This window comes from Telopea speciosissima, chromosome 11 (assembly GCF_018873765.1).
Source record: "Telopea speciosissima isolate NSW1024214 ecotype Mountain lineage chromosome 11, Tspe_v1, whole genome shotgun sequence".
Classification (NCBI taxonomy): domain Eukaryota; kingdom Viridiplantae; phylum Streptophyta; class Magnoliopsida; order Proteales; family Proteaceae; genus Telopea; species Telopea speciosissima.
Window position 1 is genome coordinate 28,791,350 of NC_057926.1, and position 72,089 is coordinate 28,863,438.

Consider the following 72,089-nt stretch of genomic DNA (forward strand, 5'->3'; position numbering starts at 1 on the left):
TGTCTATTGCCATGAAGAGCATTGGATGACGCAAAGGATGATGTTGTAGCACTCCTTGATTAAGTTTTGAGTCTAAAAGTATGAAAAACCAAGATTGAATGCAAGATTTTAGTCTCTTAGTTGAAAGTTTTCCTTCATTTTTCTGTTTGAATAGGAGTTGTATTGAGTCTGTGAGTGAAAATGGTTTTTTTATGGAATGTATCAGAATGTATCGATACGTATCGGTATGTATCAAGCTATATCGGTCGATATGTATCGATACATATCAATACGTATTAAACCACCCATAGAACCTTTTACTAGACGTATCGATATGTATCGATCCGTATCGATCGTATCGTATCGTATCGTATCAATCCGTATCGGTCGATACAATATGATACCATTCTAGACGTACTAGTTTAAAAAAAAAAAAGATACGTATCGGTATGTATCGTATTGGTATCGATCAATACCGATACGTATCGGTCTATATCATATCGTATCAATCGATACTTTAAACCATGGGTATAACCATATACAAAATCATCTGGATTATTATCAGTTTTTGCTCAGAGAGATCTGACTTATGCATTGGAAAGTCCTCCGTTGGTACAAACTAGCTCTGGTGTTTACCTTACTCTTCTGTGCAGGCATAGTGCAGGAGGACAATTTGTGGAGATTTCTTGATGACACAAACTATAGAGTTGGAAACTTTGTTGGAAAAATTTTGAAATGGATATAAGTCCAGCCCCGAGGATTCCACAATAGTTGAAGATCTAAACCACCTATCATTCCAAAATTTGATTTTATGGTTGTTCCCTATTATCCACCTCTCATATTGTGATGTAAAGTCCCATACTCTAGTCATATAGAAGACGATTTGTAGTAATTCTTCATAGAACCATCTTTATTAAGAAACCTGGCCTTAAAGAAGTGACTCAATGTAGAATCTTCAAAATTTATTTGCCAATAAATTTTACTTAGAAATGCTTTGTTAATATCTCTAAACTTCTAGATTTCGAGCCCTCCCTCGTCGTTAATTAGGTTTACACACGGTCTCCCACTTTATGACAATTGCTTTGGAGTAAGCAATATCTCCTTCCATATAAAGTTCATCATCCACTTCTCAATTTGTTTAATTAAAAAGGATGTCTACCAATGCACCAAAAATTTTTGCAAGTGAATACTGGAAATAACCGACTTTACAAGCTTGACCTTCTCGTAAAAAATAAAATTTTACCTTTTCAATAGACAAACGAGCTTTGATTTTGTCCATAAGAGGGACCAAAGGATATTTTTTAACTCTGCCATTGATGATTTCTACCCTGAGACAATGAGTGGTAATCTACAAAGAGATTTTTTCAATGATTTCAAAGATAAGGGATGATGTGGAGATATTACCTAAGGAAAGCTTCTTTTTTTCAAGATTGATGCGTTGCCCAGAATATTCTTGATACATCGAAAGGAAATAACATGATCCACAAATGCATGACCCTTGTTTTTTTACCAAAAATATAAAAAAAAACCCTAAGAGAATTCTTGCTGCTCTTTAGTTTCAATATTAATATATATTTTTTTTGATGAACGTGTAATCACACAAACCACATTAATATTGCTCACGACTAATACTTGGATAATCCAAAATATGCTTTATCACATTTTTTTAATTTTTTGGTAAACTTTATCTTTTTTGGTAAATTTTTGGTAAACTTTATCACATCAGCTATGTTTAAGAATTTGATAAGATGGCTAAATCGTATATGATCCACTATATATGCAATTCTTAAAATTGCCACGTTGATCTCCGTATTAACTTTATTTTTGGGTAATAATCTTCATCCTGTTTTTTTTTTGTTTTTTTCACAAAAGCCAACGGAAAGGGAGTCTTACCCAAAAAAAAACGGAAAGGGAGGAAAACGATTATCAAGTTTGGCTATTATTTTGATTTCGGGCTGCAATCTTCAAAGTTATAGAAGAAGTGGCTGCTATGTTTAACCAAAAAAAAAGTAGCTGCTATGAACAATTAAGCTCCTCCTTCATTCTGCTTTTTTAGAGGTTAAAATGTTTGGTGGGGGTTGTCTAGTATAAGTTTCTCGGAGAAGCTTTAGCGATGAAGAAGAAATAGAAAACACTAAGCTGTGAATCTGTAATTCGTTATTTTTGCTTCTAAAAATTGTATAATTTTGCTCTGCTATCTCCTCTCTGGTTCTTCTTTTCCCTGATTCATTTTCATCTTCCCCCCACCCCTTTTTACTTACTGGGAAATAGGGCATTTGGCGTGGGGATGAATAATGAAACTGGGTGACTATGGGTCGAAACCATTGATCGAGGCATCTAATTAATATCACATTTCATTCAAGTGGGATATCAAAGGTTGGTTTTAGCTGATCGAAGTAAATTGCTGAAAGACCTTAGTATCTTCGTTTTTTTTAATGATGACTTGACCTAGGCATCCTTTTTTATTTGCTTATGATTCTTTTGTTAATTTCAAATGGTGGTTTCTTGATTGCATCGCTTCACCATTTTTTGTTTTATTTGGAGACCCATTGCTTCTTTTATAGTTATTTTGAGGGCAGAAGAATCCCTTTATTTGGATAGGTACAGTTTGCCTTCTTTGATTGTTCCCATTTTTTCCCCCCAGATTGATGATAGGTACAGAAACATAGAAGACATATTATTTTCCATCTTCACCTATGTTTGGAAGTCCTGTTCCTTCCTATAGTCCTCATCTACGACATTCTGGTAGCAGGCTTGTTTTCTCAGACCTTGGTAAGAGGAAGCTTTGAGTGGTACATGTGAATTTAAAAAAGAAAGAAAAATCTCAAGTGTTGCATTCTGTGGATATATCATGTGCAAGTCTAATTTTGTTCAGGTTCTTTTAGGATCAAGTGAACCAGAAAACAGCCGTAAGGAGCATTTTCAACATCATCTAGAATTAAATGAAATGTTGGGTGGAAGTTTGCCGTTGCATGCTACTGCTATAATGCCATCCCCAATTCTTTTATGGAGATTCAAGGTATGGTTTTTGATTCGTTATCGATAAATGTTTTTGTTTGATCTTTTTGTTGAATTAAATATAAAATGGTGTCTTCTAGTCCATATGGATAATGCTTGTTGGAACATGGTACACCAAACTAGGCAAGGGATGATTCCTTACAGTGTCAATATGTCGTAGAGCAAGGACATGGATTTTTCTTAAGTTTGTGTAGCATTATTAGAGTTCTAAATGTTGTGTCCAAACCATTAAATAAATCTTGCAACTGTGAATGACCCGGTTTTGGACTACTAGTAGACTAAGCCTCCTAATTATGAGCATTTCCCCTAGTTTCTGGTAGAAGCCTAGTTGTTGAACTCTTCTTGAGTTCATTTAGGTTCAGTGATAACCAAGGTTTTAAGTATCGGTATCGGGTATCATATCGGAAAGGTGATTTTAAGAGACATATCATAATCGTATCAGAGAAACTAAACTATGGAATTACATTAAACTGTTTAAACTGTTGGAGGCCCTATTGAGCCCAAAATAGAAAGTGTTTGCTACCAAGTAGCTTACAACCTAAAAAGAAACTTTCTATAAAATCTAGCTGCCATACATCAAAACAGAAACTCCTATTTTAGAGAAGAAAACAAAAGTAGTAACAAACTGAAATTAGAATAGAAACTCCTATTTTAGAGAAGAAAACAAAATTACTAACAAACTGAAATTAGAAGGTACATAAATGAAATAAAATTTACTTTTTAAGACTGAAAATGGAAACTAAACTATGGCAGTATTAGGATATAATCTTTCTCCACTTGATGGGCCCACAAGATCTTCTAAAAAGCATCCCCACACAAGGCAAATATGGGTTGCGACACTGTTTACATAACAGTATTGTGAACAGTGTTTTGGTCTTTTTTTCTTCATATTTCGATCTACATCAGTATGTCCTTCCGTACAATTTCTCCTATGGTCATTTTAGGCAAGCCCCTAGCTCTTTTAGCTCCTTCAATTAGAATCATATTACTCCTCCTTATTGGGGCGCCCTTAGGCCTCCGTTGCACATGACAATTCCACCTCAACCGACTCTCTCGGAACTTGTCATTGATCGGGGCAACTCCCAAGTTAACTCTAAAATATTCATTCTATACTTTATCCTTTCTAGTTTTTTCGCACATCCATCGTAGCATCCACTTCTCTGCTACACATAGCTTCTCAATATGACACTTCTTAACTGCCCACCATTCTGCCCCGTACATCATGGCCAGTCATACAACAATCCTGTAGAACTTTCCTTTAAGCTTTAAAGGAATACGTTGGTCACACAACACTCCGGACGCACCTCTCCACTTCATCTATCCCATTTTAATTCTCTATGAAACATCATCCTCTATGTCACCTTCTTTATTTTGAAGCATAAAACTATAAATAAATAATATGTAAAATATATAATGTATAAGGAGGAGAACTAAGTGCGGAAAGACAAGTGCATTCAATTGATTATGTATAAATGATGAGGTTTCTTACATGTATTAATACAAAAAATCATTTTCAGTTAGTAGAAAATTTAGGGTTTAGATGCACACATCATTGCCGAAAAAAAAAAAAAGCCCTGGTTTGATGCAATCGTTCGATTCCCCCTAATAATCTGGTTTTGATACTTGATTGTAGGTTGTTTAATCGCTAAACAATGATGAAATTAACACTACTAGAGTCGCTTTTGCTAGTAGAAGGAAGGAATCAAATTGATTTTGCCAAAACAAAATTGATTAGAATGCCTTACATGAGCTCTCGGTATGTGTTTTGCAGTTATTGATCATTCTATATTAGTTTATAAGTGATACAGTCGATACTCTTTTTAGGTATAATATTGATGTCGTATCATACTGGTACCTTAAAGATGTGATACATATCTGTTAGTATCTGTGGATACGTTAGGATACTTAAAACCTTGGTGATAACCAACCTTTTTTCTTAGCTTACTTTCCTTTGATGACTTTGTAGTAGTTTGTTTCTTTTTTCCTTCATTGTCTATTTGTTATGGCTCTGTTCTTGGTGCCTTTTGTAATATGAGACTGGTGCATGAACATTTGTATGTCCTGCTTTTGGTGATGCCAAAACAAGTGTCTTCGCTGTCATTCTGTCAAAGTGTATACTGAGCACTAGGGTTGTAGGCTATCTCAATTAGAATAAGGAATAATCTAATTGAGATACCTACCTCCTATGTGTCTGCCTTTATATTTGTGATTAGAGTCAGTCCTAGTTAGTCTATGGTTAGTCTAGTCCTAGTCCTAGTTTGGTTTCCTATTGTTTTATGTTTCTAATTTGGTGATTCCTAGTAGGATTAGGAGTCTTTGCTTGTATTCTGATTCTATATAAATAAAGGCACTGTGGGGGGGGGGGGGGAATGCTTGTTTGATCCATTATCTCTAGACAGTCCCCCTTTCTCTCCTTCATCTTTTCTCTTCTCCATTATCTTGATTCTGGGGTTTAGGGTTCTAATCAGCTACATGGTATCATAGCACAACCATTAGTTGGTTGTTGACATGCGGTTCGGGTTTGAAGGTCGTACAAGATTTCTCTTAAAGGGGTGCAGCACCCTATGCTGCATACTACTATAGATTAAACCCTAGTTGATGGTTTCAATGAAAAACTAGGGTTCTACTTCTACCTTCTGCTTTACTGCTTACCTGAAGTGCAAGATCGATTGGAGATTGTCAAGTTGAAGATGCATTTCATTCTTGAAAGCTACTTCTACTTCTATTTCTGATCCAACCAGTGAATCGCTATTATTCTTGAAGACTATATTGATTAAAGGCTCAATCAAATCAGGTTCTTCGAAGCACTTCTTATTCCCTGTGGTGCCCTTATTAGGGTATAATATCAAGTTTTTTTATTTTTTATTTTTTATATTTTAATATACATCCTCTCCAATCAATCCAATATCTTGCTGTGAGTTCTTTGGGATCTGAGTCCCCTCTCCAACTACAGCACTCGATCCATCTACTCTGGATATTTGGGTTTTAAACCCTAACTTTGATTATTGCTGAGATTTGGGTTTTCAAACCCTAATTCTGGTTCACTTCAAGAGCAGGTTGTGTTACTACTGCTGCTGCTACTTGTGATTGATGAGTTATTTTTATGGCTGATTCTAAACCACCAACGGACAATGTCCAAGGTCAGATCACTACTATTAAACTCCCCGGACTTTCAAACTATCTCTTCTGGGCCCAGGCAGTACAAGCATACATCCATGCCAAAGGAAAACTGAAGTACATTACTGATGATCCTTCTACTACTGATCCAAAGGGTCCTGCCACAATCATAGCTCATGACGAGTGGATGCGTGAGAAATCTATTATCAAAATATGGTTATGGAACAATGTTGAGTTTGCTATTGCATCCAATGTGATGTTTCACACCCTTGCTAAGGATGTTTGGACCGATCTGTGTGAAAGTTTTTCTCAAGAAAGGAATATCTCTTGTATGTATGATCTGTATGAGAAACTTTTCAATTTCCAATTGGGGCTGCGAATGAACTAGCCAATACAGCCATGACTGACACTTCTACTAAGAAATCTGCAAGTGATATGACCCATAGTTCTATATTTGGTACTTCATCCACTGTGTCTCTTGATGATTATAACAACTACTCAAACGCCTCCAACAACTTGAAGCTACATCTGCCTCCACCTCTACAGCCACCTTAGCCTATAAAGGAACTCTGCTTTTCATACCTCCTCTTCCTCATGGCTTATTGATTCTGGTGCTTCTTGTCATATGAGTGGTAAGTTAAGTTTGTTTTCTTCAATGAATCAAGTTCAAACCTTTTCCAATGTTATCCTTGCTGATGGATCCTCTACCTAGAAAACTGGTCATGGAACTGTTTCTCCAACATTCTCTATGATCTTCTCTCTTGTTTTTCATGTTCCTAAATTACTTTTAAGCCTTTTATCTATCAGTCAACTTACTAAATCTCTTAATTGTTTTGTTACATTCTATCCTTCTTAATGTGTATTTTAGGACCTTCAGACAAGGAAGATAATTGGTGGAGTGGTTGAGCGGGAAGGATTGTATTACCTAGATGGCACCAAACCTTCTTTTGCTGCTACATCTACTACCGTACCGTCTCCCATGCAATGGCATTTATGTCTTGGTCATCCGTTTCTACCTAAACTCTAGTTAATGGTTCCTAGTTGTAGATCCAACTCTCGTCTTGAGTGTGAAGCTTGTGAGTTGGGAAAACATCACCATGCCTCCTTCCCTTCCTGTAGTGCACCTAGAAGTTCTTCATTGTTTTCTTTAGTACATTCTGACATTTGGGGTCCACGTCGACTGTGTAATAGATTAGGTTTTTCTTATTTTGTTAGTTTTGTGGATGATTACTCCCGTTGCACTTGGGTTTACTTAGTGAAAGACAGATCTCAATTTCTTACTGTGTTAAAATTTTTTTATCAATAAATAAAAACTCAGTTTGGTGTCTCCATTAAAATATTTCGTTTTAATAATGTACTTTACACTTAAATTGAGATATCTAAGTTTTTTGCCTCACTCATGGTATAATTCACCAAACTAGTTGTTCCTATACTCCAAAACAAAATGGGGTGGCCAAATGCAAGAATAGGCACTTACTGGAGGTATCCCGGTCTATTATGCTCCATATGAATGTCCTCAAATATTTTTGATGTGATTTAGTCCTTACTACCTATTACCTTATTAATCGTATGCCATCGTCTGTGTTAAATAACAAAATTCCTTTTTCTAGTCTATACCTTGATAGTTCTTTGTTTGGCTTCCCACCACGAGTCTTTGGCTATGTTTGTTTCGTTCATATTCTTTAACCTACTATTAATAAATTATCTCCTCGTTCTATTAAATGTATTTTTCTTGGTTATTCTAGGACACAGAAAGAGTATAAATGTTTTGATCTGGTTTCTAATAAAAAATTTATTAGTGTTGACGTACATTTCTTTGAAAATGCTCCTTGTTTTACTCCCTAGTTCTTCTCTACTGTCTCCTGTGAGCAATGAAGATCTTCTAGGTCCAACCCTACCAGCTACCATACCGATACCATCTCCTAAACCGGTTTAGGTCTATCAGCTACCATCTTGATTAGGCTGGTGCTGATGATGATAGATGTTTTACTACTAGTTATTGTACCTTTGTGGGTGGTAATTTAGTCACCTGGAAAAGTAACTATTGTTGCTAGATCTAGTGTTGATGATGAGTATTGGGTAATGGCACATACTACAGCTGAGTTAATGTGGATAAAATCATTGCTTCAGGAGTTAGGATTTCATATCACTCAACCTATGAAGATGTTTTGTGATAGTCAAGCCGCTATTTATATTGCAAGCAATCCAGTGTTTGAGGATGAGTATTGGGTAATGGCACATACTACAACTGAGTTAATGCGGATAAAATCATTGTTTCAGGAGTTGGGATTTCCTATCACTCTAACCTATGAAGATGTTTTGTGATAATCAAGCCGCTATTTATATTGCAAGAAATCCAGTGTTTCATGAGAGGACCAAGCACATTGAAGTTGATTGTTACTTTGTTCAGGATGTTGTTATGAAGAAGTTGGTTTCTACTCCATTTGTTTCAGCTTTCAACTACCAACCAACTCAGTGATATGTTTACCAAACCGCTGTTTGGACCTGCTTTTCGAAGAAGTTGTTCCAAGCTGGGCCTAGGTTATTTTTACGCTCTAGCTTGAGGGGGAGTGTTAAAGTGTATATCAAGCACTAGGGTTGTTGACTATCTTGATTAGAATATTCCTTATTCTAATCGAGATACCTACCTCCTATGTGTTTCCCTTTACATTTGTAATTAGAGTCAGTCCTATTTAGTGATGCAGAATTGGTACATCGATTGAGTTTCAAACTGGGTCCATACCTGGCCCATATTATGATATTATTTAATTCCAATTTCCCAGCCTATATTGTCCGTAAGGAGAGCCATCAACCAGTTTTATTTTGGGGGAGAATATAGCTATCGATCTTGCTGATTTGAAGGGGGGGGGATTAATTCCAAGTCGATCAGTTATATTTGGGAGATTTATTTGCAATTAAGTCTGCTGATATGTAGGGGATTTAATTGCAATCAAGTTTGCAGATTTCAAGGGGATATGTTTGCTGATTTTGAGGAGATATTTTCTATCGTATTTCCTATTATATCAAGCAGTTATTTCTAGCACATTATGAGATATCGACCAGCAGTTAACAGAAGAGATAATGACCGGATTTGGAGGTCTCCATGGCCAGCTGGTGAAGATCAAGCTAAAGGCAATATTGTTGCGCGTGGAGGGCTTCTTTTCAAGTCAAAACAGCTGTCAAGCTGATTTGGATTAGGAGAAATTTAGGATTTGGTTATACCTTATGTGGGGGGTTTTATTAGACTAGGAAGTTTCTATTTTAAAGGGGTGTTTTATGTTTATTTTGTAATCAATTAAAGGGAATTTTATTTCTAGAAATTTGTCTTAGGGTTTAATATAAATAAGTGTATGTGGCTGAGCAGAAGAGAGGATGAGATGGAAGAAAAGAGAGCTATGGTTGAAGCTGTGAGATGCGGCAACGGTGAGAGACCGTGGGTGAGAGGCCCTGGATGAGAGGCCTTGGGTGAGAGACCCTAGACTGAGAGAGTCCCCTAGCCCCCCTTCTATATCCCTTTCTTCTTCTTTCCTGTCATTTTGTGTTCTTCTTCATATGTAAAAAAAAAAAAAAAGGAGAAATAAAATATTTAATTATTCAATTTTGTCCTTTTTTATTTATTGATCCTGCTGCATTGACCTCCCACTGGTTTTCCCTGGTTCGAGGTCGAGTTTGCATTAGTTAATCTATGGTTAGTCTAAGTCCTAGTCCTAGTCCTAGTTTGGTTTCCTATTGTAACTATGTTTCTAATTTGGTGATTCTAGTAGGATCAAAAATCTTTGCTTGTATTCTGATTCTATATAAATAAGGACACTGTTTGGGGGGGGGGGGACTGCTCGTCTCTCCTTCATCTCTTCTCTTCTCCATTCTCTCTGTTCTGGTTTTTAGGGTTCTAATCAGCTACACTTTCCTCCTCTGAAATTCACTTTTTGCCTAGGATAGAGGGAGATGTCCTCCAGTTTACAATTTTTAACATCTGTATATGTAATCCAACCCTTGTTAATTTATATTCAATAATTTTCTGTAGTTGTGTTGGAAAAAGTTAGATGTTAAGTGCAGTGAAAAAATTAGAAAGCAACTTTTGACTGGGTTTTTGGTTGGAAGTGAAGTTTCATTCATATGAGAAATTTTCTGAATGACTTTTCCCCCACTCCGAAGCCAAAGGAAAGTTCTTACGTCTAATAAATGAAAGTTTGGGAGGATACAAATTGCATCATTCGAGGCGTTTTTACATCGATTATTTGCATTCCAGCAAAACTTAGTGAAGATCATTTTTTTGAGTAGACTCCATTCCATTTTCACTACTTTTTGCGATTTTCATTTGCTTTACATCTAATCAAACAAAGCCTGACCTTTCAGATGGGAAAATTAATGTTTTTATGTGGATGTTCTTCTAGGGCCAGTCACATTTTGATCATGGTTTAATTGTGGTTGACTTCCCAGGTACTCCTGTTTCTTATCTGGGGCTTCGGTTGTTGCAAGGTTGGTTATAGTGCTTATATATTTATACTGCAGATAGGAGGTCCATAAGTGCAAGAGATTTTCATAATTGATCATTTTGTTGATTTTATCTCAGTCAGATCTCTTTCTTAAAAATGCAGATTGGTTGGGACTCTGTCATGAGAATGAGTGTTGATTTGCGGGATCTATTTCTATATGAGGCTTTTTTGTATTATAATCCTCTTCTTCTTGTAGTAAGTTTTTCTGGAGTTTTCCCCCTCCACTGGCCATGGGCTTCTTTAAATGTCTAAAATTTGGGAGAGGTGCTTGATGCTTTCATTTTCCCCACCCCTTACTTTTCATTTGATTTTACAGACCATGATGGTATGGTTTTGGGGAGTAAATTTATGGGTGTTTGCTCAGTCTACTATCAATTATGCCAAAATATTTGATCTTGCCCAGGATCATCTTACACATAGCGAAATATGGAAGGTACTATAGTTCCAAACTAGTAGGCTGATTAGATATTTCTGCTCTTTTCTCACATTATTTATTTGTCAGCATCTCTTGCTTTGACTGTAGATATATTCTGGATCTAATGATCTATTTTCTTTTTCATATTGTTGAGTAAAACTGTCTTTATCATCTAGCAGAATGAGTGTTTCCGTACAGGGATTATTAAATTACAGATGAGTTTCGTTATCACCTGGTCTGGCCCCCTCAATAGAAGAAAAAATTTACTTTCATTAACTTGAATATATCTGTTGAAGATTTACACTGTTGAATGATCGATACCTCATATATGAGCACTATTGTCAATGAATATATGGTTTTTTTTTGGATGCAAGCCTAAAAGGCTAGCATGCCAAGATCAAGAACTGGTAGAGAATAGGATTTGGAATAGGCCATGGTTTTGGGGATTAGGAAGAAGGATGGATGCTGATGGAGAGGAAAGAAGAGAGTTGGTGTAAGAAGGGGTGAACGAGGTTTCTTGCTGATCTGATGTATTGGTGTTCAAATGTTGTAGGTGGTGATGGATGATGATGTCTAATTGTTGATAATAGTAAAATAACTTGGCAAACTAGAGTCCCACTAGTGCCCCACCATAGGATTCTAACCTAAGCTCGCTGTAGGAGTCTCACCTTAGGCCTCTTGAATCACACAAGAAAATATTCAGATGCTATCTTTGAAATTTAATGGTTGCCTCTTGAGAGCAGCCAGGACTTGCATTATATAGAGATAAAAATCTTGAATACAACACAATAGCAATAAAGAGACTCTTAGAATTCCAAAACCCTTTTGGAATTCCCCATACATAGATAACAAGTCCTAGATATGGAAAATTGCCCCCAAGACCTAGAAAGCTGTTCCCAAGATATAAGAACTACAAACAAGAATTTGAGGCCAGAACTTGACTGCTTCTAGAAGTCCACGACTTGGCTGGGAGGGCTGGAATTGACTCAGGCCAGGTTAGACAGTGGGTCTGGTCTTGGACTTGGGCTGGCCTCTCTTTCGAAAACACTTCTTGGAGAACTACTGTTCAGGCCTCTTTGATGGGCCGGCTGCTGGATCAAAAGGATGCCCTGCATCATTTTATTTTCTTTCTTTTGGACGGTGGAGGTGGTGGACCATGAAACTTTTTTGAGCTAAACATAATAACCCCTGTGCAGAAACCCTCTGATGTAGACAAACTCTTTGGCAAGCAATATGCTAGGCAGTATGCTAGCCATAGACATCATAAAAGGGCTGGTTCACTTCAATTAGTGGACCAACTCAATGGGCCATAGAGCCAACCAGCCTAGCTGGGCCAACCCACTTGGGCTGGGAGTTGTTGGGTCTCTCAAACCCAAATCGTGGGGGGCATGCTTGTCTATTTATCTTAAGTTACTTAAGTTCTTAGCTGGGGCCGATGGTATTGTTTTAAAAGTGGGGACCACAAGACAATAGAGCTGGCTGCAACACTTGAAGAGATTTTATAGGTGGGGACCACAAGATATTAGAATCGGCTTCAGCATCTTGAAGACTCCTAGAAGATTTGAGACTTTTGTTAGTTTCTACTTTTAATTTGAACTAATTTCTATTTTAAGTTACTTTCTAATTTGTTTAATTCCTTGTAACTCAAATCTCAACCCTATGAGAGACTTTCTAATTTTTAGTTTTTATTTTTGAAGCTCAACACTTGAGCTTATATATTTGTAACTGCCCATAGGGGCTCCCCATGATTATGTTGATGAATGGAGTATTTGCTTTATGCAATGTTATTGTCCTGGTGAGAGGATGAGAGGCTGAGAAAGCCGACCCTATCCCCCTTCATATTCTTGTCTTCTATCTTCTTTCTTCTTCCCTTACTCTATCCCTTGCTGTTCCTGCTATTGTGTGACTGCAAACAAATGTTGCTGCTATGTTTTGACGTTTTGTGAAGACCTAGAACACATTCCAAGCATCAACAAATCTGCTGTTGCTACTCAGACATAGAAGGACATCTCCACACCTGCGGCTGCATCAACTTCCTATTCTCTATTGCTGATCCAAAGCCCCTGATTTCAGCACCCTTTCTTCCAACTGGGGTGAGATTTGGAGGACAGTTTCAGGCCCACAAGTGCCCCACTCAACCAGCCTTAGAAGGCTGCCTGACTACATATCTGAGAGAAATAATAAATCCCCCAAAACCAGTAGCCGATTACACTGTTCATCAGTCCTCTACTGCTGCAACTTCTGGCCTTCATATCTCCGCAACCATTGCTCAGACCTGACTGAATTTTCTGGGAGATTTCTCACTGCTGCCAGACCTTCCTTTGATCCCAGTTTGGAGCCCCCATCACTGCTGGTTTGCAAGATACAGTCTTACTTTCTAATATCAACTGTACTTTCTAATTTTGTAACCTGTCTTCATTCTTCAATCTGGCCACCAGAATTGACCCTAATTTGGAGTGATAGTTTACCTTGTCTAGACCTCCATTCGACCTGAATTTCAAGCCCATCACATGGCTGGATATTGTGAATCTGATATAGAACCTAAGTTGACCTGCGGCTAGGGCTTGGACTGCTGATTGGTTTATTGTTTGGGATATTTGGGGTTGGTTAACTTGTTATTCTAGTCTCACATTACCCTGTTTGCCATATAAGAGAGCTGCATTCGCAAAACCAGAGAAAAGATAAAGAAGAATAATACTTAATAGGTTAAGCAAGTTGGCTCTAGATACATCACAATTTTCTAGAGAGTCCATATGGACATTCCCGATCTTTGGATCCACTACAAAACCTGATGTTCCGGCCACTTGTTGAAAAATTTGTTGTGGCGCCAAGGTGAGCTATAGCAGTGGCCAACCGCCTTGAAATCCAAGTTGAGTGCCGTATGTTCATCCCAAACCATATTTTCCAGGTGCTTGTCATCTTGTAAGTGTAGATACAATTACAATGGAGGGTTACAAAAATCAAAATATTGGACATAAAGGGGAACTTATAGAAACATTTAACTGTAACAGAATCATTGAAATTTATACATGTGGAGGGCAAGATCTTGGCATATTAGGCCACTGGTCAGCTTGGACCTTGAGGAGTGCCTTCTCGTACGTCACCTAGGTGTTGCCTATTGACAGCTATGTGCCCTATTGACGACTATGTTCCTCAGCTCTCTAAAGGATTAAGATTACAAGTGGGTCCTCTGCAATCAACTAACTGAGGTGAAAGGTTACATAAAGTATGGAATCTAGAGGCAAGGCCTGAATCCTAGATTTATGGGATACTCTTCCCAGCTAACAGGCTAGACACAAAAAATGTTTTCCTTGATTTGTCTGAGTGTCTCCAATCTAGAGCTGCCTGGGGGATTTCTACCAAGCATCAGTCAAATTGACTTTGATCATGAGGGGGTTCTAAAGGTCCCTGGTCTTCTAATTTCCATGGAGATAGTAGTAATAAACCAATACTTCTCTATATAGTCCACTGAATATCTTGGAACACCATAGAGTCCAGTGAATATCCTAGAACAAAACTGGTGTGCCACCCAATAAGCAACTCATGTTGACTGAATTAATAACTCCATGAGTGTGATAGCAATCCTGTTGTAAATCCCATAGAGTGGCCACATAATACACACTCAGAAGTACTCAACCTTAAGGGGATTGGGGGGAGGGGGGACAAGGCCTGCTGAAGTACCTTTCCCCTTTTTCCCTAGGGGGCAAAATGCCATCCCCAAGCATGGTCAACCAAGGAACTAGGACAAACCTGCTAGACAACACATAGACCTAATATATGAAAAATAAAAGTACTGAAATTGTTACCTGTTACTTGCTTGCCCTATTGAAAAATCCATCTCTTGATTTTGCATTAGGTTGTAAAGACCTTATCTCTTCTTCATCTTCAAAGTATTCATTCTGCCTTAAGAATTTAGGGTTTATTTTATATATTGATCAATTTATACTGGTTTAGATGCTTGTTCTAATATATTCCCCATACTAACTTTTAGATAATATTTTGATACTTGCAGTGTGCCACTTGGATGACAATAATTGTGCCAACAAGCATGACAGCTTACCTTTATCTTTACTCTCATGGAGAAGTATCGTTGGCTGCGTCACAACCAGTGTAATATCTTCTTCCTCTCATAATGGTCTCATGAATGATTTTTCTCAACTCAATTCATCCTTATCCCAACGAAACAGGGTCTGTTACATGGATCCTTTTCCTCCAATCAGCTCTATTCAGAGCCATACTTGTTACTAGTCCCGGGCAATGCATGTCTATCCTTACCACTTCTTCTAGGTTCATTTTAGGTTTTAACTTTTTCAATTGGAATCAAGTCATCCCTCTGTACTGGGGCATTTAAAAGCCTCCATTGCACATGTCCATGCCACTTCAAACGATTTTCTTGCAACTTATCATGTATCGAAACTGCTCCTAAATTAGCTGTAATTTGTTCATTCTTTATTTTATAGTTTCTAATTTACTAGTCATCCATCTCATCATTCTCATTTCAGCTACACTAAGTTTGTCTATATGTTGTTTCTTTACTCACCCCACTTTCAGTCCTATTGTTGTTAAGGCTCTCTTTCGTTCGATTCAATTTCACATTTAGGGGGTGATTTCAATTTTTTTAGGGTGTTTGGTATGATTTTTACACCCTGTTTGTTGGAAATAGAATTCAGTAGAAGTCGAAATTCCGAAATAGCTCTCCAGCTATTTCGGAATTTCGATTTCGTGATTCGTCTCTCTTGCTCTCTCTCCCCATTAGATTCTACTTCTTGATGCAGCATCAAGTGCCCACATCTGTAGGAAGAAGAAGAAGAAGAAGAAGTCCTGAAATTAGGGCTTAGTTTGGGAGCCATAGCTTAGGTTTGCAATTCTAGTATTTTTCCATTCCATATTTAGTTTATTTTTCTGTTTTAAATTGAACCGGTTCAAATTGTTTGCATTCAATTGGTTCAATTTAAGTGATTTAGTTAAGTGTCTTTTAATTTAAGTTAGTAGGAACAATTAGGTCTTTTTACTTTAAGTTTTAAGTTATTTTGTTAGCAACACCATTCCACGATTTTTGAAGGATGTGTTTAAGTTGTATTAGGTTTTGGCCTTTGGCCTTATTATAAATAAAGTAAATTGTGGGAGGCTCCCCCACAGTTGAATATTTGAAAAAAAAAAAAACAGAATTGTTGGCTGCCATTGCTGCTGCTTCTTTGCTCCTTGTGAGTGTTTGCCTTGGGGTTCTATCACGGAAGAAGGGTAGGTGGATTTGCTAAGACTCCTTACGCCATGACGGCTGGGAAGATCCTCTACAGCTGGAATGTGGTTCTATCCTTCTATCACAGAGCTGCTGCCTCCATTGAAGATGTTCTTCAACCAGTAAGTTAGTTATTTAGTTTCATTCATCCCCTTCTTCTAATCCTCCATCCCAAACCTACCCCATCCCAATTGATTAACATAAACATAAATCATCTAAGTTCTGTGCAGCCTTATTTTATCAGTCAAATCCCCTCAAATTTCAGACATAACATCCTTACAATAAACCTTCCACTTGACCTAGCTTGCTGCCCCATCCCCAACAGCTAAACCCTAATTCCCCCTCTTCTCTGTAAAACCTAAAATCAACCTAAAACCTGTCCAGACCTAACTAGCCATCCAATACAGCCCAAATTACAGTCGAATCTCCCTCTCCCTGCCAATGATACTCGACCAGAACCCCAGCACTAAAGTCCCATTAAATTCTAAAACCCAAAACCCAAAACCCTATCCCTAATTTTCTGAAATTCAATTTTTTAGTTAAACATCATCCAAACCTACACTATTAGACTCCTTAAAACCTGCATATTAAAACCATATAAGAATTACCCCATTCCCTCAAGCCTAACCCTAGAAATTGACCTAAAATCCCTAATTCTGCCCATTCGAACCTGCAGCCCCCTTTGAGATCCTGTTGCTTGGCCTCTAATAGGATCCTTCTCCTATTTAGAGCTACATTACTTTGTGCATTCCTTCCTCTTCTGCTTTAATCATTCCAGACCCAGCCGACTCGAGCTCGAGCCCCTGCATTTCAGACCATCTCCACTGCTCAATCGCCTTTATCTCTTGAGAATCTTGTGACATTTCAAATTCTCTCTTACAAAACAAAAACCCCTTTTGCTTTAATCCTTTTCTCTCTCTCTCTCTCTTTCTTTTATTCTTTTCTCTTTTTAATATATTTACTTTCTTTTCTCGTCATTCCTCATTTTCAGAGGCAAAAACTGTTTCAATCCTTTCAATTCTTTTGTGAAAACAGAGGGAAAAGGACAGACAATGAGATAAGACTTGAGAAGGAAATTGAGATGTTCTGGGGAGAGGGCAGGGCAGGGAGGGAGCAGTAGTGGGGGTAGGGGTAGGGGTGGGGGTGGGAGAGAGAGAGGGGTTTGCAGGGAGCAGGGGTTGGGGCAGGGGAGAGAGAGAGAGAATCATATACTATATTTTTTTTTGCTTATTTTAAAACCTCATCCACCAAGAGATCTGTTCATGAATGATTTTTCTGCTAATTTTTATTATTTTCCAATCTTGCTTCTTTGTTTTGGGGTGTGTCTGTGTATGTTGGAAGTGGGATTGAGGTGTGAAACATTTACCAATATTGCTTTGTTTCTTTAAAATGTTAACATCTAATTTGTAGCTATAGTTTGGATGTTATCTATTATGGGATTGTTAATTTATGACTCAGCTTGTTAGCACTGTACAGAGTACGGTTTTATTGCAAGATGTTCTTACCTTTCCCAAAGAGTGGCATTATCCTTTGATTCCATCTTCTTGACTAGTTTAGTGTCTTGGCGTAGACACTAACTAGGTGCTTTGTAGTCTATGTGAGGTGAGAGTCTGGGTTTCCACTGGGGGCATTGGGTATGTCTTTTTTTTTTTTGAAGAGTAGAATATGACCCTATTTAACTGTTGTAATATGGGTTCAAGGGTAAAATTGTCATAGGGGTAATATTGTCCTTGTACCTATTCCAGAACATTCTTTCTCTTGTTATAAATAAAGGACTGCTGTAGTCACTCTGACTCAAGCCATTATTCAAGGATTTCAACATGGCATCAGAGCCAAAAATCCGAGAATATGGGACCTAATTTCCTTCCTTTTTTTTCTTTTTTCTTTCTCTCCATCGTGATCTCGATCTAGCAGCACCACCGCCTCCACCACTCGCCTACCGCCAGCAGCCACCACTTCCGCCAGCCCTCCGCTAGCAACCACCATCACCGCTAACCCTCCGCCAGCCCCCAAACAGGCATCCGCCACCTTCCCATACCACCGTCTCCTTCCCGCGACCCCTACTTTTTTCCCCTTTTCATGGGAGTCTTCTCCAGCCTTGCGACCTTTTTTTGGCCCCTTGGTGGTGAGTTGACTCCCACCAAGGGGCCTTTATTAGCCATATTTTTACTGCCTATGCAGTAAATTCTTCTGCATTTTTTTATTAGTTATTGAGTATTTCCCTTTAACCAGCCACCATGCCTGACCACTCTGAGATCACGTCGGCTTCCTCTGGCCCTGACAGCACGTCGCAACAGGATTTTGTTCCGTTTCCAGCGAGCCCTATTAAATTAAATGGGGCCAATTACCTGCTGTGGTCTCATTCTTGCTTGTTTGTTATCGGTTCCCGTGGTCTCTCTGGCTACATCACTGAAACCTCTGTCAGGCCTACTGATGCTGGTCCTGCCCAAGATAGGTGGATGAATTTCAACTTCTTGGTTATGTCCTATTTGGTTAATTCCATGGAACAAGAGATTGCTGGTCGTTATCTCCTTCTTGATTCGGCGGCCAAGATCTGGAAGACTGCCTAAGACACCTACTCTCAAGTAGGCAATGCAGCCCAGTGTTATGAGCTTCGTCAGAAAATCCACTCGACAAAGCAGTTGGAGTTATCATTGTCTCAATATTATAATAAGATGTGCATAATGTGGCAGGAACTTGATTACTTAGGCACCTTCACTGCCACCTGCGATGTTGATGCTACTGCTCTCCGGAAGTGGGAAGATGGATTACGGTGTTTGATTTTCTAGCCGGTCTTAATATTGAGTTTGATCAGATTTGAGCAAATATTCTGAATCGGGATCCTCTTCCTACACTTGAGCAAGCGTATGCAATTCTTGCAGCCGAAGATAGCCGCCGGACTGCCATGATTACTCCTGTTACTCAAGAATGCTCAACTCTTATTTCTAGGACTTCTGCTCCTTCCCGTGGGAATTCTTCCCGCCTTTCTAATGGTGATCGTCCTCCTATTAAGTGTGATCACCGTGGGAAGGATTGGCATACCAAGGAGTCAAGGACAGATGCTGGAAGCTACATGGTCGCCCTGCAGATATCCGAGGGCGTGGGAAAGGTGGTTCTAATCGTTCAAATACTGCCCGGGCAAATCAAGCAGCTACTGATGAGCAGCCCTCTGATCCTTCTCTTTCCCAGGTTGTGGAAGAACTTCAGAAACTCCGGAATATGATGACGCGGTTGGATACATCTTCATCTGGGTCTCCTTCTTTGGCTGCTTCGGCTATTTCCTTGCTATCTGATCCTCCTACCACTTCTTCTATAAGTATTCATTTGGTAGGAATTGTACCTCAGTCATACCTGAATCTTGGGTCATTGACTCTAGTGCAACCGACCATATGACAGGTTCCTCTTCACTCTTTCTGAAATATTTTACTTTATCTGGTCATAATAAAGTCCGTGTTGCTGATGGGTCTTTTTCCCCTATCTCGGGTAAGAGATCCATTAAATGCTCTTCTTCCCTTTGTCTTTCTTCTGTACTCCATGTTCCTAAATTTTCTACTAATTTATTATCCATTAGTAGTATCACTAGGGACTTGAACTGCAAAGTAATATTTTTCCCACTCACTGTTTGTTCTAGGACTTGGAAACGGGTTGTACAATTGCTTGTGGTAAGGTGGCTGGTGGTTTGTATGTGCTTGATAGTTCGCCGGCAGCATTGACATCCCAGGCCTTATCTTCTGATTCTACTTCTACATTGACTTGAATTAAATAAGTGGCATTGCCGTTTGGGGCATCCACCTTGAAGTGCCTTATCTACTTTATTTCCCAGTTTATTCAAACAGTGTAACCTGAATAATTTTTCATGTGATGCTTGCACTCTTGCAAAACAAACTCGGAATGTTTATCCTATTTCTGATCATCGTAGTGTGACTCCTTTTGGATTATTAATTCATTCTGATGTATGGGGCCCTGCTCTTTGTGTGCCTATATCTGGATTTAGATGGTTTGTCACATTTATTGATTGCTATAGCCGTCCTACTTGGGTGTATTTGATGCATAGCAAGAGTGATGTGTTTGCTTGTTTTTGGTTGTTTCACAAAATGGTTCAAACTCAATTTGATGCAAAAGTTAAAATTTACGGTTTGACATTCTGACAATAGCAAGGAGTACATGGATGGAGCTTTTTGGGCATATTTGGACACTCATGATATTATTCACCAGACTTCTTGCGTTGATACTCCAACCTAGAATGGAGTGGCTGAACACAAGAACAGACATGTGCTCAAGGTGGTCCGCTCCCTTATGTTTGCCATGAATGTTCCTCCCCGATTTTGGGGAGATGCCATTTTGTAGCCACTTACCTGATTAGTCGTCTGCCTTCACGGGTCCTAATTGGTCGCTGCCCATTGGACGCTTTATTGGGATCTTCCACTTTCATTGTTCCACCAAAGATATTTGGCTGTGTGGTATTTGCTAGAAATCATCATCCTCATGGGAAGTTTGATCCCAAGGGGCTTCGGTGCATTTTTCTTGGATATTCAGCCACACAGAAAGGGTATAAATTTTTCACCCTCCTACAAGGAAGTTATTTGTCACTATGGATGTGGTCTTTCGGGAGCCTGAACCATATTTTGCACCATCGGTACCTCTTCAGGGGGAGATTTCAAGGGATGAAGATGTACCTCTAATAGCTCTATTGGATGTACATGTGCCTACCATTGAAGATGCATCTGTTGAATTGGAAGATGGAATTACCAGTCTAAAACCAAGGTACTAAAACTCGGAACTCGGTACCAACTCGGTCCCTTGAAAAATCAAGTCGAGTTGAGATTTCGCCGAGTTGGTGCATTTTTTTTTTCCCGACTCGAAGCCTCAACTCGGTGGGTTTTAGACCTAGTTTGGGTTTGAAACCTGATATTCAGCCTATTTTAGGCCATTTAAACACAATGGTACTATCAGATTTTGCAAAAACAAAGTCCAAATAGGAGTTATGTACCGGTCAAACTTAATTTTGTGTGCACGAATGTTGTCAAAATCGCTCTGAATGAAAATATTTTCTTGGACATCAAAACAAATGAATATTTTACCGCACTTTTGGTTTTTAGCAATGTTTTACCATATTAAGATTTATGAATTTTTAGATTTGAGAACAATCCCAGCATTAGAAAATTGAAAATTGCACCTATCGTCGAAAATCTAGTTTTTGTTTTTGAACTGGGGGGGGGGGGTTGACTTCTTTTCCTTTTGGAATTTTATTTTTTAACAATTTTTATTAGATTCAAATAGGGGGGTATTTGCTTATTTATGAATAATATCTTAAGTATAAAACTTTTACTTAAATGATATTAGGCATAAATAAGTGTCTGTCTTAGTTCCTGGCCTAAATAAGTGTCTGTATACCAAGGTTTACATAGATAGGTGTCTGTATACCAAGATTTTCCACCAAGATCTTGAGATCTGGCACTCATATAAAGGAGTTTGGGTCGAGATTCTCGAGATCTCTAGATCTCGGTCGAGTTGTTGCACTTTTGCAACTCGTATGCCAACTTGTCTCGGTTTCTCAAAAAACCGAGAAACCTCGTGGAACTTGGCACAAAGAAACCACCACCACTGCCCCACACAATCAACACCTGCTCCAAGTCCTAATCATCCTTCTGGTAAGCCTTCTGATCCAAGTCTTGATCTTCCTGTTGCAGTCGGAAAACCCAAGCGGAGTTGTACTCAACACCCAATTTCGAAGTTCGTTTCTTATAACTCTTTAACTCCTTCATTCCATGCCTTTGTTTCTTCTTTATCTTCCATCTCTTTTCCTAACAACTGGTAGGAAGCAATAGTTGAACAGAAATGGAAGGCGGGAATGGATGAAGAAATGCATGCCCTGGAGAAAAATAGAACATGGGATATGGAGGTTCTTCCACAAGGAAAGAAAGTCGTTGGTTGCAAATGGGTCTTTGTAGTAAAGCACAAATTGGATGGGACAGTGGACAGATACAAAGCGAGATTGGTTGCCAAAGGGTTTACCCGAACCCATGGGATCGATTATCAAGAGACCTTTGCTCCTGTAGCAAAGATGAGCACTGTGAGAGTAATTATTTCTCATGCTGTAAACCAAGGCTGGAGTCTCCAACAACTTGATGTCAAGAACGCATTCTTACATGGAGAGTTGGAAGAAGATGTCTACATTGAGATACCTCCAGAATTTGCTTCACCGGACACTCAGGGAAAGGTGTGCAAGTTGATGAAAGCCTTATATGCCTTAAAGTAATCACCCCGGACCTGGTTTGGTCGTTTCCATAAAGCCATGGTTGCTAATGGCTATAAGCAAAGCAATGCTGACCACACACTGTTTGTTAAAAAAGTGGGACAGCATATCACTATTCTGAATGTCTATGTAGATGATATAGTGATCACTGGAAGTGATGCACAAGAAATTCAGAAGTAAAAGACCTATTTGGGTACAAAATTTGAGGTCAAAGACTTGGGAAGATTGCGGTATTTCTTGGTAATAGAGGTTACCTATTCAACTAAGGGTATATCTCTTTCCCAAAGAAAGTATACTCTTGATTTGTTGAGTGATATTGGGATGCTTGGGTATAAGCTTGCCGATACACCTTTGGAGCCTAGCACACACTTGAAGAGTAAGGAAGGTGATCTCGTGGATAAGGGTAGTTATCAGAGATTGGTTGGGAGATTGATATACTTAGCCCATACCCGACCACATATTGCATCTGCAGTAAGTGTAATTAGTCAATTTATGCATGGTCCTTACTCTTCTCACTTGGAAACAGCATACATGATCCTAAGGTACTTGAAGTCTTCTTCTGGTAAAGGAATCCTATATTCTCCACACAGTCATCTCCAGGTAGAAGCCTATACTGATGCAGATTGGGCAGGCAGCCCTGATGATAGAAGATCAACATCTGGGTATTGTACCTATGTTGGAGGAAACTTAACTACTTGGAGGAGCAAGAAGCAGGCAGTGGTTGCTCGGTCCAATGTTGAAGCTGAATTTAGAGCTATGACACAAGGAATTTGTGAACTTCTCCGGCTCAAGAGACTTCTTCAAGATCTAGGGATGTCTGTTGATCTTCCTATGCGACTTTACTGTGACAGCAAGTCTACAATCAGCAATGCCCATAACCTAGTCCAACATGATCGCACCAAACATTTTGAGATTGATCGGCATTTTATCAAAGAAAAGCTGGAGCAAGGAGTCATTTGTGTTCCATTTGTCCAGTGATCAACAGGTTGATATTCTCACTGAGGGAATTAGTAGTAAATTGTTTTGTTCTATTATTAGCAAGTTGGTCATGTTTGACATGTATACACCAACTTGAGGGGGAGTGTTGTAAATTTGTAATCAAGGTTCGAAAACTCGGGTCTCGGTTCCAACTCGGACCCTTGAAAAACCGAGTCGAGTCGAGATCTCGCCGAGTTGGTGTACTTTTTTTTTTTCTCGACTTGAAGCCTCATCTCGGTGGGTTTTAGACCTAGTTTGGGTCAAAAACTTGGTATTTAGCCTATTTTAGGCCATTTAAACATAATGGCACTATCAGATTTTGCAAAAACAAAGTCCAAATAGGAGTTTCACTTAGTGGGAAAGGAGGACAGACATACTTATGCTAGAAACCAGGTAGACATAGACAAACACACTTATTTATGCCTAATATCATTTAAGATATTATTCATAAATAAGCAAATACCCCCTTATTTGAATCCAATAAAAATAGTTAAAAAATCAAATTCCAAAAGTAAAAAAAGTCAACCCCCCAGTTCAAGAACAAAAACTGGATTTTAGGCGGTAGGTGTAATTTTCAACTTTCTAATGCTAGGGTTTTTTCTCAAATCTAAAAATTCCATAAACCTTATTATGGTAAAACATTGCTAAAAACCAAAAGTGCGGTAAAATATTCATTTGTTTTGATGTCCAAAAACTATTTTCATTGAACGATTTTGAGCATTCGCGCACACGAATTAAGTTTGACCGGTACATAACTCCTTGATATAAATCAGATTTAAGCAATCTTGGACTTGTTAGAAAGCGTAGGAGGAGGGAACATTTGTACCCTAAGTTAAGGTGGTGGAGATATTAAAAGGGGAGTGAGTCCCTAAGAACATTTACTAATAATGTGGCCCAACAAGGAAAGTGGGACTTAGAGGAGACACCAATGCGATGTGGAACAAGATGATGACGTGTATTAAGAGGGTTGCCAAAGATGTGCTAAGGGAAGCGAAGGGTAGTTGTCTGGCCCCTAGGGAGACTTGGTAGTGGAGTGATGAGGTCCAAGCAACCATTAAGACAGAAAAAGATTGTTTTAAGACATGACAACGGCCTAAAGAAATAGAGGATAAAAAGAGGTATTATGTTGCCAGAAACGTAGCTAGGAAAATTGTGGGGATGGCTAGGGCGAAGAAATATGAGGATCTCTATAGCAACCTAAACACAAAATAAGGGGAAAAAGGTATAGATAATATAGCTATTTCGACCAGGTGATGTGTATCAAGGGTGATGATGGAAGAGTGTTGGTCAGGGATGAGGACATCGTGAAGAGATGGGATGAGTATATCTGTGACCTACTAAATGGAGATAGGTCGGTTAGAAATTAACTGGACGATTATACTATTCAACTAGACACCACACGTCATGGATACGTTCGAGAGATTAGTGTGGCGGAAGTTATAGAAGCCTTAGGAAAAATGAAAGCAGGCAAGACACCCGGCCCGGATGAGATTCCAATAGATGCTTGGAAAATCCTAGGAGACTGTGGGATATCTTGGTTATCCAACCTGTTTAACAGGATTTTGATTACAAGGAAGATGCTAGATGAATAGAGGAGAAGCATTGTAGTCCCGATCTATAAAAATAAAGGTGATATCCAAAGTTGCAATGACTATTGAAGCATAAAGCTAATGAGTCACTCTATAAAACTTTGGGAGAAGGTTATTGAAGCTTGTTTGAGAAGAGAGACTCACATCTCGGTAAACCAATTTGGATTTATGCCATGTAGATCCACGACAAAAGCTATCTACTTATTGAGGAGGCTCATGGAAAGATATAGAGATAGCAAGAAGGATCTCCATATGGTCTTTATTTACCTAGAAAAAGCCTACGACCGAGTCCCTTGAGATTTAATCTGACATGTTCTAGTGAAGAGAGGAGTCTTGAGTAAATATGTGGATGTAATTAAAGATATGTATGAGGGCATGGTGACTAGTGTGAGATCTGTGGGAGGTCAGGGCAAGGAATTCCCAATTACAATTGGGCTACATCAGAGATCAGCCTTAAGCCCTTATCTATTTACATTTATCATGGAAGACCTAACCAAGATCATTCAAGACGAGGTCCCGTGGTGTATGCTCTTTGCCGATGATATCGTTTTGGTGGATGAGACAAAATCAGGGATTAACTCCAAGTTAGAGCTATGGAGATCAACCTTGGAATCAAGAGGCTTTAAGATTAGTAAGTCGAAGGCGGAGTATATGAGGTGTAATTTTAGTCATACTATGATGGATACTGACATGGTACAAATTGAGGAAAGAGAGATACCGCAAAGTGACTATTTTAGATATCTGGGGTCAATTATAAATAAAGAAGGTGACATAGAGGATGATGTTTCACAGAGAATTAAAGTTGGATGGATGAAGTGGAGAGGCATGTCCGGAGTGCTGGATGATTGACGTATTCCTTTAAAGTTTAAAGGAAAGTTCTATAGGACTATTGTACGACCAGCTATGATGTATGGGGCAGAATGTTGGGTAGTTAAGAAGTGTCATATTGAGAAGCTATGTGTAGCTGAGATGAGGATGTTAAAATGGATGTACAGAAAAAACTAGGAAGGATAAAATAAGGAATGAACGTATTAGAGTTGACTTGGGAGTTGCACCAATAAATGACAAGCTCCGAGAGAGTCGTTTGAGGTGGTATGGTCATGTCCAATGAAGGCCTAGGGATGCCTCAGTAAGGAGGAGTGATATGATCTGGATTGAAGGAGCTAAAAGAGGTAGGGATAGGCCTAAAATGACCATAGGAGAAGAAGTGCGAAAGAACATGCAAAGTCTAGGTCTTGTACCAAGTATGACCTTAGAACCTTTTGGAGGGCAAGGACCCATGTAGCAGATCCCATTTAGGTGAGATTCTCTTGACTTGCTGGGCTGTGCCTTTTTCCTCTTACTTTCATCCTTCAATTTCATTTTCCTTTATAATATTTCATCTCTTTTCCCCATCTCTTTTTTGTTTAGATCTCAGTTCATCCTCGTTGTTTTGTTTGGATCCATATCGCAGACCCCATTAAGTTGATATAAGGCTGTGTTGTTGTTGTTGGTGGTCGTGCGTCGTTTTGGTTCTATTGTGTGTTTCCTTGGGACTGAATGAACAATTCCCTATTTGGGAGTTTGGCATTTTTCTTTGTCATGTTTCCTGTTGGGTTATATGGAAGGAGAGAATAAAAAAAAAATGAATGATAAAAAAACACCTCTTCTAGAAAGTTTCATGAAAATTTGGAGACCAGTGTTGATGGGGTGGGTATTATTATGTTCTGTTGATTTGTTGTACTTATAAAATGTCCCATACATTAAATGAGTTGTGATAATAATCTATTTATTGATCTCGTATTTGTAGTTCAGATGAACATGTTAAAGTTTAAATTTTGACTGTTGCAGGTACTCTTATATGCTGCTGTCATAATGGTTCTCATATTTCCTTTTGAAATCTTTTATCTATCATCTCGCTACTACTTTTTAAGGACGCTTTGGCGGATAATGCTTCCAGTTCAAGTAAGTTCTAGAATTTAGTATTATTTATTTCTTATCCATTGTTACTTTTTAAGTTCATATTGCCTGCTGCTCTTTCAAAATCTGTTTATTTTGGACAGATGCCATCAATGTCTCTGATGCTTCTATATTTGTCAAGGAAAAATTAATATTAAGTTATTCCCCTCGCCTAAAAGCTTGTTCTATGAGATCTGGTTCTGAAGTTCTAAGGAACAAAATAATTTGAAACAGGAGTTTTTTTTTTTTTTTCCTTTTTTAATTTGAATTTTCTTATAGATTAGTATTGCTATAATTTCTTTGATTTTCTGTAGGAGTATGTTTAATATCTACGATAATTTTATTTACATTTAGGAGTATCAAATTTCTTTTGGTCTATGTAGTGCTTTGCACTTAATCTAAGGAATGCTTGATTAATACAGGCGATAACATTTTCTGACTTTTTTGTTGCTGATATTCTAACCTCCATGGCAAAGGTATGCATCCCCTATGCCCATAAATAGTCTCCCCTTGATCTTTCTGCATGTCTCCCTTACTTTTGTTAAAATAAGGCAGGAACTTTTTTTTTTTTTTTTGGGTGAATGGAAAATTAATTAAGGAAAAAAGCAGAGTACAAAGATAGAGCCAACAGCAGGACACATATGGGACCCCTATCTAATCACCAAAACAACCATAAAACAAAAAAAAAGGGTGTACCCCGTGCACGAGGCTCCTGCCACTGCGGGGTCTGGGGAGGGTCATAATGTATGCAGCCTTACCCTTACTTCCGCAGAGAGCTGCAGACTAGAACCCATAACCGCTTGGTCACAATGGAGCAACCTTACCGTTGCACCAAGGCCCACCGTAAAAAAATAATCAGAGGGTGATACGTCAAAACAACCATAAAGGATGATACATCAAAAGACAGAGATGGCGAGAAAACATCAATCAAAGGATGTTACATCAAAATCCGGGGAGGGGTAAAAACATCAATAAAATTATGATACACCAAAAGCCAGGGAGGGGCAGAAACAACACCAGTAGAAGGATGATACATCAAAAAGTTGGTAATTGGGGAGAGATGAGTTGAAGGTTTAGGAAGATGTAAGATGCCTATTTCTTAATGTGTCTGGGCTCTTTAACGAATGGGAAGGAGTTTATTTTTTATTTCAAAAGAGATAGCTTCCCATATCTATTCTGTAGTACGTGAGTAGGAGGTCCATCTTCTATTTCTTTCCCACCAAATATGATAAATCACAGAACAAAAGGCAAGCTTACCAATAGTTTCAGCGATTGACTTACCATTAAATTTTTTTAAAACCACATCCATTCTCTCTGAAAAGGAAGGATATGAGGCCAACACTTGCTAATGATCCCATTCCAAACAGATTTAGAAAATGGACATTAAAAGAATAGGTGATCCACAATTTCCTAGGAGTTCCAACATAGACAACAATTAGGTATAGAAATGTTTCTCTTGTGTAAGTAGAGATAATGTCAAAGCACGCCAAGCAGTGAAACTATGTTTGGGAATATTGAAATTGAACCATACAATCCTATGCCAAGGGACTTTTTGAGGATTTGATCTAATCAAATTCCGGGTTGAAACAAAGGTGAACTTCTTTGAAGAATTTCCTAGCCATAAAACCAAATCACCACTCCCTCTTGGTCTCAACAACGTAGAAGGAAGAGTAGACCAAACCTCAATTAGGTTATGAAAGTGTAAGGCCCTGGATGCCAAATCCCATCTCTGATAATGGAGGAAATCTTGCCATCCTATCAGATCCAGCCTCATTTATGATTCCATCCCCATATCTAGAAATGTGAACACCATTTAGATGCCAATTTTCTAGCCACAAATAGGTATCGCATCCATCATCAATGCCTGAACGAATGGTCTCTAACAAGGTCTTTATGCTTAAGAATTTTCCTCCAAGCCCAAGATGCATCAGTTGGGCAAGTGACAGTCCAAATGGAATCTGATTTTAAGTATCTTGAATGTACCCAATCTCTCTCTCTCTCTTGCCCTTACATCTTAGGCAGTGAAATCAGAGATACCGGGGGGACCGGTGAGCATCTCGCTCCCTCGCTCTCTTCTCAAGTAGGTAAAACAGTGAGTTTTCGACTGTATCGGAGATAATTTACTCCCTACGGAGCATCTCCAACAGTCTTATTTTTAGAGCACTCTTGGTCGACTTTTGATGAAGGACTAGGAACCTTGCCCGATCTCTCCTGAGCTTCGGGAGTTGCTGTCGGCAAGGCACAGCTTCCCAACGAGATCAGCTACCGGTTTTGAAGCATATCAAGTTCATTAACCTTGAACTGTGGACTTGGCGGAAAAACCCAATTCTCCGAGTCTCTCCATTTCTCCCAAACCCTGTCTCGCTGTTCCCTTTTCCTCTATCCCCATTCTCTATACCCCCGTCCTATCTATTACCTTCTCTACCACAACCGTAAAAAAAAAGGTTCAGAGTGAGATTGCTTTACCTCCCTCCGAACCAGAGCCTGAGTAACTTATTTCCAGATTCAACGGTGGGATTTCTCTCTATCCCATTCTTTAAACCCCCGCAAGGTTCCTTCCCACCCTGTTACCAGTGTTGAGATCCCTCACTAATCCCCCACCCCTCAGCAACAAACCCTGAGTAACCTATTTCCACCATCAAATCCTCCTCCCACGATTTGCCTATACCCACACCCATCGTCGACTATACCTATATACACCCCCAAACCAGAGCCTGCTATCCTGGATCCTCTGCTGTTACCTTTTTCCCATTCCTACCCCTCCGTTACCCTCTCCCCATTCCTAAACCTGCCGCCCAACTAGTGTCACTAGGGTACAAGATCAGAACCGCTATCCCAGCCCAACAAACACTGTCCGGTTGCAGATTTGGAGGCAACATGGCTTTCTCTGGTGAGGCATTCGTCGGTCTCGTGTAGGATGGTTGGTGTTGTTCGAGGCCCTTTCCCTGTGCTTTGTCTTCAAGGGAAGGGTCCATCGTTTTTTGGTTGGGGATCATTGATCTCCACTCTGTAAGGGACATCCATATCTTTCCCTTTTGCACCAGCTCCCTTGTCTTGATTTTTGTTTGCTATACTTTGCCAACGCTTTCTCTCCTGCTATATATTTCTCTGTTAGTGTGCTGTTTCAGTTATTTGTTGCTTCATCCAATCTGATATTGGCTCTTGTTTCTTCTACTTACTCTGTTAGTGCTGTGTTAAAATCATAAAACCCTTTCTTGTATGTATTGTTCACCTATATGTGGTGTTTATATTGGTTGTCCTGATATTTGATTTCCTATTTTCATGTGCAAGTGATTATCTGTTAATTAATTTTTGCATGATATTTTGCCATTCACTAATAGGCTGAGACGCTATAGTTTAACGTGCTAGAAGCCGTTATATTTTTGTTTTATATTGAATCCATCTGTTTCATTTTGTTTGGCCTGGATAGCATTTTTATATATGTCATGTTGTAGTACTTACCCCGCACAACACATTGAACTACTTGTTTACTTTACAATCATTATTCGTTTAGTTGTAAGCAGTGTTTTACCATCTATGTGCCTCACTTAGCTTGATTATGCACCATTTTTTTTTCCTTTTGAGAGTGTAAGCAGTCTTTTAATGCAGCAAGTGGATAACATTCCTATTACATATATCTATTTTCTTATATTTGTGCGTTAGGTCGACAGCCGACACTTCAATATATTCTGCCAATAACTTTTTGCATGGATCCTTTGGTGCTTTGATTTCTTTTATCTTCTTCTCATGTCTTTCCACCCTCCTTTTATTAGGGCGTCCCCCGTGAGCGACGCACTGTGCTGATGCTCGAACACGGTGATAAGTAGTAGACAAGGGCAAGTGAGGAAATTTTTCAGCCCAGAAGCGTAGGATTAGATTAGCATCCTAGAACATTGGATCCTTAACGGGTAAGAGCCTGGAGTTGGTAGATGTTATGAGGAGATGAAGGGTAAATATCGGATGTATCCAAGAGACTAGATGGAAGGGTAGCAAAGCTAAGGTGTTGGATGACTTCAAACTTTGGTATTCGGAAGACCATGGTAATAGAAGCGGAGTGGGCATAATTGTGGACAAAGACCTAAAGAAGGATGTAGTAGAGGTCAAAAGACTAGGAGACAGGATTATGTCCATCAAACTAGTTTTGGAGAAAGATGTTGTGAATATTGTTTGCGCCTATGCAACCCAAGTCGGATTGGATGAAAGTAGTAAGCGGCTATTTTGGGAACAAATGGATGATTTAATGCAGTGTTTTGGCCAGGATGAATCGATCATTATTGGAGGTGACTTGAACGGACATGTTGGGAGTGGATCGTAGAGGATATGAAGGTGTGCATGGTGGTTACGGGGTTGGTGAGAGAAACGGGTCCTCAATCCTAGACTTTGCGGTAACTTATGATCTTGCCATTGTGAATACTTTCTTTGAAAAAAGAAAGGAGCAGTTAGTTACCTATAAAAGTGGGGGAATCATTCCAGCCAAATAGACTTCTTCCTTAACAAGAAGGGTAGACAAATTGGTGTGTAAGGACTGTAAGGTTGTCCCTAGAAAGAGCCTAACCACCCAACATAGGTTGGTGGTCTTGGACATGGATCTCAGTGCACAGAAGAGTAAGAGGAGGGAACCTATGTTCCCTAAGGTAAAGTGATGGAGATTAAAAGGGGAGCCTCTAAAGACTTTTTCTGATAAGTTGGTTAAACCCTTAAAGTGGAGCTTTGAGGGAGACACCAATACTTTGTGGAACCAGATGATGAGTTGTATGGAGAGGGTTGCCAAAGATATGCTAGGGAAAGTGAAGGGTAGACGGCAGGCCCCTACGGAGACTTGGTGGTGGAACAATGAGGTCCAAGCAGCCATAAAGTCCAAGAAAGATTACTTTAAGACGTGTCAAAGGACTAAGCAAACAGAAGATAAAAATAGGTATAATGATGCTAGAAACGAAGCTAGGAAAATTGTGGGGATGGCTAGGGAGAAAAAAAAAATGAGGATCTCTATATCAACTAAACACAAAAGAAGTGGAAAAAGTTATAGATAATATAGCTAAAATGAGAGAAATGATGAGTAGAGATTTCGATTAGGTGAGGTGTATCGAGGGTGATGTGTTGGTAAGGGATGAAGACATTGTGAAGAGATGGGATGAGTATATTTGTGATCTACTAAATGGAGATAGGTCGAGTAGAAATCACTCGGACGATTACATTGCTCAACAGGACACCACATGCCATAGATTTGTACGAAAGGTTAGTGTGCCGGAAGTTAAAGATGCCTTAAGAAAGATGAAAGCTAGCAAGACACCAAGTCCAGATGAGATTCCAATAGAAGTGTGGAAAATCCTAGGAGATTGTGGGGTATATTGGCTTACCACTTTGTTTAACAGGATTATGAACACAAGGAAGATGCCTGATGAATGGAGGCGAAGCATTGTCATCCCGATCTACAAAAATAAAGGTGATTTCCAAAGCTGCAATAACTATAGAAGCTTAAAGCTAATGTGCCATACTATGAAGCTTTGGGAGAAAGTTATTGAAGCCCATTTTAGAAGAGAGACTAATATCTCGATGAACCAATTTGGCTTTATGCTAGGTAGATTCACGACAGAAGCTATCTACTTATTAAGGAGGCTCATGGAAAGATATAGAGATAGCAAGAAAGATCTTCATATGGTCTTTATTGACTTGGAAAAAGCCTATGACCGAGTCCCTAGAGATCTAATTTGGTATGTTCTAGTGAAGAGAGGGGTGTTGCGTAAATATATAGATGTAATTAAAGATATGTATGAGGGCGTGGTGACTAGTGTGAGATCTATGGGAGGTCAGGGCAAGGAATTCCCAATTATGATTGGGTTACATCAGGGATCAGCCTTAAGCCCTTATCTATTTACGCTTCTCATGGACGGCCTAACCAAAAGCATTCAAGACGAGGTCCCGTGGTGTATGCTCTTTGCAAATAACATTGTTCTGGTGGATGAGACAAAAACAGGGATAAACGCTAAGTAGAGCTATGGAGATCAACCTTGGAAACAAGATGCTTTAAGATTAGTAGAATGAAGACGGAGTTGATGTCGTGTAATTTTAGTCAGACTATGATGAATACTGACATGGTGCGAATTGGGGAACGAGAAATCCCTCAAAGTGACTATTTTAGATATTTGGGGTCAATCATAAATAAGGAAGGTAACATCGAAGATGATGTTTCACAAAGAATTATGGTGAGATGGTTGAAGTGGAGAGGTGCGTTTGGAGTGCTATGTGACCGCTGTATTCCTTTAAAGCTTGAAGGAAAGTTCAATAGGACTGTTGTTAGACCGGCTATGATGTATGAGGCAGAATGTTGAGCAGTTAAGAAGTGTCATATTCAGAATCTATGTGTGGCAGAGATGAGGATGTTAAGATGGTTGTGTGGTAAAACTAGGAAGGATAAAATGAGAAATGAGAGGATTAGAGTCGACTTGGGAGTTGCTCAGATCAATGACAAGCTCCGAGAGAGTCGTTTGAGGTGGTTTAACGGAGGCCTGGACGCCCTAGTAAGGAGGAGTGATATGATCTCGCTTGAAGGAGTTAAAAGAGTTAGCGACAGGCCTAAAATGAGCATAGGAGAAGTTGTGAGGAAGGACAGGCATAGTCTAGGTCTTGTATCAAGTCTGACCTCGGATAGAGCCTATTGGAGGGAAAGGATCCATGTAGCAGACCCCATTTAGCTGAGATTCTCCTTGCTTTCTGGGCTGTACCTCTTTCCTCTTACTTTTATCTCTCTTTCTTTCTTTTTTCCTTTTTTCTTTTAGTTTCCATCTTTCTTTTGTCATTTCTCTTTTTTCATATGCTCATTACCCCCCCCCCCCTTTTGTTAAATTGTCTTCCTTTTTCTTGTATGTTTTGGATCCCTATAGCCGATCCCATTAAGTTGGGATAAGGCTTTTTGTTGTTGTTTGTTGTTGGTTTATGTTCCAGTAGAATGGTGGAATGGGTATTGGAATATTTTATGAGGCATCAGCAAAAATTTTGGTTTTATGTGCTTTTGCATGAATCTGTGATTTTACCTAATCTTGTCCATACATTGCTAATATGTTGGCAATATTGAGATTCTGAGAATGCTCATGAGGAACTGAACAAATAACACTCTAATGTTATAGATTTCAGTGAAAAATGGAGAAATTTTGCTAAATGATTTCTATCTGCTTGATCGTACAGTGGTGCACTCAAAAAAGGTTTCCATCATTACTGAATCTTATGCTCAAAATTTGAACGGAAGGTTTGGGAGAAAAGACTGAAGAGAATCAAATTTAAAAGGGTGAAAAGGTCTTATATACCCTTGCATTGAGGCTTGGTGATATGAGTACTTCAAGTTTCCCCCAAATAATTAGATTAGGCCCTCAAACTTTACATTTTTGTTTTTGCTTAAACTCTTTTAAGTCTCTATTTTACATTTGTTGTAATTTTCTTTCATAAGTCTATTTTACATTAGGTGTATTAATTTCTTTCTCTTTGGGGAGGGTGTGGGAGATTTTGAAGGATGCAAGAGCTACCAATCCTCAATTTAGTCATTTACTTTTGTGGGTAGAATGTTTGGTGGTTCTTGTGATTATTTCAGACCAAAATCATGATTTCTTCTTTTATTGTTTTCTGTGCCTAAATCTGGTAGGGTGTGTAACAGTTGCTGAAATGGTTTCGAGCAAGTGTTATGCTGCGAGTTCTATGACCATTGTGAGGAACAAGGTAGAATACCTTCCCAAAGAGAATAAATTTGTCCTTACCTCGAGATCTGCATTCAATGTTCCTCTGATCCATGGATGATTTCAAGTCTTGTACTTCATTTTTCATTCCGATGTGGATCAGTTGTGAATTTAGAAAAGCAAAGATTGCATTAAATTGGGATCTGAATGTAGTACATGGCCTAACAAAACTCACGAAATAGCAGTTGCTTTATGAATGTCTAAATATTATGACTACTATAAGGTTAAAACAGATATATCAAAGGAAGTTGGGTCTCCTTTAGTTATGTGGCTGTGTCTGTATCTTGGAAGCTGTACCAGAAAAATATATGTTTGGTTCTCTTCCATTCCAATAATTTTTTCGTACCTCTTTTAGATTGGGAGATGCTCATAGTTTCATACAAAGATTGTTTCTGTCCCTTGTAGCATTTTTTGAACATTTGTTAGCTCATACTGGTATATGGTGGCTGCATATTATTCTTAGTGATTAAAAAAATAATGATAATAAAATAAAAACAATCATTCTTGTTTTTTTTAGTCTATCTAAACTCCTCTTTAATATTCACAGTGCCATGCAGATCTCAAATTCATCCATTATGACATATTTTGACATTTCTTTGGAGTTTCTTGACTTTTTTAATAATTTCATTGTATGCTTAATTCATATGGATATAACTATGCTGTGGCCTCATTTTGTGTCAGGACCTTGTTTATGTCTGATTTGATCCCTAGAAAAATTGCTCATTGCAAAACATGGCCTCTTAATTCCAGATACAAATATCTCTTATTGAGCTTCTCTTCACTGCCTAAGAATCAGTGGCATTTTGTTCTTCTAATTTGGAAATATAAAGACTTAATTCTAATATTGGTGTATTATTTCCATTTGTTCTTTTCACTCATTCATGGTATTGCTTGTAATTGTTAATAATGTTCAGGTGCTTTCCGATTTAGAGCGTTCTGTCTGTCGAATGGTTCATCGACAGGTTAGTGTTCAAATTTGTAGGCAGTTCGTTAGCAAATTATGAGTTAAAGGTTGCTCCCAATTTCTTACTCCAACCAAATAAGTTGATACATGTTTCATCCTGTATAATGCCTATTGCTTTAACATGCTGCATCGCCTGTTCATTAATTTGCTTCCAGTTATCTTCTTTGTGGTATTCTTCAGTTTATATTCTCATCCTTATGCAAATGACCATCATTCTTACACTACTGCAATGACGATCCATGTTAAAACAACTAAAACTGAATGACACTGTTAAGTGCTTTTCTTGACGCCCCCCCTCCCCAAAAAAGTTTCTGTTTCTTTGGCGCGGATCATGTTCCACCATCCCTCTGTATGTAGGATCATGCTTTTAGTTGGCCTTAATGACTTTCTCACAACTTTCAACCAACTCCTGCTGTGGTATTCAATGAAAACATTTAGATTTAGACCAGTAGACCACTGAGGTTAGACTCTTGAAGGTATATCGTCATATTGAGTTAGAAGCAGAACTATGTTTTCGGTTTATATTTCATGTATAATTGCATCTTCTCTCACGTGGATGCAGAGATTATTTATATGAAAATTGTACTTTGATTGTATGGTGTTGTCTGAGGGTTAATATAAAACTCCTAGTAGTTAGATCTCTATCAGTCCTGGTTGAGCTTTTATTGATGTTGGTTTGTTTGCTAACCAATTTATGAAAGGGAAGGTCACGTGGCTTGACATTGACTTGACTCATTGATGTAATGACTTATACAGAACAATAGTAAAGCCTTGTAGTATGGAAAACCTACCACTTATTAATAAGTGATGGATTTAGTAAGGGTGTTTTAAGCGGCACCAAGTTGAGGTGATACCTTGGCCCTTGAAGCTTTGTATATTTTTAATAGCATTGTGACCCAATTTCTCTTGAGGATATCCTCTATTCTTCATTTTATTCTATTTTTTTTTATTTTTTTTATATTGGTTGGGATGGGGTGGATTTATTGGTTGGTAGGGGTATTAAATGTATAGTGGGGAAAATTGGAAATGGTTTATATTGGTGGCAATTCTCAACTCTGTTTCACCTATTCCCAAGCCCTGCCAAACTAATGAGGCCGTTATCATGTGCGACCAGTTAGTCTCATTATTTATGGGCTGGGTGTTAGAATGTTGGAATATTGCTGTGAGGGTAATATGGGAAAACATGTTTGTAGTTAGGGGTGTGCTTGTAATTTCAAAACTTAGATTCAATATAATAGAGTTGGGAGAGGTCAATGACTCTCTAACTCATTATCCCAAACTCATTTCTTTTCTCCTCTTCTCCTTCTTTCTTGCTCTGGTTTAACTCGATCGATAACCTCAACTTGGTATCAGATAAGAGTGTCAATTTAAAACTGAAATCGACCGTTTAAAACGGATTAAACCGTGGAAAATAGGTTCAGTCTTGGTTTTAAAAAGCTAGAATATTTTCCTGGTTTGGTTCGTTTTCATGACTAAAACCGTAGAACCAAACCAAATTACCTATTATCAAACTGAATAAGGAACCGGGTACAACTATATTCTTTTTACTATTTCAATCAACATGGATGATAAATACTATTCCTTTTTAATGTTTGAAAACAATTTTGTGGATTACTAGAGTACCAAATAAGGGGTTTTTTCTTGGTGAAGATGTAAAAAGTTGGCTGAAACACCTAAAATAAGACCTAAACTGCATATGAAATTGAATTAGGAACTGAAACCGAGTCGGTTCGGTTTTCGTTTTAAAAATATGTTCTTATTCTCTGTTTGATTCAGTTTTGGTTTCTATATTTTGTATCTTGAACCGAACCGAAACCGAATCAATTGACACCCTTAGTATCAGAGCCGAGGTGTGGCAACTTCGGTGTGTCTCTGAGGATGGAGAAAATTCCTCCGGGAATATCTCAGTTCCCACTTGTGCTTCCTTGTGAAAGGGGGAGATTGTTGGGATTCCATGCGAAAGCAACGATTTCACATCGGATGTGAGTAGCCTGATGTGAAGAGGCTTATATCCTATTTAGCTTAACAGTTTGAAATCAAGATCTGGGTACTTTGTGTTGATGTTGTTGATGTATACATTGATGCTGCCCTTCCCTAACAGTTCGAGCTTTTAGGTGAGATAGTATTGAACATGGTATCAGAGTAGGGAGGTCGATTGTTCGACTCTTGGGAAGTGCATCGGAAGAGTTTTCCCGATATTTCTTCTCTCTTGGTGCCTCAGGAAATGCCGTGTCAGCTCTAGGTGTGAGGACCATGGGATCTTGGCCTGCACGTGCGGGGGTGTGTTGATGTATACATTGATGCTGCCCTTCCTAACAGTTCAAGCTTTTAGGTGAAACAGTAAACGAAGAGATGTATACATTTATGTAGCCATTCCCTTACAGTTCGAACTTTTAGGTGAAATGGTTGAACTACGTACCTTAGGTAGCAAAGCTCACTAAGAACTACTTGCCTTAGGTAGTGAGTATCAGACCAGGAGGGTCAAGTGTTCGACTCCTGGGAAGTGCAATGGGGTTTCCCGACACTTCTTCCCCCTCGGTGTCATGTGTGGGCACAGGTTGTGCCGTGTGCAAAGGTCCAAGATTGGCATGCACGTGTGGGAGGTGTTGTATACATTTACATTGACCCTTCCGTAATAGTTTGAGTTTTGGGTGAAACAGTAGCGAACACTTTGAAGTAGTTTTTAGGAATTGAAGTGTCACAGATATGTCAGAGAAAATGTGTGGGATCTCTTGAAAGAAACATGGATGTTAGGGTGCAAGCCAGAGAATTCTCCCATTAATCCAAATCATAGGCTAGGGGAAGATAGTGGTCATCCTTTGATTGCTGCAGGGAGGTATCAAAGGGTTGTAGGAAAATTAAATACCTCTCTCTCACTCGTCCAGATATTGCATATATTGTTGGAGTGGTTACCGGTTAGCCAGTTTATGCATGCTCCTAAATTTTGTCATATGGATGCCCTATACCGCATTCTTAGGTACTTGAAGTTCAATCCAGGAAGGGACTGTTGTATACCAGACACAACCATTTAAAGATTGAGGCTTACATTAGCGTTGATTGGGCTGGCTCCGTGACTGATAGTTGGTCTACGTTAGGGTGCTGCTCCTTTGTAGGTGGAAATCTGGTTACTTGGAGAAGCAAGAAGCAGTCGGTTGTTGCTAGATCAAGTGCTGAAGCAGAATTTAGTGCCTAGCACGTGGAGTTTGTGAACTCTTATTGTTTAACAGGTTAGTTCAAGAATTGGGATTTGAATTAAATGGTTTGATGAACCTATACTGTAACAATAAGGCTGCTATCAACATTGATCATAATCCTGTGCAACATGATCGGACAAAGCATATAGAAGTTGATCATCACTTCATGAAGGAGAAGATTGATTCCAAGGGTATCTGCACTCTCTTTTTGAAGAACAGAGATCAATTGGCTGTTGTGTTAACTAAAGGGACAAATGCTCTGCCGTTCCATACCCTTTTAATCAAGGGGCATGTATGATCTCTGTTCCCCAGCTTGAGGGAGAGTGTTAGAATGTTAATATTGCTGTGAGGGTAATATGGGAACACATGTTTGTATTTTAGGGCATACTTGTAATTTCAAAACTTAGATTAAATATAATAGAGTTGGGAGAGGTCAATGACTCTCAAAACTCATTCTCTCAAACTCTCTTCTTTTCTCCTCTTCTCTTATCCTTCTTTTTCCTCTTCTCCTCCTCTCTTGCTCTGGTTTAACTCAATCAATAGTAACCTCCACTTGTTTGCCAGTCCAAACTTGTCCTATTGCCTACTTAACATATTTTTTCTCAATTATAAATAGGCTGGACTGGGGCCTGCCTACTCCCTGCCTGTTTAATAAGTGGGTGACTGAACCCACCTGGTCATGCTGTTGACTTTTAGGAGCACAAAAGGATGAAGACGGCTCCTTAAGGGTGGCTTGAAGTTTGCTTGGTATAAGAGAGGTATGTTGGAGGAATGTTTCTAGCAACTCACATCTTTAAAAGATTGTGGGACTATTGGAGGTTGAGTCATGCTTTGGATGAAGCACTCTGAAAGTTATCTATAAGGGTTTCATAGCCTTTTCTTTGGAATAAGATATTTGGGAGAATCGTTGCCTCGTTGGTGGACATCTTTCTTTTGATATAATATGGTCCCCTTTCTTTGGTGGCTTGTTCCAATGACTTGGTGACAACAACAACAACAACAACTAAATGGGGTCGGCTACATGGATCCTTGCAGGGCAAGGATCCAATGACTTGGTGACCTAGCCCCTTAATTTAATGCTTTGATTAAAGTGGTAAGAGTAAGTGATATCCAAATCTAGAATAAGGGCATGAATAAGTCGTCTACAAGGTTTGTGATAGTTTCCCTTCTATAAGATAAAAAATGGGGTGGATATGTGAATATCGTTGTTATCGTGATCTTGGTATTAGCGCAGAGAGCTAATACCGAGAGCACAGTGAGGAGGGTATATTAGTCTATTTAGTTATTAGGTTGTTTCTTTTATTTATTTAGGTGTTTTACCCTTTGAGTGATTACATAATGAAGGTTTAGAGGAGAGTAACACATATCGTGGAACTCCCCAGTTCTGCAGATTCTCGTCTCCTCTTCTCTCTCGGCTTCTCTTCTTCTTCTTCTTTTTTCTTCATTAGTTTACATGGTATCAGAGCTGTAAGGACTGCTACAGATTTCGTGGATCACTGCTTCCCTTATCTACAGCATTCGATTGAAGTTTTAAATATTTTTTGAAGACATGAAGCACTTGCGGTTTCTTCTATTTTTTGTTTGAAGGGGTGCAGCACCCTATGCTGTTTTTTGGATTTGTTTAGAGACTAGTTCATGCTATGAATTAAGAACTAGGTCTCTCTTTTGTTTGAGGAATATTTGAAGGAGTTTGTTAGATGAAGTGAAGATTTTGTCAGGGTTTTGGTTGAGGAGATCGATTGCTGCCTCCACTGTCTGTATCGGATTTTGTCAGGGTTTTATTTGAGGGAATTGATTGCTGCCTTTTGCTGCCTCTAGTGACTTCTATCAAGGTTCTTTAGTTTTTATCGATTTCTGTCCCTGTTTTCAGCATTCTTCATTCTATTTTGTCTTCACTTCATCAAGTAGATCATGGGTGATGAGTTGAAATCTGTTGAAGGTTCGTAGTCAGTAACAACAGAGATTTTTTCTTCCTCTTCCAATCGTATTACCAAGAAGAAGTTGGAAGGGGTTACCAATTTTTTGCAGTGGAAGAAAATTGTTCGGCTAGTGTTAACTGGCCGTGATCAGCACAAACACCTATTCGACACTAAGCCTGAGAATGACCCTTCGTGGGAGACAGTTGATGCTCGAATCTTGGGACAAATGCTGAATTCTATGGATCACCAAATTGTGGACTTGGTGACACACATTGACACAGTGAAGGAGTTGTGGGATTATCTTAATGTTTTGTATTCTGGACAAAACAATCTTTCCCGCATTTATGACTTGTCCCAAGAGTTCTACAGGGTTGATAGGAAGGGTCGTATTTTGACCCAGTACTTTGCTGATTTTAAGAGAATGTATAAAGAGCTTAATTCCTTACTTCCTATCACTGCCAATGTGGAACAGATGCAGAACCAGCGGGAACAACTTCTTGTCATGGGATTTTTGGGAGGTCTTGGGAAGGAATTTGACTCTGTTCGCTCCCAAATTCTGGGTGGTGATAAGGTCGCCACTTTGTCTGAAACGTTTTCCAGGGTTCTTCGTGTTTCTCGGGAACACACTACTAATGGTGATACTTCAGCGCTGGCTTCTTTTCCACCCAACCGTGTGCCCAACAGTGGGGCTGGTAGTGGTGGTAATGTCAGTTCTGGTGGTGGTGGTGGCCGTGGTCGTGGTGGTGGGGCTAGTGTTTCTAGTAAGGCACCTACCTTGGGTACTCAGGGTACCTCTGATGTTTCTGGTGGTTCCGTGAGCACTTGTCATCATTGTGGTCGTCCAGGACATATCCAACGTTTCTGTTGGAAACTTCATGGCAAACCACCTCAGCAACAGTTTGCCAATTCTGCTACAGCTGATTCTCCTGTTTCTCCACTGCCTGAGGGTAAGACTGTGAAGATGTCTAATGATGAATATGCCTGTTATACACAGTTTCAGATTTCTCAACTAGCCCAGCCTCCAATTGCGACCTTTGTTCAGACAGGTAATGCCACTGCATGCCTTTCGACTGTCTCTTCCCGTCCCTGGATCATTGATTCAGGGGCCTCCGAGCACATGACTGGCGTTTCAGGTATATTTTCTTCTTTTCAGCAATCCTCTTCGAGTGTCACTTTAGCTAATGGTTCCTTGGCTAAGGTGACTAGTACTGGTGCTGTCCATATTACACCTTCACTTTCTTTGTCTTCCGTTCTTTATGTTCCTGATTTTCCTTTTAACCTTTTCTCTGTTAGTCGGTTTATTAAATCCCATAACTGTTCTGTAACCTTTTCTTCTGACTCTTGTGTATTTCAGGATCTTTCGTCGAAGTGGATGATTGGTAGAGGTCGTGCATCAGGGGGACTTTACATATTTGAGGACACTTCATCTATGGCGTGTACCGGTGTGGCGTCACCCCACTAGATTCATTGTCGTTTGGGTCATCCTTCGTTGGAGAGTTTGAAGCTTCTTGATGGTCGTTTTCGGTCAATTTCTAGTTTTAATTGTGAGTCATGTCAGTTTGGGAAACTCCACCGTGCGAGTTATCCACCTAGAGTCAATAAACGGTCTGACCAACCACTGTCTTTAGTTCATTCAGATGTTTGGGGTCCATGTCCTGTCGTTTCCACTTTGGGTTTTCGTTACTTTGTAACTTTTGTTGATGATTATTGCAGGGTTACCTGGATCTATTTAATGAAAAATCGTTCTGAGTTATTTTCTATATTCTGTGCATTTGTGAATGAATTGAATAATCAGTTTTCACACTCTTTGCGTGTTCTTCGTAGTGATAATGCTAAGGAATATTTTTCTGCTCCTTTTGCTGATTTTATGACTCGCGTGGTATTATTCATCGGTCCTCTTGTGCCTCACCCAAAAATGGTGTGGTGAGAGGAAAAATAGACATTTGATGGAGGTTACTCGTTGTCTCTTGTTTGAGATGAAAGTGGCTAAATCCTTTTGGGCAGATGCTGTTTTAACCTCGTGTTATCTCATTAATCGTATGCCTTCTTTGGTTTTACGTGGTGGTATTCCTTTTTCTTTGTTGTTTCCTTCTGCGCCACTATTTGTTTTGCCACCACGTGTGTTTGGTAGTGTTTGCTTTATTCGTGATCATCGTCCAAGTGTTTCCAAGTTGGATCCCAAGGCTCTCAAGTGCATGTTTGTTGGTTATTCTCGCACTCAAAAGGGTTATCGTTGTTATTCTTTTGACTTGCGAAAATATTTTGTTACAGCTGATGTATCTTTCTTTGAGTTTACACCGTTTGTTCATTCTTCTAGTACTATGTCTGACTTGGATGATGATATTCCTGTTACTGTTGTTCGTTCTATTGTTCACCATGCTCCGCAGGCTGCCTCATTATCGACACCTCAACCTAGTGTGTTTCAACGTCACCAATGGAAAGTATGTCCTTGGACCCCTGCTACATCGACTTCTACGCCATCTCCTACTTTGCCGGCAGATCCTGTGATAGGTAATGATCCTCCTCCTTTGGAACCTTCTTCTGATCTTGATATTCCTATTGCTCGTCGTTAGGGGGTTAGGGCCTGTACCCAGCACCCCATTTCTAACTTTGTTTCCTGTGATGGTTTGTCTTCCACTTTTCATTCTTGTTTACATACTGTTGAGAACCATCCTGTTCCTAAGTCTGTCGCAGAGGCATTGTCTAGTCCTGGTTGGAGGGCTGCTATGGGTGAGGAATTATCGGCATGGGAAGAAAATCAGACTGGGATCTTGTTCCCCGGGGAAGACTGCTATTGGTTGTCGCTGGGTGTATGTGGTGAAGGTGAATTCTGATGGGTCCTTGGCTCGCTTGAAAGCCCGTCTGGTTGCCAAGGGGTATGCCCAAGTATATGGTGTGGATTACTTGGATACCTTTTCTCCCATGGCAAAGCTTACTTCTGTTCGTATTTTGATATCTCTTGCTGCTACTTATCATTGGCCCTTATATCAGCTTGATGTCAAGAATGCATTCTTGCATGGTGATTTGCATGAAGAAGTTTATATGAAGCAACCTCCTGGGTTTGTTGCTCAGGGGGAGTCTGGCTTGATGTGTAAATTGAAGAAATCTCTCTATGGGCTGAAACAGTCCCCTAGAGCTTGGTTCGGCAGGTTTACTAAAGTTGTGTTAGAGTTTGGGCTGACACGGTGTGATAGTGATCATTCTGTATTTTTCCGCTGTTCTGAAGGTGGAAAATTGTTTCTTGTGGTTTATGTTGATGATATAGTCATCACAGGAGAGGATGTTTCTGGAATTGATGGTTTGAAGGCACACTTGCAGCAGAAATTTCAGACCAAGGATTTGGGAAGGCTGAAATATTTTTTGGGTGTGGAAGTTGCTCAATCAAAGAAAGGAATCTCGCTCTCACAGCGGAAATATGTTCTTGATCTTCTGTCAGAAACAGGAATGCTAGGCTCTAAACCTCTAGATACTCCTATGGATCCTAATTTAAAACTTGTTGTAGAGGATGGTGAGATTTTAGGTGATCCAGAAAGTATCGGAGGCTTGTTGGAAAATTGAACTATCTCATAGTGACTAGGCCTGATATAGTTTTTCCGGTTAGTGTGGTGAATCAGTTTTTGTCTGCTCGGACATCTCATTGGGAGGCTGTTGTGCATATTTTACGCTATCTTAAAAAGGCTCCTGGACGTGGTCTTCTCTACAGTGATCATGGTCATGGGCGGATAGTAGGTTTTTCAGATGCTGACTGGGCAGGATCTCCAGTTGATAGACGATCTACTACAGGTTACTGTGTATTTGTTGGTGGAAATTTGGTGTCCTGGAAGAGTAAGAAACAGATAGTTATTGCCCGCTCCAGTGCAGAGTCAGAATATAGGGCTATGGCACATGTTACCTGTGAGTTGATGTGGGTAAAGCAATTAATGGCTGAACTTGGCTTTGTTGATGGTGCTCCAATGAAACTATGGTGTGATAATCAAGCTGCTGTCCATATTGCTTCAAATCCGGTGTTTCATGGGAGGACGAAACACATTGAGGTTGACTGTCATTTCATTCGAGAAAAGCTACAACAAGGTTTAATTTCTCCTGGCCATGTCCGTATAGGAGAACAACTCGCAGACGTGTTCACAAAGTCATTGGGAAGTGCAAGAGTGGATTATATTTGTATCAAGCTGGGCATGATTGACATCTATGCTCCAGCTTGAGGGGGAGTGTTATCGTGATCTTGGTATTAGCGCAGAGAGCTAATACCGAGAGCACAGTGAGGAGGGTATATTAGTCTATTTAGTTATTAGGTTGTTTCTTTTATTTATTTAGGTGTTTACTGTTTTACCCTTTAAGTGATTACATAATGAAGGTTTAGAGGAGAGTAACACATATCGTGGAACTCTCCCAGTTCTGCAGATTCTTGTCTCCTCTTCTCTCTCGGCTTCTCTTCTTCTTCTTCTTCTTTTTTCTTCATTAGTTTACAATCGTTAAGCAATTTTAATATTTGATGTGGTTAATACACCTGATTCTTGGACTGTGCCGGCCTGGAATTTAGCCTATCCACCACAAGATTTTAGAAGGCTGTGTAGAGGCCAAGATCTCAGACTCCATATGGATGGAGAGAGACCTGTGGAGGCAAGGTTGGCAATCTTATGGAGAATGTTTCTTTAGCAGTTTGTTGATGCGGACGAGAGAAAGGAATGTGTGCATTTTTTAAGCCAACGTAGAGGCAGATAGTAGAGTTGCAAAGAAAGCTATGAGATTGGTTCCCAGCTAGTGTTCTATGGTATCTATTCTCCCCCCTTCCTTTTGAATGGGGGTGAACATTTGTACTCTATGGGCTGGTCCACATCCGGATTTCTAACAAAGTCACAAGATTTATATCTATGTTTAACATGTTTAAAACTGGGTTGCTCATGTTCGACCTGCTTTAACTGAATGTATTATACTTGTTATATGTTTATCACAAAATGTGTAAGTATTTAATATAAGTTAGGGTTTAAATGTATAATTATTTCTAAAACATACTATTTTTGAGGATTTAAACTCAAAATATAATGGTCAAAGTGAAAAGCTCTTTCTGACCGAACCAATATTTGAAATTTTACTTTTAGAAACATATTAATTATCTCAATGTTTCACATCTGGACAAACCGGGTTGAGTTTTCAGAAATTTCAAACATAGAACCGGACAAATACATGTGAGAGAGATGTCTAGCCTACTTTTCATTACTTGATAATGTTGATAGTCTTTGTTTGCTAAAACAAGTGTTCCTCTCAATATGCAGGTTGCCACAATTGCATGGTTTGAAGCAGATTCTGTATGTGGTAGCCACTCTATTGCAATCCCTTTAGTTCTCGTTTTCCCTTACATGTGCCGTTTTTTCCAATGTCTTCGACAACACAAGGATACTAAGGAAAAAACAGCCCTTCTGAATGGTAAGAAATCTTGGTCTCTTCTTCTTTCCCCTATTTAGTAAGTAGTTTTCTAATGTGATTTTCCTCGATTGTCATTATTTTTGTGAACTATGGCTGTATAAATTGTCTGGTATTATTAATAAATTGCATTCAAATTTGATTCTTGGTTTCTTTAGTTACCATGTAGGTTGTTAGGCACATTCCTTGAGAATGCAGTGATTGGATAGTATGATACAAATGCTCACTTTGCTCAAAAGGATATCATAATGCTTTTTAGGTTCCTATTTTAATGCTATGTCCAGTTGGTCCAGTATTCTCTTTATTCGACTTAGTTGAGATATAAATGTTTTCTTGCAATGGTAAACCATAACTGAAGTGGTGATTGTGGAACAGTTTCATATTTGGTGTTGGATTTATCGAAATAATATGATATGATCATGCGTGATTAGGGTTATTTCCTGGTTTTGGGCAGACTTTGGAGGGCCAAAAGCCCTTCCCATCTAGTCAGCTGTGCCATTGCCTAGAATTTGGACTGAATCTCTTATCCACATGAATTACTGGGTTAACCTACCTTGTAGCAGATGGGTAGGTAGATGATGTACAATTGGACTTAAACTACTATTTAGTTTTGATGGGTAATGTGAATGTTGGTTTTTAATTTCTCCTTACTTTTCTACCCTTCGTCTTACTTTTTACCTGTAGATTAGTTTATTAATCAAAATAAAATTGGTTTTAATTAGATGGACTGCTTTGATGTGAATATTTTATACCCTCTTGTTAGCACTTCTTCAATGTGCATTCGAAGTATCAGAAGATGAAGCTGCTTTAATTTCCCCCTCCCTTTTTTTCACGTTTCTGATGCACATAAGTTCTACATGCACAATTAGTTGTATTCCTGGGCTGGGGTAAGGCGGAAATGTCCCCCCCTTGTATTCATCCTTTATTTGAGTTCTTTTATAATAATAGCTTAGGGGCTGGCCTGGGTCCCAGTGAATATTCGGGTTTAAAAAAAAAAGTTCTACATGCACAAATATCAAAATTCTCTTAAAGGGAAGAGGTAGCAGGTGGTTTGTATTGGATTTAGATAGGATTTTGTAGAATTTGACTAAGACAGGCCTACATGTTTCAAGGGGCCCAACTCTTAATCATTTCCTGATAGAGAGAACAAAAATTATGCTTAACAAAGAATGAATTTAGCTGAAATGAGGATATGTCAAGAGGGAAAGGTGGCGAAACCAGAAGGATACAGTGAGAATGCATATGCAGGAACTAAGGTCAGGTAGCAAAGGTGTAAAGATGAAGGAAAGCTAACTGTGTTGGTTTGGTTGAGTGCAGCAAAAAACTGTACCAGTGAAGAATGTTTTGATGCCTTTTGAAGGCTGCAAAAGGATAAAGAGGTCAAAAGAAGCTGGATTAAGGCAGTCTGGTATACTTGAGATGGACTCGTTATGGTCTTATGGACCAGAAGATATGTCCCCAGTAGTTTGGCAGAAGGGAATTTTTGTAGCCAACCCTAATTATTTGGGCTGGGCTTTGTTAAGCTTAATTGTTTTATGAACCTCATATTGGTTACAAATTTACATTTGTGTTATGCTGGCCTGAATGCTTATATGGAAGCTACATGTTTTGACCTCTTTGAATTGCATAAATCTCAGTCAAAGTGATGCAAACTGATTAGATCCAGTAGATTTAATCGGCCTGCTGGCAATGGGCCTATTGATGAGATAGACTGGGAAAAATTCAGATCTGATGGTTAAGATTGCTCAGATTTGATCTTCCATCTAACGTACAGATTTAAAGTTGACAGCTAGATGTTTTAATAGTTAACTTCCAGAATAAAATAAAAAAGGATAAATTACAGATCACGCCCTGGTTTTTGAAAAAACTCAAATCATCCCCTGGTTTAGACCCCAAAATGCCAAATTAGTCCCTGACGTTAGCTTTATGCTGTTAAGTGATGATGTCAGCCAGTTAAATAAATTTAAATCCGTAAACTACCCTTGACCAGTGTTGATTTACGATTTTACCCTTGTAACTAAAACCCCCAAATTCATCCTCTTCCTCACATCTGCAACTCAATCTCAAGCATAAGTTCACCGGAGTGGCCAAGAACGAGATCAGATCAACTACTAGGAGATTAACATCTCACTAGAAGCCAATCGAGAAACATTGGAGTTCACTAGGAGATTAAAATCTCACCAGAAGACCTCGTCGAGTATGACACTGATCTGCTCGTCGGTGAACTTAACGCCAGAGGTGGGTTTACAATTTTGTGGAGGATGGGTGGGTTGCAGGGGTGGAGGTGGGGCGGTGGATTGGGATGAAGAACAAGGAAATGTCACTAATCCCAAAAATCCTGCACTATTCCGGTTAGAGCTTCATGTGTTTTGGACTTTTAGGGTTTGAGAATTTTGAGGTTCGCAATTCCGTGGACCAGCCGGCGTCGGAGTAGACATCGAGGTTTATCCCCCTTCATCCTCCCATCCTTGGCCTGCTTCGCTTTGAGCCTGTTCACCAGAATCTCCAAATCATGGATGATCTTCCATGGCACCGTCATCGTAGGTACTGTGTGTTTTCCCATCTCGATCTTTTCTTCTCCATATCAGCCACTTCAAAGAAAATCTGAGTGAACCCTCTGTTTTCTTCCACTAAGATTCATGTTTCGCACTGAGCAATTCTCAATGAAACCCACTTCGATCAATGCAAACCGTGGGGGATTCACTTCTTGGGACCACGGAGGTGGAAGAATAGGAGAAGATGAGGGTTGTCTGGCTATGGTTAGGTAAGATCGATGGAGGCCGTGGGTGAGATCAAGGTTGGGGTTAGATGGAGTGGGGTTAGAGAGATTAAATCTTCCCCCACCACATGACATTATTAGCAACTCATACAGATAGAGAGATAAAGAGAGAATTCTGTTGGGTAACTAGCGAGAAGGAATGGAACGAGATCGGGTCATCGGATGCAGTGATTCAAACGACGATTTTTTGATGGATAGAGATACCCAGAGACCCTACCGTTTATCTCTGTTTGATGGCTTTTCTGAATTTCTTCTGAGTACTGAACTGGAAGAAGTGAAGAGTCAAGAGTGAAAACCGTGCCCTCTCCCACGACCTGGGCAACCCTCTAATTACTCTACCTCTCTCTCTCTTTTCTTCTTCTCCGTATAAGCTATGAGCTCTGCTTTAAACGGGGTTGAACAGAGAAGTCTCTTTCAAAGTACCGAAAAGCAAATGAAAGTAGTAGAAGAGGACGAAAGAGGAGAAGAAACACTCAATTTTTTTTTAAAGAATCGAGATATTTTTTCTTTTCGTTAACCTTCCTTGGATAGGATATGGCCCGCTTCAGTCTCGAGCTCCAACAGAGACCGACAGAGAGGACTGTATGGGATTGTTGCTGGAGGACTCTCACCGAACCCCTCTAGTAACTACTGGTCATCCACTATAGCAGCAGTTGATTTGTTTTGTGAATCTGTGGAGCATGCTAAGCAACCGATGGAGGAGGCGGTGCTGCCAGTGGAGTTGCAGGAAAGGGATGGGGTATTTAGGTAGGTTGAAGATGAAGGAAGGGTAGTATTGTAAATTTAATTCTAATGTTTTAATACAAGGGTAAAATATTACTTTCACACCAATAACTAACAGCAGACTAACACCATTACTGTAGAAGGGGTAATCTGAGTTTTGATTGAAAACTAGGGAGTGATGTGTAATTTACCCAAATAAAAAACAAATTCCCTAGTAGTTCAATCCATGGGAGAAATTGAGAGGGAGGAAAAGGGGAGAGAGAGAGATAATAAAATCTTAAATTTCGTACATCTCTTAAAACCCCTACTTTTGGGTTTTATATTTCAGCCCAAACCATTACTAAAACCTAGCCTAAATCAAAATTGTGTCTACATTATTCTCTCCATGTTTAAAAAGACTCACCAGTCACCCTCGAGTCTTGCAGTGAGGGTTAACCTTCAAGGCACAATCAAAACCCTGTGTTGAATCGACACTTAACACATGACAAAGTCATTGACAATTAGCTTCATCATGTTCAAGATTTGTGGAGTAAGACGGAAATCAACAGAACCAATGCTTTAATTGTGTTTCCTCAATTGGAATCCCATTTTGATGTCTTCTTCTACTACCATATCTTCCACTTCTGATTCTTTTTCTGAAGCTTCTATCATGCATGGCACATTCTCACATAGGCATTTAGTATTATCAAAAAGCTCTCGAAAGCTTGCTCAGAGGTTAAGAAGTCCATCCTCAAATCTCTTCGTACTTTTCTTCATGTGAAGTTGAAGTGCAAGAACTTGAGATTGAAGTAGATAATAATCAATCACTTTAGGAAATAAAAGGATTTTTTGATTTGATACCAAATTGATGCAGCTAGGTTATCATCAAAAAATAAAAATTCATGCAGCTAGCCAACCTAGATTCCAGATTAGGAGTCAAAGATCAGATTGGCTGCAGGTCCTGATCTAAACTATTTTCCTGATAAACCAGGGTTGACAGGCTGGCTGGTCTGTTGATTTCAGTAGGTTGCGATGGGAAAGAAAGAGAGAATAAGAGCGGAAAGGAAGAGACAAAGGGCTGTTTTGGGACAGTGAACAGTATCCATGAATGGTAACATGAACAGTAACTGTATAAGAAAAGAGAGGAGTTCTCACAATTCTCAATTTTCACTAAAAAGTATCTTTATTAATTAATCAATTGGGGGGTGTTACATCTATTTAAAGATCCAAAAAAATAAAAAAATTAATCCTCTAATTTCCTAAAATAAATAACTAATTTAGAAAGTGCTATTAGGACTCTTAACTTACTAAACTAGTTTACTACAAACAAGCAACTCAACTACTAATAAAATATGGCATTTTAATATTTAAAAATTCCTGACCAACTTTCCTAATAAGGAGTCTTGTTGCCTAACCTAATTTAAGTGAGCATAATTAATTTTCATAAATAAAAAAAGTAAGCATAAGAAATTAATTGATGTATTCTAGGGGTTCTCATGTGAAGATGCTACTATTTTTTGATGTGTATTGTCATGCTTATTATGCTTTTATCCTCGACTTTCCACTTTTCCTTTTTTTGCCCCCGCATTTTAAATTTAATATTGCCATGCTTGCTGCAAAAGTGCATATTGATTCAAATATTTCGTTCCTCATGATTGCTGTTTTAGCTTTTCTACATTCATGGTTGTGAATATCCTATTTGTCCTTAGTTGATATTTTATGTCCTTGTTTTGCTTTTCTTCAGTGGCACATTAAGGCTACGTTTGGTAAATGTCTGAACAAAGAACCCGTTCTTGACTAGAAACGTTCTTTGGCGTTTCTGGTCTGGAATGGTGTTCTGAGACCGAAAATGACCGTTTGGTAACGGTCTCAAGAACTCCGTTCAGAACGAAAATGGTGTTTGGTAAAACTTGTTCTTCCCTATTTGATATTAATTACAATAATGCCATTTCCTTGTCAATTATACCAAAAAAATACTTGTAAAAACCTTTTCTCTTACCAACCTTAGCATAAAATTAAAATATCTCATTAACATAACCAAAGTAAGTATAAAAATATTTCAAATTTCAAAGATGCCATTAAAATTGGGTTCTTGTGTGGATTATTGTCATACCTGACTATGCTATGAACAGTTGAATAAAAAGGGCCTTGGTGGATTCGAACCACCATCCCCTTGGAACATGCTCATGTGCCAAGTGCTCTACCAATTTGAGCTAAAGACCTATCAAGTAGAGATCCAAAACAGAAATATAACAAAAAAAATTAAGTAGCATGAATCTCTACATGAGGAATGCAATGAGCAAAGGTCTAAAACAAAATTCATCAAGGTCTAAAACAGAAATACATCATTCCTCCTCCCTTGGCTCGCAACTCAGAACAGATCATCTTCATCATAGCCCTCACTGCTGATACACACCCATGCATCATTCATTCTCTCTCTCTCTTTGATTCACACTTCACAGTTAGAACTGCTAATGGATGTCAAGAATGGAGAGGACAGGGTAGGGCATAGTATGTAATATTGTAATAACAGGGAGAAGAAGCAGAGAGAATATTGGGAGTTCCAAGAGATTCATTGCCCTAATAGCTTCATTTCCCACCTTTTGTACCAACTCTTTGAAAGTAAAAAGAAGCAAAAGAGGATATAGATAAACAATAGTGGCCATCATGTCCCCTCTGCTCCAAACCTCTCTGTCCTCCTAAGTTAGGATTAGTTTAATAAACAACTTTCCACAATCCTTACTCAACCCCGTCAAGTGGGGGGAACCTTTTGAGTTGCAGGGACAAAACTCAAACAGGAAGGGAAGGTTTTTTTTTTCACCAAATAAAGCCTCTCACTCTGTCTCTCTCTCTCTCTCTCTCTCTCTCTCTGATAAACAATAATAATAAAAAGGTTTCTCTGCAATTCTCTTTCTCAATGAAGGTACTAAAAATAAAAGGTGATTAGGCTTTTGTATTCGGTCGACCCAAATAGAGTTACATTGGTCATCTTGGAACTCTTTCTACTGCATCTTTTTATGTGCTTAAAGCACCAAAGTAGAAACTCATTGGTTGAAAGAAATGATTACTCACAAGTTTAATATATGAAAATGAGTGTTGTGTGCAAGAGAAAGGGAGAGAGTGATAGATTCATGTCCATGGAAGTTGAACCTAGCCTATCCAAAGATATGCCAACCAAATCATCATCAACAGATTTATACATGCCTCTGAGAACTGAAAATTATGAATCAAAGAAAGGGAAAGGAAGCTTCTTGACTTCTGATTACATTGTCACAAAACCAGTCATTAGCGACAAATCCAATGTTAGAATGTATTGAGAATTTTGACAAGTAAACAGTAATAAGTAAGAAAAATTCCTTTCTTTCTATTCTCCTCAAGTCTTCTTTACCTTTTCCTCTCTTGCTTTTCCTGTTGGTGTTTCCTTTTCTTTACTCAAAATCTTATAATTTCTTCTTCTTTTTTCACTTTTTGGTGGGTTGGAGAATGGCCATTGGAGAGGGAAAACTTTCATAGTCTCTGGTTGTCCTAGTAAATTGCTATCATTTCAGTTGTGAAATAATGATGAAAGAAAGGGAACTAGGGACTGGTGATTCCTGGGTTTGCTTTAAATTCAAAAGTAGTTCCTTTCCTCATAGAAGCTTTTGTCTGACTCAGTTATTTAAAAAGCAATGGAGTTAATGATGAAAGCTTCTCAACTCTCTAATCTCACCACCCCCCCCATACAGCTTCTTCTTCTTCTTCCCCTGTTTGTTACTCTCAATCTCTAACTCCCTCTCATTGTAGAGATGGACATGGACCTAAAAAAAATATTTTGACAGGGGAGGGGATTGATATTTGATACTTCTCAGAGGCCTTTATCAAGTAGCAATGAAATTTTAAAACATGAATTCATGAAAACAACAGAGTACAGTATAGTTGTTCTTTATTTATCTTCTCTTTCAGACTGAAGTGCTTGAGGAACCCTCTATGGCCCTGTTTTCTACCTTTTTGGCCTCACAAGTCACACTCAATCAATCTTTTATACAAAGATAGAACAACAAGTCTGCTAAGCTTTCATGGCTAGAGACCAATGGGCATAATAGGTATACAAATGCTTGATGTCAGCTAAGCTTTCATGTCCACAAATGCTTGATGTCAGCTAAGCTTTCATGTCCCAGAAAAACAAGTCTCGTAGTCAGAGCTTATAAACAGAGACTGTGGAAAGATCTCTCTCCTTTAAAATCTTCAGAACTTTTATTAGAATAGTACAATTCAAAGGAATAAATTTCACTTTTTATAGCCTATAGTTTGCATGATACAATGTGGTTTTTAAAACATGAACAGCTACAATCAATATTACTGCCTTGTTCACTGTTTTCAATTCAAAATTTCAATAAACCTCAATGAAACCCCCAATCAACCTCAGTGTTCCTGATCATCATCTATGATTGTTTTTTTACTTTTGCTTTTTCTTGGTATCTCTTGGTTGGAATCTAGCCTCTGCCTTTTGATTGATTTATTAACATAGCCCAAGCATTGGGTGGTCATATGAACATCCATAGGAGAGATAGAGCAAAGACCAAACAGATTGAACAAATGTATACCTAAAACAGAGACAATCATAAAAATCAAATATGCTTGGGCAATCCCTAAACTCCATACTCTTTCAAAAAATGCAAAATAACATTAAAACTTTATAGTAGCAGACATCACAGTGACTTTTTCACTTGAGAACCTTGCAGATGAGCATAACTTCCGCTTCAAATTAAATAAAATCTAATTTGCAGTAGAAAGGGGGGGGGGGTTGCAGTAGAAAGTGAGAAATCAGACTGAAAGAGAAACACGATCACCAGAGGTATAATATTTACCTCTGAAAGGAGAATGTCGATGAGCCTGAGACTTCCGATGCGAATGATGATGTTCTTTTTTTTCCGACTCAGTAGCAGTCCTACGCAACTCATGGCGTCCCTTATGGAAACTGGACTCCTCCTTTGATCCCCTAAAAAACCATCTAGAGATTGATGCAACCCATATGAAGAACCCTTGCAAGCAAATTTCCCTCCAAAACTAGATTCCCCATCAGGCTTCATCACCCAGGATCAAGAGAAAGACGAAATAGAAGAGGAAACAAACAAATCAAAGAAACAGAAGAACTGGGACAAGAGAGAGCGAGAGAGAGAGTTGCAGAGATTGCGATAAAGGGTTGCAGAGACAGCGTGAGAGAGAGAGGGACAGAGTGAGACAGAGACAGAGAGAGACAGAGAGAGCAAGACAGAGAGAGTGAGGGAGAGGGCGAGACAGAGAAAGCCAGACAGAGAGAGTGAGAGAGATTGAGAGAGAGAGGGAGACAGAGAGAGTGAGAGAGAGAGAGAGAGAGAGAGTGAGAGAGAGCTAGACAGAGAGAGTGAGAGGTAGAGAGACAGAGAGAGCAAGCGAGAGAGATGAGATCGACCTGGTTTACCTTCTTTGCCTGCTACTTCTCTTCCCCTCGCTTCCCCAGATCTATCGCAAGCCTTTGCCTTCTAACCCAAAATCACGGGTTTTGACGATTGATTGCGACAACTTTTCGTTTTTGTTCTTTACGAGACGGTCTGTAAAGAACGTTCTTTACATGAAAGATTCTTCCGGTTCGTTCTAAAAGACCAGAAAAATGAACTGTCAAGCCAAACATAACTTCATATTTTTTTATTCTCAAAGAACGGAAAAACAGTTCTGAACGCCGTTCAGACATTTACCAAACGTAGCTTAAGTAATGGTAAATAAAGGCATGGATGTTCTTACTTGGACTATAGTAAATACAGCAATTCCTTTGATAGTATTTATAGTATTTATTTTTCTAACCCTGAGTTTTTTGTGTTTTTTCAGCTTTAAAATATTCAACGGCAGTCCCTGTGATTTTTCTTTCAGCCCTTAAATATCATGTCTTCCCTGATAATTGGACTAACATTTATCGCCCGCTATGGCTTCTCTCAAGTTTCATTAACTCGTTGTATTCATTTTACTGGGATGTGAACCGGGATTGGGACCTGAGGTATGCTTTTAGCCCATTAATAAATGCTACTTTTGTATTAAGATATGTTTCATGTTGGACACTGATCAATAGTGTGAGATGATTCGTCTGTTTCCTTCCAGATATCACCTTGGAGATCTCCTATTTCAAAACCTGAATTTAGTTATAGAATTTGTTTCGATGATCAGTAATGGCCCAAACAAAATCCGAAGTAGAATGACCATAATAACGCTCAAGCTGGTATCTGATCTGGAAGATCTTCCAAGTGGGGAACCTGGGTATTGAACCCACTTGTATGTGATGCATATGTAGAGATTCCAATCTGAGCAATGACCTACATAATATCAATACTAATATAGCATTCTTTCCAATTTGATTAAACTAATACATTAATAACTAGTTTGTATAGGGAAATTATTACAAGTAAAGAACGAAAATTGAAAGCCTTATTACTTTCTAATAAATAAAACAAGTTTAACATCTGAGTTAAATTGTGTTTGTCTGTCATAATCTAGCTTTTAATAGAAACTTCCATAAAGCATATGCATTCATTATCATTTCATAGAGCAAATCCCAACAAATTTCTTTTTGGCAGTGGTTTCTCTCGGGTTTTCAAGTTCAGCAAGCCACATTTCTGCTTAAGTATGTTATATGGACGTTCATGGGTAAGTTTTTGTGGATCCATCTGTAAAATTACCTTGTTTTAGTAATGTATAATATAATTATCTGTGGATATGGGGTTGCAGATTTACTTCTGGACTATTGGAAGCAATTTGATTCTCCGCTGTACCTGGACATACAAGCTGTCTGCACATCTCCGCCATAATTACATAACTGTGTTCACTATCACAGCCTTGGAGATTTTTCGTCGCTTCCAATGGATCTTCTTCCGTGTAGAGAATGAATGGAATAAGATGATGATGAAGACAACCATGGAACTCCCTATGAGTGATCTCCCAGAGGAAGAAAAATTACTTGGTTCCACTAACCACACTGTATAAACCAACCACCCGGGGTATTGTGCCCTATAGTAGCATCAAATTAATTCATTTTTCATATTGAGTCCATATTTTGGCCATTTTGATTGCCAATTTCATTTTACCCTTGCTTCTTTTAAAAAAAAGGGCTATCATAGACAGTGATTCTTAGTAATTACGAGGCCACTTTTATTCTTTGATGGGGAAAACTAAATGTGGTGACTTCTTGTCATATAACAAACATAATTTGACTCGAGGTCGATATGATAGAGTGCTTCACGCCCATCTCATAGGACAAGTTTCTTCTCAAATGAACAAGTTTACAGGTTCATAACATCATTGGGATGTTACATCACTGTTATAGAATAGTGGCATTTTTGTAATTTTGAAACATGAACTTGCTTGCCGCCCTTCCCCAATTTGTTTTGATGTAATTTTTTTTTTTCCGTTACAAGATGTAAAATTTACTTAGTGGTGTGGTTATTGGGTCCTCTATCACATGGGCCTTTTGCATCCATCCGAGTATGACACATGGCAGATAGTGATTGATATCAAATGTGACATGGTATGAGTACACATTTTAGCTACCGTTATTGAAAATTACTTTCTTATATTTTCATTTCAGTTCACTTATGAACATTTTGTTTTACTTCCTTACAATTTACTTCTAACCAAACAGGGTATTATTATCACTACTTTTAAAGTGTATTGTGTAACAGTGCAAAGGCTCTAAGTCCTGCATGATAGCAGATTTCGGCGAATAATGAGGATGTAGACGGATATTCGTAAATCCGAATTTGGTTCGCATCTGTATTCATTTAAGGGAATCCGTATTCGTTTTGGGATCTCCCAAAAAAATGCGAATAATCCGGAAAAAAATTTATCCGATTCGAATTGCTATCCAATTAATAAAAAAAAATTAAATAACTAGATCTTGAGGGTTTTTGAAGATTCAACAAGTTATAACGAACGAGGAAATGAGAATCCTGCCTATCCAGTTGCTTGGAAAGCAAAAGGAGAAAATAATCATATGGTCTTTATAAAAAGCTTTTAGCGGGCAAATATTGATATTAGAAGGAGTGGCAGATGTTTTTTCATTGATTTCTGGTGCAGGTTTTTTATGTATCTCTGTTTTGGGCCTAGCATTGGAACATCTCTTGCTTCAGTTAATAAAATTTTACTGGACTTTATTCTCAATAAAGGAATTCAAGCCGGACCACCCTGTTATAAGCATCGAGAGCGCCAAGTTGTCAAGACAATGGTTTGAGAGGCCAACCCATCCAATGGGCCCATTTTGTGCTCTTAATACTGGCTAGTTCCAAACCCAAGCCCATATGCTTTTGTCTTCTAATTCCGGTTCGGGTGACTTGCTTTCTAAGGTTCACTTTGGAACCAGCTCTGGCCGGCTCATAAACTCTTATGTTGAGGGTGGTTTTATTCCACTGTGCGAACCAGGGACTGAGGCCAGTATCGTAGGCCCAGCCTACTTGCATGCTTAGAACCACCACGAACTGCTTGAGGAGCAGCGGGTCTCTTCGCCACCTCCTTCACCTATTACTTCAAGCTCTAGTACAAGCTCTAGTACAGTAGTCCTGTTGCAACGAAATGCATCTCTTGCATGCAAAGCTCTTGTTACGGTGGCCAAAATTATTCTGGTAACTAAAAGGATAAGGATTTCAACCTCCCCTCCCCTCCCCTCCCCTGAGATAATTGGCTGGCCCAGACTTACTTGAATGGCATAGGCCAAGACCACGAAAGAAAACTAGGCTCATCGGTGGCATTTGACTTTCCAAGAATCATCTAAATTGTCCTAGTTATATAGGGATTTGGGTCCTTTGTAGCACGAAAGGGTTTATAGTGCACCATCTGATGGCATGCAGTGCTCGGGCACGCAGGCCAACACACAAGCGGGGTGTTAAGCTGCGTGCCCAAGCATTGTGGGCCGCTGGATCTGCGCTACAGAGGAGTCTAGCATGTTATATAGGGGTTGGGTGGCTGCTTTGAACCAGCCACCGTAGGGCCCATGAGTCTACTAATCTAGAATTGTCAGGTCAGTGGTCGAGCTCTGACAGTTCAGTACCTCAGTAGCCTATGTGCTACAATCCGACCAGATTTTGTGTTTCTAATGGAAACAAAGCAATAACAGTCTCCACAAAATAAACTTAAGAGGAACTTGGAATTTCCCTATTGTTCTTACCTGGACCCATAGGGTTCATCTCTTTTTTCTGTTCTTCAAATGTTGATATTTCTTTTTTGTCCATCTTCACAATTTCTTTGATCTAAAAATTTTTTCCACGTTTTCTTTTATGTCCAATTAAAATGACTTTTGTGTATGTGAGCCTAATTGTGATAGGAGGCATATTATTTGATGAGAGTTGTCCCAGCTAGGTAACATAGTTTTTCGTACCATGGCTTTGCTTAGGAGATTTCAATGAAATCCTAAAACTTGAGGAAAATTTTGGAAGTAATTTGAAAACACTTCCTCAACTAATGGATTTCATTTCTACTATTCATGATTGTGGTCTCTTTGAACTTTCATTTACTGGTTCATCATACTCTTGGTCAAATAAATGGAATGGGTAGTGATATGTATGAAAATATGCTCATACATGTGTCGACATGCCCTTACAGTTCCACTAACAGTGCACCGCTGTGTGGGCCACCCCTCATTAAATGAGCTAGCCACGTTGTATCTTCCAATCCTAGCTCGACACAATCGACTTTATCTAGAGTCGGCCATGACAGCTAAATATCTGCCCAGCCAAGCCTAAACCGACACAGACTATATAAGGAACAGTGACAGCAGAGGTAAATCTTATATTTTATTGCTTTTACTTTTACTGGCTCGTATGAACAGTTGCCTAGTTCTGACTTAATCTTCGGAGATATATCGGATTAACCCCCGTTCAATCTGAACATCCTCTTTTTCTCTTACAGATCATCCAGGTCGGCTCAGACAGAATATTAAGGCAACAACTTGGCGCCGTCTGTGGGAACGATAAAAGAAATAAACACTTACCCACAAGAAACCACGGATGGTTAATACCAGGGACTCTCGGCCTTCCACATCTAAACAACCCCAAACTTCAAAAGATAAATCTCCTCAGGAACAGCAGAACATGGAAGCTCATAGTATGACTCACATCTCTCTTGTTTTACGCACCCCACTTCCAATAGAACTCCCACGAACAAGTGTAGGGCACAGAAGCCAGGGGCCAAAATCTCCAGTCAAAAACTCAGACCGTTCACGTCCTGCATCACCGAGCATCCCACAAGCTCAAGAAGGCGTCGTCACCCAGCAACAGTTCAATACTCTTCAATAGCAAGTTTTGGCTCTGACAACAACCGTTAGACAAAACACTCAAGCGGTGGAGAACGCCGAATCTAAGGAGAAATCCCCTTCAGATGGTTCGAGGCAAATTTCCAGCCAGCACAGCCAGTCCTCATCAACAGATCCTGGTCGCAACCCAAGGAACTGAGCCCAGAACAAGAAGAAGTTTAAAAAGGCACTATTCCAAACCAAAGAACTCCAGATGAAACCTGCGGCCGACCCACCTCAAACAACTGATCTCCATCAACAAATTAAACAGTTGCAAGACCAGATGCATCAAATGGCACAGGTCCAAGCTGAAGCCGAAAAGCTAGTATTTTCAGGCACAACGACACTGTCTGATCATATCTCGACCTTCCCCTTCCCAAAGGGTTTCAAAATGCCCGTCCTTGAATATTATGACGGAACCAGCGACCCCGTTCGGCATTTGGAGGGATTTAATGTTCTCATGGAATATTATGGAGCGTCAAACCCCATTAGGTGCCGAGCATTTCCTACCACCCTTCATGGAGCAGTAAGGACTTGGTTCAATAGACTCCCCCCCAAAGTCCATACACGCCTTCCGAGACCTCAGCACGGCGTTCGCCACAACTTTCATGGGCAGTCAAACTCACAAACGAACTTTCGCAAGTCTCACTACCTTGACCCAGAGGCCTAATGAGACTTTGCATGATTTCTTTTCTCGATTCAATTCCATGAAGTCAGAAATCGACGACCTGGATCCTGCAGTGGCCAAAGCTGCGTTAATCGCCGACATTTTAGACGTGAACCTCAGTTTTTCTCTATGTAAGAAAGAGGCTGAAGACTTGAACGAACTGCTGGCTCGTTGTGAGATATTCATGAACGCCACAGAGATTATGCATGCTCGACAAGAAACGACTCAAGTCAGATCGGATAAGAAAAGGCCTGAGTAAGAAGAGCGGGAGGATTTTAAGGATGATAGGAAATGGCAGCGTTCGGAAAGGCGCTGACCCATTAGTCCCATAAAAGTATTCTATCGGTATACACCGCTCAATCAACATCGCTCCCAAATCCTGATGCAAATACGGAATGAGAAATTCATTAAATGGCCTACGAAAATGGGTAATCATCCCGGTCATCGCAACCTAGAAAAATTTTGCAGGTTCTACAATGGCAATGGGCATGACACCGATGAGTGCAGGAACCTCAAAAGCGAGATCGAAAGTCTCATCCAGAGAGGCTACCTCAATCGGTATGTGCGGATCAACAAACCCCCCCAAGCCAGCCAAGACTCGGAACATCCGATCAGAAAGATGATCGAGTAAAGTTAGAAGAGCGATATCTTAAAGACCGCCCGGTCGAGAACCGGCCGTTCACTACAGGAGAATCCAGCAGGACGATACCACGAGGTTCAGCTGGCGTCATCTCCACAATCAGTGGAGGACCAGCAGTGGGAGAAAGCTCCATGTCTTCCAACAAAGCTAAGGACATACTATTTGGAGAAGCCTATGACCGCATGGGTCTTAGCCACAATTGTTTGAAAGCTGTATCATATCCCTTACAGAGATTTTTGGGAGTTCCAGTCAAGGTTTCAGGCTCCATTGATCTCCCCCTAACATTCGGATCCGGAGACCTTCAATCCACTGTCATGTTAACTTTTTTGGTGGTTGACGTCTCATCTCCTTACAATGCCATCCTGGGTCGAATCGGTCTGAACGCCTTGCGTGCCATAATCTCCATGCCCCACCTCAAGATAAAATTCCCTACTCCAATGGGTATTGGAGAGTGTGTTGGTGACCAGTTGACTTCCAGAAAGTACTACGCAACTTCCCTTTGAGGAAAATCCAAGCTGAGCGAGACACTACCCATAGTTATCGAGGATTTGCGTGACGACACCAAGCCCGATAGGGTAGAGCCAGCCGATGAGCTAACTAAGATAAATCTCGTGGAGAATGACCATTCTTGGCAGCTCCAGATTGGGTCGCATCTTGAAGGGTCACAACGACAAGAAATATTCATTTTTCAAGGGAAAATTCGGACGTTTTCGCTTGGTGCGCATCTGACATGGCCGGTATCACTCGTAACATCATCGAGCATAAACTGAGTGTTGATCCAAAGCAAAAACCCATCAGACAAAAGGCCAGAAGCTTTGGCCTCGAAAGGCAAGAACGTATCAAGGAAGAAGTTCAAAAGCTTCAATCAGCTGGTTTCATAGAGGAAATAGCCTATCCCGAATAGCTAGCCAATGTGGTTATGGTTACAAAGGCTGGAGGTAAATGGAGGATCTGCATTGACTACACAGATCTGAATAAAGCTTATCCGAAGGATACCTATCCCCTTCCCCGCATTGACCAACTGATAGATTCTATAGCCAGACATGAAATGCCCAGTTTCATGGACGCATATTCTGGCTACAATCAGATCAAGACGCATAAGCCGGATATCTCCAAAACATCCTTTCGCACCAGCGACAACCAATTTTGTTATAAGCTAATGCCTTTTGGATTGAAGAATGCCCGTTCCCACTCACGACCCATGTAACAAGCTACACCAAGTAAGAAGTGTAGAACAATCAGTTCATAAGGACTACCATTGTATAACCATTCATCAACGGATGCCGCTTCCCATATCGGGTAAAAGTGCAATCCTATAGCTGCAGAAGTAGGAATAATGGCACCAGAGATAATATTGTTTCCGTAAAGTAGAGACCCAGAAACAGGTCCACGAATACCATCAATATCTACTGGAGGAGCAGCAATGAAGGCGATAATAAATACAAAAGTTGTGGTCAATAAGGTAGGAATCATCAAAACACCAAACCATCCAATGTAAAGATGGTTTTTAGTGCTGGTTATCCAGTTATAGAAGCGACCCCATAGGCTTTCTCTTTTGCGTCTCTCTAAAATTGCAGTCATGGTAAAATCTTGGTTTATTGCCACTTATCAGCGACTCGTCAACATGATCTTCAAAGACCTGATTGGTCAAAACATAGAGGTCTATGTGGATGATATGCTCGTTAAGAGTTTATGAGCCTACGACCACATAAAAGATCTTGGGGAAGCATTTCAAGTCCTCCAATAGTACAACATGAAGCTAAACCCAGCGAAGTGTGCCTTTGGAGTCACATCCGACAAGTTTCTTGGTTTCATGGTCTCTACACGAGGCATTGAAGCTAACCCAGCCAAAATCTCTGCCATCCAGAATATGGTCTCCCCCTGAATAGTCAAGGAAGTTCAGGAACTAACTGGGAGAGTCACCGCTTTAGGGCGATTCACATCCCGTTCTGTTGATAAATGTCAACCATTTTTCCGCACTCTCAAACATTCTAAGCAATTTCATTGGACTCCGGAATGCGAGGAAGTGTTCCTTCAACTCAAGGCTTATTTGTCTTCACCACCCATAGTGGCAAGACCCGAGCCCAGAGTTAAGTTGCAATTGTACTTGGCCATCTCAGCAGTGGCCGTCAGCGCAGTCCTAATTCGAGAAGAGCATAAGGTTCTGAGGCCAATCTACTATGTCAGTAGAATCCTACTTGACGCCGAGACCTGCTACATGCAAATTGAGAAAGAAACTTACGCGCTCGTTATGGCCGCAAGGAAATTACGACCATACTTTCAATCACATTCCATTGAGGTACAAACTTCTTTGCCTCTGAAGCGCATCCTCCAAAATCCTCACCTCTCTGGACGTCTCGTCAACTGGACCATGGAGCTCGGTGAATTTGATATTCAATTCCAACCAAGAACAGCTGTCAAGGCGCAGGCTCTTGCCAATTTCATGGTCGAATCTACGATTACCTCTTCTTCTTCTTCCTCCTCCGATTTCGTGGTCCAATCTCATAAAAACATGCCTCATCTTCTATCCTAAAACATGCTCGTTCTCCATCTAAGGGTAACCTAAGCTGGTACATGTCCGGGATGTTGTAAACTACTTTAATTCGCTCTAGATCGAACGCCTTCAGGGTTGATCTTTCTTTCAGGGCATCCACTTGGGGCGGTATGTCTGCTCTCGCTGCCATATCGGCCAAATCTTCATAATAATCTGGCCCCATATTTGCTTCCTCAGATTGTAAATCTACCTCCTCATTCCTTGATCGAGACTCACTCGTCGTCTCTTCCGAGGATTTTTTCGAGGATGTTGCCATCACTTCCATGGGTTGCTTACCGGACATATTTTTAGAATAAGAAATCAAGGATTCTACAAAGGAAAAACGAAGTCAAGTTGGACACTTACTGGGTACAAACTACGAATCCTCTCCCGATGATATCACTCTCTGAGCAACCAATCACTGCGCACCACTTTCTCTCCGAGCGTTCTCCTGAAGTCTGTGGATGGTGAATGAGACCCTCCAACCCATCCCTCTCATCTTTTATAGACTTTGAAGGCATTTAATGAACGATCACTCTTCCCCATGCATTCCCCATTAAACCACCCTACCGCCCCAACCGTGAATCATTTGAATTTGAATTTGAAATTAAAAATTTTGACAAATTCCAAAAATATCTGAACGATATGATCAACACGTCGATTTCGTTGTTAGAGTCATATTGCACCATTGCTTCCTATTCCCTCGGTACAGCTACGACTCCATAGCCGAGTGTTACCCGCCGGGCACACAAATGCTCGGCATATTTTTCTCGGCGATGCTACGGCCCCATAGCCGAGCGTTACTTGTCGCGCACATAAATGCTCGGCATAATTTTCTCGGCAATGCTACGGCCCCATAGCCGAGCATTATCTGTCGGGCACACACGTTGTACTCTTTTAACATTAAACAAGACGTCAAAGCCGAGCGTTGCCTGTTGGGCATCAAAATGCTCGGGATACTTTACCTTCAAAGCCAAGCATTGCCTGCCGGGCATCAAAATGCTCAGCATACTTTACCTTCAAAGTCGAGCGTGCTCGACATACTTTACCTTCAAAGCCGAGCGTTGCTCGTCGGGCATCAAAATGCTCGGCATACTTTACCTTCAAAGCCGAGCGTTGCCTACCGGGCATCAAAACGCTCGATATACTTTAACTTCAAAGCTGAGCATTGCCTGCCAGGCATCAAAACGCTCGGCATATTTTACCATCAAAGCCGAGCGTTGCCTGCCGGGCATTAAAACGCTCAGCATATTTTGCCATCAAAGCTGAGCATTATCTGCCAAGCATCAAAATGCTCGGTCTATTTCGGCACCAACGCATTTGGTATATCACCACATTTAGACCGAGCATTATCTGCCGAGCAAAGAACCACTTATCATGTTTCACTTGGCAATACTATAGCTCTGATATCCAGCGTTATATTTCGACCATACAAACACATTATAACTTTAATAGATCCATAAAACTCCATTATTTTATTTTTATTTTTATAAAATTATTTTTCCTCTTTCGCCACTTCTTATATTTTCTACTCTTCATACTCCCTTACCCTTATTCTAATAAGTCTAGGGAGTGGGGGGCATCTGATATGTATGAAAATATGCTCATACACGTGTCGACATACCCTTACAGTTCCACTAACAGTACACTGCTGTGTGGGCCACCCCTCATTAAATGAGCTAGCCACGTTGTATCTTCCAATCCCTTCTATTGACAGCTTGACACGACCAACTTTATCCAGAGTCGGCCATGACAGCTGACTATCTACCCAACCAAGCCTAAATCGACATGGACTATATCAGGTACAGTGACAGCAGAGGTAAATCTTATCTTTTACTGGCTTGTATGAACAGTTGCCTAGTTCTAACTTAATCTTCGGAGATATATTGGATTAACCCCCGTTCAATCCGAACATTCTCGTTTTCTCTTACAGATCATCCTGGTCGGCTCGGACAGAATATTAAGGCAACAGGTAGTGTAACTCTCATTATGTCTAGTATACATAAATGTTTTGCGAATAGTAGTTTTGCTTGCATGTATGATTCATTAGCTATACATAGACATGCCATGGTTGGCTCTGAACACACCCCCGTGACAGTTAACTTCCAGCCATCCGCTTGTTGAAGTTCTTCTTTCTTTAAATTTGAATCTAAATGGGAAGACCATCCTAAGTTAGGGAATGTCATTAAGAATGCTTGGAACTGGTTCAAACATGTTTAAACTTAGCAAGGAAATTAGAATGTGTAGGAATCACAATAGACAATGGAGTAATAATACTTTTTGCAACGCTCGTATAGAGATATGTAAGGTTAAGGATGATCTTGAAGCTATTCAATCATATCCCAATAGAGTTTCCATGAGGGCTCAAGAGGCATCCTTATGTGAAAAACTTGGAAATTTTATAAAGCAAGAGGAGGGTTATTGGGTCCAGAGATCTAGAATTAAATGGTTGAAAGTTGGGGATATGAAAACGCCCTTCTTTTTCCATACAACAATCTCTAGGAGAAACATTTCAATAGAATAACCAGATTAAAAGACACCTTTGGCTCCTGGCAATAAAACCCTGCCAATTAAATGATCACATTCCTTCTTACTTTAAATATTTATATTCTTCCTCTCATCCAAGCCATATTGGTTCATTCTTGCAACATATTTAGACCTGCATTTATGGTGACCAGAACAATAGACTCTATATTTTAGATTGGAACCTATAAGGCCTCTGGTCTTGATGGACTTCCTGTTAGGTTTTTTCAAAGCCCCTAGAGTGTTGTAGGCCTGATGTTATATAGGCAGTTCAACACTTCTTCTCTTCTAGATTTATGCTTAGAGAATTCAATTAAACTACCATTGTCTTAATTCCCAAGCAATCTAATCCCGAAGAGATAACCCATGTCAGACCAATTAGCATTTGTTCAGTTATCTATAAGATAATTACAAAATTTTTTGTTAATAGACTCAAACTTATCCTTAACTTCCTTTTTAGCCATTTTCAGAGTGCCTTTGTTCCTTCACGGGCTATTTTTTTGACAATATCTATATCGCCCAAGAAATTTGAACTCAAATGAGGCACTCCAAGAGAAAGGATGGTTTCGTGGCTTTAAAACTTGATCTTAGTAAAGCCTTTGACAAAATAGAATGGCTTTTCCTTGAGAGCCCTCTCATTTGTCTAGGTTTTGATAGTAAATGGGTTCATTGGATAATGCAGTGCATCACTACAGTGGATTTCCAGGTTAAACTTAACGGGGACGTCATTGGTAATTTCCTTCTGAATAGGGGCTTAAGATAGGACTGTCCCTTAAGTCCTTATCTTTTCATATTATGCCAAGAAGCAATTCTTCAAGCTGAGACATGTAATACCATTTCAGGGATTAAAACTAGCCATGTAGGTCCATGTATTTTTCATTTATTTTTGCTGATGATTGCTTCTTCTTTTCTAGAGCTAAGGGTGAGGAGTTTACAAATATTTCAAACATTCTTAGGGATTAATGTATGGCTTGTAGCCAAGAAATCAATTTTGGGAAATCTAACATTAGTTTTAGCTTCAAAACGTGTACTAGTTCTAGGAAATTTGTGGTTTCTTTGGTGTTTTGGAGGTCCTAAATCATGGTAAATATCTTGGGATCCTTATTTTTGATGGTTTCAACAAATCCATTTTTTCAGATGTTGTAACCGATGTGTAGTCTAAATTGGTTGGTTGGAAGAGCTCCCTGTTGTCTATAGCTGGGAAAGAAATCCTTAAAAAAGGTTGTTGCTACTAGCCTTCCCACTTATGTAATGTCAATGTTGCTTCTCCCAGTGTTCATTTGCTCTGATTTGAGTAAAGTAGCAAACTGATCCTTTTGGAAAGATTGTTCAGATAAGGGGATAGTTTTTGGACCAAATGAAAAAGGTTTGTGCCAAAGCAAAAGGGCATGAGGTTAGGTTTTGTGATTTTAAATGCTCTAACATGCCTCTTTTAGCCAATCATTGCTGAAAGATCTTAATAATCCTAATGCTTTATGGGTTAGGGTCCTAAAGGATAAATATTTTTCTTCTTCTAATTTCCATGAGATTACAAAGAAAAGTTACTGCTCTTGGGGGCTGGAATAGTATCTTGAAGGGCAGAGATTTCTTATCACAAGGCCTTAGTTAAAAAATGGGAAATGGAAACAATATTGAGGTGTATAATGACTCTTGGATTCCAAACATCCACAATGGTCGTATCTTGAGTAATCAATCTATTAGAAAATTTCTAAAGGTTTCTAATTTAATGATGGCTAATTAGTGTCAATGGAATGAAAACCTAATCTTGAATTCTTTCTTTGTTATTGAGGTTATGACAATGATGAGAATTCCCCCAAGTATTAATCTTCATGAAGACTCTTAGCTTTGGATTCCATCTAAAAATAGGATTTTTTTTTGTTAAATCAGCTAATCAATTTTTAGGTAATCTCGCTATCAAGAGCCATTGTGGATAATTGTACTTCTTCCCAGAAGACGAATTCTCTAAATATTTCTGGTTAGCAATAGAAGTTTCTTTTTCTCATAAAAAAACCAAAGCATAGCGCATTAGTTACAGTGTTTCAACTTAAAAAAAAACAAAAGAGACAAACCCTTGTTTTCAGATAGTCAAACTGATTTTCAAAAAAGGAAGAAGACAAACCCTGTTTGAGATGCGCAACTAGGTTTTGGATGGAGAGAGGTTGAAGAAAGGGGTTTTTTTGGATGGATTCAATCAGGATCAGGGTCAGGATCAATTAGGGTCAGCCTAGCCCGGCCCGACCTAATCAGGGCTAATCAGGGTGGGCCTGGACTGGGCTAAGCCCAATAGGGTTGGGCCTGGGTTGAGGTTTATAGATTTTGAGTCAGGGACGGGCCTGGGCTTAACTAAGGGGATTCAGAGTTGGGTTGGGATCTTAAAATACCCGGTCCAACCCGGCCCTCTTAAACCCCTAGTTGTAACCATAGTGATATGAGCAGTTCTAACCTTCTTTTGTCTATTTCTTTATCTTTTTTCTGTTTTTTTAGAAAAACTTCTTTTAAGTCAAAGGTAGAAATCGAATTTCAAAATAAATTGAAAATGACTTATTGTCGTGTCAATACCAAGAGCTAGCTCTCATTGTTTTGCGCATATTTCAAACATATGTTAAATGACAATATTTTACTCTCATTAAAAAAAAATATTATATTAAAAAAGTAAAAAAGTATGCTTAGGACTTCTGTTTGACCAACTTTAAATACAATAAAATTGGTCCTTATTTAAATTAGATTGCTCTATTTTAAATAAAAATGTTTAGGTAGACATACTCACAATCTATTTTGCTTTTTTCCCCCCTGTACAACACATCGTTCCTTTGGCCTTTACTATGACAGATATGTTCTATTTTAAAATGAAAAAGGGGCTTTGAGTTTACTAGATGTGTTTTAACTAAAAACACCAGGTTGGGTTAGGTTAATTGAGGATAAGAGGATGAATGACACGGATAATAAGGTTAGGCCCATGTCTGTTCCATGCTCTTTAAAAAAGTCAGGACATGCATACAGCCATGTGATTCTGAACACCTTACCAGCGGATCATGATGATCTTGTACGGCGCCCTGCCAGTAGCGGTTTGTGCGGCCCAGATAGAGCGTCGTGTTCAATGTCCGCCTTATCTCTGCCCGAACATCTTGCCTGATCAGGGGTAAGGCGGATATTGCACGTGGCACTCTATCTGGACCGCACAGGCTGTTACGAGCAGGCGCTGTAGAAGATCTGTATTACCTTACCTACGCTCTCTCTCTCTCTATCTAGTTTTGCTGTTTAGGGGGTGGTGTTAGGGGAAGCGAAGCAGTAAGCACATTGGAAAACAATTAATTTGAGCAGTCAAACTTGTTTGGATGGATTGTGGTAGAATGAATGGCTGAGAGATGAGCAAACTTGGCCATGGGAATGTTTTTCTTTTCTCTTAAACACTTAAATATTATTTTGAACTCCACGACTTTCAATCTAGAATTAAATGTATTAAAATAAAGTAGAGGAATCTTGTATGTGTAGCACACCATCCATCTATAGAGGCCAGAAATATAGAAAAATGAGCGCTCACACTACATAGAGAACCTCATGTAAGTCTTCTCTAGGTTTTTTTAAATTAATGATTTTTTTTTCCAAAAAATAAATAAATAAAACTTCTTTGAATGGTTGTAAATAAGGACCCATGAAAAGGAGAAGTGACTACACAAAGAACCTCATGGAAGTTTTTTCTATATTTTTTAATGAAATAAATTTTCTTTTATTTAAAAAAAAAATGTTTGGATGGTCGTAAATAAGGATCCAGAATTTAGAGAGAGAGAGAGGAATTATACTTGATATATATTTTATTGGGACAATTTTTTAGATCTACTAGATAAGAATGGAAATTACAAAATAAGTTGGTTCTATTACTTTGCATTTTGAAAAGATTTACTTAATCCCTAAAGTTGGTTAGTACCACTGCCACGGAAGAATAAAATAAAAACAAAATTTCAAAATTACTTTTAAGGTTAAATATGGTTAAGACAATTTTGGAAGTTTTTTTTTGTTAATTTTATTCTTATGTGGCATGAGTACTAATGAACTTTGGTGATTAAGGAAATCATTTTAAAATAAAAAGTTGTGGATGTAAAATAAATTTGATACCTACTTATTCCGTACTTTTCGTTCTTATCTGGTGGATCATGTATTTGAATTTTGAAGAGAGATCTAAGATCAATGACACTGATAGAAAGCTGCCTTATAAATGTTCTTGGGGTTTGACCAAAAAAGCTTATGCTTAATTTTTATCTTTCACTTGGGGGTTTGAAATTCTTTATTTTGCAACAAACATGATTCTGTAATAACAAATCCAAATTCCAATGAATTCTTTTGGCATCCTAAACCAGTATGTAATTAAGTTAAAAAGAGTTTCTACTTAGATAACTCTTCTTCAAGTCCAATCATAAAAAAACAAACAGAATAAAGATTAAAAGAAACTAGCTTTAATCAGATTTAATCTATAGAAAAATAAACAGAATAATGGACTGCATTATTTTGGCAGTTTTGGAAAACAAGAAATAGGTTGGTCATTAATTTTGTGGATCCGGACTTATTTATTACCATTTCTGTCTTTTATTTATCGGGAAATAGTTTTCTGTCCGGACATTTGTCTGTCTCTCTCAAAACAAGGGGACATAAATGTCTTTTCATATGGGAAGGAGAGAGATAGACTCATTGGAGTGATGATGTAAGCCACAGACATGGTTAGTTTTCCCCAATTTTTCTTTTAAAAGAGAGACAAGAAGATAACCCAAAAGAGAAAAAAAAAAAAATGGACACTTAAATCTGAACCAATAAAAAATCTGATTCTGGTCCATTCATTTATTAGTTTATGGTTTATGCAATGGTCCAAATGGTTAGACCATCTGTTAAATACAGTTAAATTAGTTTTACGAAGGTTTTTTGTTTGGTCTTACCTAATCGAGAGAATGGTCCATGAATGCCTCCTCTAAACAAAATAGAGGAATTTTTTTTTTGGGGAAGAAGTTTTCTGTCTGGGAGTGTGGCCTATGCCAACACTCCCATTAGTCTATCTCTGTCCTCAAAACAAGGGGGTAGAGGTGTCTTTTCATATGGATAGGAGAGAGATAGACTCATGGGAGTGTTGGCGTAGGTTGCACTCCTAGACACAGTTCTTTTTCCCCTTTTTGGTTTTTTTCACCCTTAACAGCCATTCTAAGCCACAGCAAGCAGCTTTATAGACTCAATCCTGAACCGGTTCAAATAAGGTTTGTCCTAGACCAATTCAAACTAGACCAGATCAGAGAATTTACCCCAGGCTTAAACCTCAGATTAAACTAATATGAATTTTGAACCTTGAGATCACTATTCTACCTGATTTGGGTTGGAGCAATCGGACATTAACCAGAGCTATAAGACTGTAACCCAAACCGTTTGAACCGGTTTGACCCATATATATTTAATCTTTGCTATTCATGGGGATCATTTGAATCATAAGACTGGTTAACCAAGTAATGCTATTATTACACATGATATGATACAAGTAAATGTACCACAGCATGTCATGACCCATATAATCTGCTGGGTCCCACCAAGAAATGTGAAAGGGCAGACCATACGAATTGAGACGAGAAAAGTAATAATACAAATACATTTAATTATATACATCTACCTAAGTGGACAAGAGCTTCTCGATGAACATTTCGACTCCTACCCCTCACCTTTCTTGACATACAGTAGTACC

General features: G+C 39.3%; 1 protein-coding gene and 1 long non-coding RNA gene across 4 annotated transcripts in view; one reads left to right on the forward strand and one right to left on the reverse strand.

Annotated features, from left to right (window-relative positions):
* The first annotated feature begins 2,636 nt into the window (after positions 1–2,636).
* Positions 2,637–56,823, forward strand: LOC122646778 (SPX and EXS domain-containing protein 5-like). Of its 3 annotated transcripts, XM_043840377.1 has the most exons (13): positions 2,637–2,751; positions 2,865–2,998; positions 10,555–10,593; positions 10,713–10,805; positions 10,927–11,043; positions 15,038–15,133; positions 26,918–27,031; positions 27,448–27,501; positions 35,664–35,711; positions 46,100–46,250; positions 55,573–55,738; positions 56,313–56,382; positions 56,464–56,823. In XM_043840377.1, the coding sequence occupies exons 1-13, from the start codon at positions 2,676–2,678 to the stop codon at positions 56,716–56,718; spliced, it is 1,413 nt and encodes a 470-aa protein (XP_043696312.1). In that variant the 5' UTR covers positions 2,637–2,675; the 3' UTR covers positions 56,719–56,823. The 3 variants fall into 3 exon arrangements, with proteins under 3 accessions (XP_043696312.1, XP_043696313.1, XP_043696314.1); XM_043840378.1 differs by lacking the exon at positions 10,713–10,805; XM_043840379.1 differs by lacking the exons at positions 10,555–10,593; positions 10,713–10,805.
* Positions 56,824–62,505: 5,682 nt separating this feature from the next.
* The window catches only part of LOC122645516, a 15,326-nt gene continuing 5,742 nt past the window's right edge, over positions 62,506–72,089 (reverse strand). Inside the window, exon 3 of the long non-coding RNA XR_006330468.1 lies at positions 62,506–62,729. This is a non-coding gene — a long non-coding RNA (uncharacterized LOC122645516). The remainder of the gene's footprint in view (positions 62,730–72,089) is intronic.

Excerpts from the sequence above, each read along its gene's own strand:
- LOC122646778 (XM_043840377.1), top strand. The coding sequence starts at position 2,676 with ATGTTTGGAAGTCCTGTTCCTTCCTATAGTCCTCATCTACGACATTCT. Across the intron at positions 11,044-15,037 it reads CACATAGCGAAATATGGAAG|TGTGCCACTTGGATGACAAT; the intron begins GTACTATAGTTC and ends TGATACTTGCAG. Across the intron at positions 27,032-27,447 it reads GGATAATGCTTCCAGTTCAA|GCGATAACATTTTCTGACTT; the intron begins GTAAGTTCTAGA and ends TGATTAATACAG.